The sequence below is a fragment of the Nicotiana sylvestris genome, chromosome 6 (assembly GCF_000393655.2).
Source record: "Nicotiana sylvestris chromosome 6, ASM39365v2, whole genome shotgun sequence".
Classification (NCBI taxonomy): Eukaryota; Viridiplantae; Streptophyta; class Magnoliopsida; order Solanales; family Solanaceae; genus Nicotiana; species Nicotiana sylvestris.
The window spans coordinates 171,383,784-171,455,872 of record NC_091062.1 but is presented as its reverse complement, the minus strand read 5'-3'; positions in this window follow the sequence as shown (position 1 = coordinate 171,455,872).

The window sequence follows — 72,089 nt, the reverse complement described above, 5'->3', positions numbered from 1 at the left end:
ATTTGAAGCATCCGGAGGTCGATTTGTGAGGGAAAAGGCATCGCGGGCTAGAGTTTAGACCGGATCGAGGTGAGTAATGATTGTAAATGATGTTCTGAGGGTATGAAACCTCGGATTCCACATCGTTGTGCTATATTGAGGTGACGCACATGCTTGATGACGAGCGTGTGTTTGTGCACTATTGGGGATTATGACTTAGTCCGTCCCAAATGACTATTTTACTGTATATCTGACTGAAATCTATTTGTGAACATCATGTTTTGGGCTGAATGCCATATTTAGGCCTTATGCCAACAATTTGAACCCTTAGAGGATTGTTATTGGTATTTCCTCACTGTTTTTGACTTTATACTTGTACTCAATCATGCAATAATTTACTATTTTCATAACTCAGCCATGTTTACTCTATTTAAACATACTAAATTATATTTCAAATAACACTTGGGATGAGCACCATGTTTTACTGTTGCCCGAGTGCCTTATGTGATTTTTGACTGAATAAGGCCGAAGGACTGTGTGGTGAGGATATTTTTGGGTCGGGATACACACCATAGCGGTGATACACTAATTATGATTATGAGGTCGAGGGACTGAGATTTGTATGCCAAGAGGTGGCTTGTTGATATGAGGCCGAGAGCCTTGTGATGATGCCACGAGATAGCTTTATATTGGGCTTGGGCCGTAAGGGGCCCCTCCAGGAGTCTGCACACCCCCAGTGAGCATGAGTACCTATTGTGATGTAAGATATAGCCCGAGGGGCTGGTATTATTGACATTTGTGCCCGAGGGGCAATTCTTTATGTGCTTATCTGTCTTATTTGTCTACCATTTACCTGTTTAATTGTGTATTTGAAATGAACTTGGGGATTGTGTCGGCTGGCCTTGTCTTCACGAGAGGCGCTATCACGACCGGGTCCGGTCTGGGGTCATGACAAGTTGGTATTAGAGCCTAGGTTACATAGGTCTCATGAGTCATGAGCAGATTTAGTAGAGTCTCGTAGATCGGTATGGAGACGTATATATTTATCCTCAAGAGGCTGCAGAACCTTTAGGAAAAAATTAACATTCTTGAATTGTTATTGTGCGTCCTTGATTCAACTTGAAAAGTAACTCTTTGAATTCCTTCCACGCGTTCGTATGTGCGCATGAGAACTTGGTATCGGATATGCATCGATGGCTTGTGATTCCCTAATCGAGGGGCGAGATGTTATCTCTGTGTGTTGATATTGGGCCAGTCTGGAATACTCGAGGACGGATTTTGCCTATAGCTTGAGCCTTGTGCTATTGATTGCGTGAGCGCGTGCTTTTGGATCTATATATGTTGTTGTGTCCCTATTAAGGGTAGTAATGACTGGATAGCTACGTGATGAGGGTGATGTGACTGTGAGATGTATTCATATTATTTGGAAGCGACAAGAAGGGTCTGCTGGAGGATACAAGGACTATTGGGTGCTTGATTTCCATCTTGATTTGAGGTATAGCCCCGAGTTATAGGTGTGTGAAGAATCCTTTTATGCTTCCTAGTTGGGAGTGAAGTAAATTTCATGTTGTTGTATGAGTTCAGACTCAGGAAAATTAAGTGACTGCGTAATGGTTATGAAGGTGGAAAGGTATAAAGAAATGCTAATTTGAGGCAAAGCATGTGGGTTATCTCCCGCGAAGTGTTCTGAAATTGTGTGATCCTTATGTTGTCCGTTAGAATATCTCATTTACAAGTGAAATATATGTGTTGTAATTTAAATTTGGGTCACTTAAGAGAGTGGGATTAATTTTTACGAGAGAATACGAGATTTTAATAAGAGTTAAAGTACCAGATGGTCTGTGTTTCATGAACTTATGAAGGATCAAGTTTAATCTCACTATGGTACTATGGCAGTAATAGAGTATATGTGTTATAAGTTATTGAGTGTGTTTTTGATCTATGGCTTCAAAACAAGTGGGAGAGTCTACTATTGATTAGTTGATTGCCCGGTTATGTGCTATGTTGGTTCCAGTTTGAGGCATACGGGAGAATCAGTTATGGCCTACGGAGATTGAGACCGAAGATTGCTCGAGTAAAGGAAAATTCTTGACAAAGGTGATAGTATGATTCATGGGTGTGGGAGAATCATGGAATGTCATGAGTTGTTGTTAGTAAAGGATGCTCGGTGCATAGAGCAGGAAGTTGCTCGGTTATTTTAGGATGACGTTACACTCTGCGATGTCGGAGTGCTAATGAGGCACAGGTTGTTCTATTTGTTCGGCCAGGCTAATTTCAGTTTGAGTAGAGTGAATGACTCTCGAGAATGGTTCTAAGGGATTCAAGATTTTTCATGAAATAAGTGGAAATTTTCGAGTTATATTTTTGGCTAGAAACTAAAGTTTGCATTGGAGGGTGTCAAGACTCATGGTATTTCTATATCATTATGGGATTCTATGTATCAGTATCAGAAAGTGAAGGTAATGGCTTTGGATCCACATGGATATCACTTCAGGGTAGGTATTTTGAATGTGGTGCGTTCGAGAATATTTAAGAGTGACTTCGGTGACTTATGAGCCTTAGACGGTGTGGTTTTATGCTTGGGTCTCATGTGGTGAGTCTGGGTTGATGAATTATGGTGTTATGGAAAGGAGAAGTATCAATTTGAAGGTAATTTAGAAGGAACTAGGATCAATAGGATAGTTTGGTAGTAGGCCGGATCGGCATGGTAAAGATATGATTAGTCTTTTGGGTGATTACAAGGTAATGAGTTTCTGCAGGTGTTTCGCGACAATTCTCTTGGGTTTTTAGTGGCCTATGTAGCTTGGTTGAGTTACAAGGATTCAGTCCTGACGATTTAGTTTTGTGCGAATGAAATTCGAAAAGTTCTTGATGATTATACCACGGTTACACGAGTATATTTTCCACGGGCTTGAGGAGCATGGGATGTATAGTGATTTTCTCCCAGATGAGGTCCAATGGAAAAGTTCTTGACTAGTTGAGTACATTGTTGCGTGTGGCTCGGAATAGATATGAAGTTCTCATGTTTACCTTAGGATGGTATGGTATATGCGGTATGTTGTGCAAGACTTAGAATTGCAGGTGTAAGGTCACGAATCAGTTCTGAAAGGAAGGTCATAATTCTTAGGCAACACGGCCAATTTCAGATAATTGGAGAAATGAGCTTCGGATAATTTGGGAAATGAGCTTCAGATGATTTGGGAAAGAATCTTCAAATGATTAAGGAAATGGTATTGCTAATTGGGGTGATTTAATGAGGGTATATGTTTTAGAAAAAGGCAATGTGATTAAGTTGATGGTACTTCGATAGTATTGCGGCACTCTCTTGTTAGATCGACTACTGATATTCGAGTTTTCTTGGTGGCACAAAAGAATTTTAGAGTATCTCTTGTAGAATGATTGGGTATTAGAGGTGTAGTATGTATTCAGACAGTGGAATTGGGATCAGGTATGGTGATTTGTGTACTATATGGAGTTGGAGACTGGGAGTTCTCATATTCAGGCTACGTTATGGTTGCGGGTCGTATGTATCGGCACTATTTAGTGACTATCAGGGTTTGGAGACCCGAGTGGATCTTATGCTTCTTGGTATGTTAGATTCTGATGTAATATTGGGTATAGACTGGTTGTCTTCTTGTTGTGTTATTCTGGACTACTGCGCTAAGGCGACGATGTTGTCTATGTCGGGAATGCCAAGGATTGAGTGACGAGCTTCGTTAGATTATGCTCTAGTAGGGTGGTTTTGTATTTCGAAGACCCAGCGGATGGTTAGGAAGGAATTTTCTTTCTTATTTGGGCTTTTGTGATGGATGTAAGTGTAGAGACTCATACCATTGATTCAGTTCTAGTGAGGATGGACTTTTCCGAATGTGTTTCCCTCTTTCGGGCATGTCGCCAGACAGGGTTGTTGATTTCGATATGTATTTGGTGCCGGGCACCGTATCGTGTGGTATCGACAGAGTTAAAATAATTAAAGGAGTTGAAGGAGCAGCTTCAAGGACTCCTTGAAAAGGGGTTCATGGGTAGGCCAAAGTGGATGTGTGTTGTAATTTGCGTCGGCTTGGTTGACTCCGAGTTGTATTGTTGAGGGGTGTATTGATTCGATTGTTGTAGAGCTTATTAGTGACCTGGGGAGATCTATGAGTTACCTTTACGTATTGCGAGGCATTGGGATTTGTTGGTTCTAGGAACATGTGGTGCGGTTTTAATAGGGGTCTCTTAGTAGAATTCAAGCTGGAAGAGTACTGGGTATTGCTCGGTGGATGGCGTATCGGTTGTCTCCCTTCGGGTATGTGTAATGTTATGTCAATTTCTTTGTTGTGTTTATGATGATTCCTTTGGTTTTAGACATCATATTACACATGGTTGTCGATTTTTGAGCATAGTGACTTGAGGTGTTTCATGTGGACTAGTGTTTGGATGAGGTCGCACATTGAAGCGAAGCTATATGGACGGTGTAATCCTGCGGGTTGGATTCGTGCGTTCTGTTTCTATTATGTGTGATGGGTTCTCAACATTGTGTGCGGTGGTTCTGGTGGGCTTGCGGTACAGCTCTTTCATTTGAGCCATTCCATGATTTGAGTATGTTCGGTTTGTTGCTTATTGGGGTGCAAATTGCGCTAGTTGTGACTTTTGTTTGTATTGAGGTGTCGTGCCACCAGAGTAGTTGTGTTGGGTTAGATGAGGTCGTTGGGATCTTTAATGAATACAAACGGATTCGATTTTAATGTTGGAAGGATAATATCGAGGTTCCGCTCAGAAATTTGCTATGGTCCTCGCCAAAGGAGAAGTGGCTTCGCGAATAGTTGATATGAGAAATGGTTATATTTACTGCGTATTTCATTTATCGTTGGCAGTATATGAAAGTGTTGGAATGAGACTTTAGCTGATAAGAGGTTTTCTATCGATATTCGGTTGTTGTGTGCAGCTACCGTGATTGGAAGTCATCGCTACAAGTGTTGGAGTTATGTGGTATATTATGTAATTGCACCTGAGGTTGCAAGTATGGGTTATCAAAGCTTGTCCGGGCTTATTGAAAGTATAGATGTGAAATTCTGATCTGATAATGATTTCAGAAGTGGAAATGTGGTTCGAAGGTTTATGGGCTAGGTTGGATTGTGAAATTTCAGTTACATTGTGTCATCGGACCTATATGAGATAGGGTGACAGGGGATCACCCCTGGGTATATGCATGGTAAGGTTATTCAGCAATTGGTTGCCTTTTGGAACAACTCTAGTCGTGTTTGAGGACGAACATATTTTTAAGTGGGGGAGGATGTAACGACCCGACCGGTCATTGTGAGCCTTTGCACTTTGCTCGCCAGTTCTTGGGCATGGCTTGCCCCGTGTGATGTATTATGACTCATGTAAGTCATTGGTTTTAGTTTTCAGGGTAATCGGAATGAATTTGGAAGAACAACTCTCAGTTTGAAGCTTGAATTTTGAAAGGTTTGACCAAAATTTGACTTGTTAGTATATGATCTCGGATCGGAATTTTTATGATTTGGTTAGCTCCGTTAGGTGATTTGGGACTTAGGAGAGTGATCGGAATGCACTTTGGAAGTCCGTGGAAGGTTTAGGCTTGAATTGGCGAAATTGAGTTTTCGGCATTTTTCGGTTGATAGGTGAGATTTTGATATAGAGGTCGGAATGGAATTCCGAGAGTTGCAATAGTTCCTTTGTATCATTTGGGATGTGTGTGCAAAATTTCAGGTCATTCGGACATGGTTTGGTCGGGTTTTTGATCAAAAACGGAAATCAGAAGCTTTTTGAAACTTAGGCTTGAATCCGATGTGTTTTGGGTGATTTGATATTGTTTGAGGTGTTTTGACGATTGGTACAAGTTTGAATAAGGTTATGGGTTATGTTTGTACTTTTGGTTGAGGTCCCGGGGGCCTCGGGGTGATTTCGAATGGTTGACGGAGAGTTGGAGTTTTTGGTGAGCTGCAGATCTTTTGTTGCTTCTGGTATTTCCGCACCTGCGGATTGCGGATCGCAGGTGCGATGCCGCATATGTAGAAGGGTGGTCGCAGAAGCGGAAGCTGGTGAAGTTGGCAGGAATCGCAGGTGCGGCTGTGGGACCGCATATGCGAAGGTGCAGGTGCGGTATATTTCATCGCAAATGCGAAAAATGGGGACTTAAGTGAGGACCGCAAATGCAGTGATCTTGACCGCAAAAGCGTTACCGCAGAAACAAGAAAATGGCCGCAGATGCGAAAATGCCTGGGTCAAAATATATATATTTTACCCTTCGCGATTTTTATTGAGTTTTCACCATGTTTCATTTGGGAGAAAGCTTTGGAGAGCTAATTGAAGAGGGAATTCAAGAGGGTTTCATGGAGGTATGATTTGTGGACCATAAACTTGTTTCTATGATGAATTTTAACATTTGTAAGCTTGAAATCCATGGAAAATCAGTAGCAAAAATGGGTAATTAGGGCTTGATATTAAGAGACCTTTGAGTGAGGATTCGAGGGGCTATTTGAGGTCCGATTTTGATGTTCTTGATATGTATTGACTCTTGGGAGGATGAGGATTATATTGATGTAATTTTTGTTGGATTCCGAGACGTGGGCCTGGGGGCCATTTGAGCAATTTCAGAATTTTTGATGTAAATGGGATATTTTCGACTGGGCTTTGTTCCCTTAGCATATTTAATGGTTATGTTTTGATTGTGGCTAGATTTAGAGCATCCGAAGGTCGATTCGTGATGGCAAAGGCATCGCGGGCTAGAGTTTGGATCGGATCGAGGTGAGTAATGATGTTCTGAGGGTATGAAACCCCAGATTGCACATCGTTGTGCTATATTGAGGTGACACACACGCTTGATGACGAGCGTGGGGTCGTGCACTGTTGGGGATTGTGACTTAGCCCATTCCTAATGACTTTTTTACCGCATATTTGACTGAAATCTATTTGTGAAAATCATGTTTTGGGCTGAATGCCATATTTGGGCCTCGTGCCAACTATTTGAACCCTTAGGGGATTGTTATTGATATTTACTCACTGTATTTGACTTTATACTTGTACTCAATCATGCTATAATTTACTGTTTTCATAACTCAGCCATGTTTACTCTGTTTTAACATACTATATGATATTTCAATTAATACTTGGGGCTGAGCACCATGTTTTACTGTTGCCCGAGTGGCTTATGTGATTTTTGACTTAGTAAGGCCGAGGGCCTGTATGGTGAAGATACTTTTGGGTCGGGCTGCACGCCGCAGAGTTGATACACTGATTATGAATATGAGGCCGAGGGCCTGAGATTTGTACGCCATGAGGTGGCTTGTTGATATGAGGTCGAGAGCCTAGTGATGATGCCATGAGATGGCTTAATATTGTGCTTGGGCCGTAAGGGGCCCCTCCACGAGTCAGCACACCCCCAGTGTGTGCGGGTACCCATTGTGATGTGAGATAAAGCCCGAAGGGCTGGTATTGTTGACATTGTGCCCGAGGGGCAATCCTTTATGTGTTTATCTGTCTTATTTGTCTGTCATTTACCTGTTTAATTGTGTATTTGTGCCCGAGTGTTGGATTTTCTGTGCTTATTTATTCTAATTGCTTTGCATTCAATTGCTTAATCGTTGAAAGGTCATTTTTAAAGAAGTTTAAACTGAGTTAAGATGCTTTAAGAGATTTCACAGCTTCATTGCTTTCTTACTGGTTTTGTACTACTTCTATACAACATGCTAATGTACTTTTCGTGATTTACTATCACTCAGTCTTTAGTTATGATTATTACTAACTGTGTTGGAGTACTCACTTTACTCCCTGCACCTTGTGTGTAGATTCAGGTATTTCTGCACCCGGTAGCGGGTATTGGCTAATCAAAGGTAGAGTCTTTAGAGTTTAGCAAGGTAGCTGCCCGATGTCCGCAACACTGCTTTTCTCCCTTTGATGTCATTAGACTATATTTAGTACATTTACAGAAATTCCGTTGTATTTTAGACCTTAGTAGATGCTTGTGACTTATGACACCTCGATGTCGGGCTGTATCTATTTCTGCACTGTTCTTTTAAACTTACATTATGCAATACCTGATTAACTAAAAGGGCTTAAATTGACTTATTAAAACTTCTGAAATGAAATTGGGGATTGTGTCGGCTGGCCTTGTCTTCACGAGAGGCGTCATCACGATCGGGTACGGTTTGGGGTCGTGATACACACACAAGCCATTTCTTGGCCTTCGCATTCTTCTCCAATTTCTTCAAGTCTTTAGCAGTAAAGTCAGCTCTTATCTTTGGCACATCCACTCCTTCAGCTTTCTTCTTTGTAGTCGCCAAAAGACCATCACTGACTATGTCCCAGAGTTCATAGTCTTCTCCTATGATATGATCTCTCATCCTATTCTTCCACCAACAATAGTACTGACCATTAAAGAGTGGAGGACTAGAAGTGGATTTCCCTTCCTAGTTTCCAGGTGGTGCACTCGTCTTGATCTTTTTCTAAGGTGTTAACCTCTTCAAGGATAACCCGCTCTGATACTAATTGATGTTTTAAATGTCAATACCACAAAAGAGGGGGGGGATGATTTGTGTGGCACCCAATTTTCACTTAACTGAACTATAGAAGGACCTGGTTCTTCTAGGTGTTCCAACTACTACTGTTTGCGGAATAATAAATACAGAAAATAATAAATACACAGATTTTTACGTGGAAAACACATGGCTCAAAAGATAAAAAAATCACGACCTACTACGCAGTAGGATTTTCTCAAACTTCCACTAAAATCACTAATCCAAAATAGCATTTACAAAACTCATTGTAAACCTAAGGATTAACTCTAATCCCGTTGTGGCACACAGCCTCAACTGTTGCGACAACTTCAAGTTAACTCTAACTTGAACACTCTAGGTACCTAATATATTTGCTTCTATGAAAGCTGAAAGGTACAATGTAAAATCACCTACTACAATTGAACTACAATAAAAGATAGACACATGGAACTGGTTCTTCTATCTCGTTCAAGTAGCTTCAGGATTGAACACTCAACTCACACATAAATTGTTTGCAAAACTGCCTTGCTCTCTTGCTCTCAATTTAAGTTTAACTTCTGCTTATGTGCATTACCTATAAAAGAGAACAACACTGACATTTAATAGGTTAGTAATCAGAGTTTGACTGGGATTCAGTTGCTACTCTTCTATCATAGAAGAGTTCATGGTGATCTCAAACTCTAACACTATCTTCTAACTAAACTGTGTGCTCTTCATGTATGGAGTCTTTCTCTCCTTATCCAATATGCAACCTTTTCTATCAGATCAGGAGATATTGCTTCTTGATTAGTTAGATTTATTTCTTTCACGTGCATCTCACATGTACAGGTTGATCATGACTGTACTTCACAAGAAGGACCTGGTCCATGTCTGAGTTCTTTTGTCAATCTTCAAACTTCACCTGTTCTTGGGTGAACACTAGGTTTTTTAACCACTCCTAAAATTTTCACATTTTTCATGTAAAAATATACCCATAATCTATCTATTTAACTTATATTGTATAGAAATCACTTACATTCAATAGCTCGGTGAAACCCCTTCTCCTAAAATCTCTAAAAATCGGCCAACAAAAGAGAGAAATGAACATAATGGCCAAATCCTAATTTTTATTAAGTCACTACCTAGATGAGTCTTTTTCGCCATCGCAAACAAGCCCTCATGATCTCGAAGGCAAAAACTCACAAACCTAATAAAATTTTTCTGCACGATCGCGAGGAGACACTCGCAAATGCGATGCACTGAGGTGCCCACTCATTCTGCATGCCTCCACTCATGAACCTGTTGCACTGAACCGCCCTCTTATCGCATGTGCCTTCACTCGTGAACGCGAATGGTAAATGAGTTGCCAAGGCCCAGGCCGAGGTCTTCTACGCGAGCGCAAGATGGCCAACTTGAAGACCACTGTTCCCAAGCCTTCGTGAACGTGAACCCTACTTCACGAGTGCGAAGAACAAAGTCACCTAGTCTCTAAATCCTTCGTTAGGAATGCGAGAGTAGAAGAAGGAAACTAGAACCGGCATATCAGCAATTTTGGACTTAGCTCTGTGCAGTCTGAAATGCACCCGTGCAACCCGGTACCCTAACAACTACACCAACAAGTCCATAAACATCATACGGACCTGCTAGAACTCACGGATCACGTAAAACAACATCAAAACTAAGAATTGCACTCCAAAACCAAATTTAATCAACTTATGAACTTCAAACTTCTCAACTAGCTCCGAACGCACCGAATAATACTTAGACTACTCGGAATGCCTCCAAATTTTGCATACGAGTAATAAATTACTATACGGAATTATTCCTATGCTCGGAATCTCAAACGGGCCTGATAACTCAAAATTCTACTCCAACCAAAATTTAATGAACTAGAGAACTTTCAACATTAAGCGGCGAAATGCTCCTAGATTACCCAAAACCCGATTCGAATACACGCCCAGGTCCAAAATTATCACGCGAACCTATTGGAACCATCAAATCCCGGTTCCGAGGTCATTTTCTCAAAATGTTGACTCAAGCCAAACTTTGCCATATAAGGCCAATATTAGGGAACTAAGTGCTCTGATTCCAACCTGAACCCATCCAAACCTAATCCAACTATCCCCACAAGTCACATAATAGTAAAAGAACATACGTGGAGTATTAATTAGGGGAATAGAGACCAATAAAGAAAAACAACCGGTCAGAAAGTTACATTCTCCACCTCCTAAACAAACGTTTGTCCATGGGTCTAGAATAATACCTGGAGTGCTGAATAAGTGTGGATAACTACTCCTCATGTCCTCCTCAACCTCCCAAGTCGCGTCTTTGACTACTTGACCCCTCTACTGGACCTTTACTGCAGAAATCTTCTTGGATCTCAATTGGTGAACTGTCACGACCTAACATCCACTAGTCGTGATGACACCTAACCCAATCCGCTAGGTAAGCCAATTAACAATTATCCATTTCCATTTAACTTAATAATCCATTAAACAAAGGAATTATCTGAATCTTATACATTTTCCAAGGACTGGTAGTACAAATCATGAGCTCCTAGGAGTAGAGATTTCAAAACTGATAGGAAACAAATACATCTTTTGTTTGAAAAGTACATAAACAGAGTTATATAATCTAAGGCTATCATGAACAAAAGGCAGCTACAGTAGGAATGCAGGTACTCCTTCAAATCCATCAACCATCGAACGCAACAACATCGACATCCTAGATCTACACGCAATATGCAGGAAGTGCAGTATGAGTACAACTGACCTATGTACTCAAAAAATATCAAACCTAACCTCCGGTTGAAAGCAGTGGCGAGCTGGAATATACGTCGGGTCCAACATAAATAACCAATAGCAGTTCGTATAACATAGAGCAGATAAACAAGGAAATACTCTCAGAGGTAAGAATGTTCAACCTTTACACAGTTTTCCAAAAATAGTTTCGCTTTTCAAGAATATAAGTGAAAACTCAAATCTTTTATCAAAATCATCGAAATATCATGATAGTTTGAAAACTGTAATTTTCCTAAATGATTCTTTCCAAAATAGGTAAACATATTTCCTTTCCTTTCCAAATAACAAGTGTGAAATACCACTCTATGCCCACATACCAATGTGTAAAAGTCATGAATGATGTGATACCGTATAGCATGAGGAAAAATACGTCTCTATGCATGCCAATGCCATGTATCTTAGAGATGAATCATGTACTCACACTCTCAGAGTACTCAACCTTACTGTATCACACTTTCCACTCATCATATTCAACCACTCAGTATTGTATATGGCCCATACTACCCATAGAAGATCCATCCCGGAATATATATATATATCACTGACTATAAGTCACCTAGTACCGAGGAAATATGCCAATCCAGCCTCATGGAGAAGATCCATCTCTATACCAAGGGAAGATCCATCTCTAAATATAATCAACCGCGCTCACTGGGGGTGTGCAAACTCCGGAGGGGCTCCTTCAGCACAAGCGCTATAACAAGCCAATCATGGCATAAATCAATCAGGCCCTCAGCCTTACTCAATAATCAATAAAATATGCTATGGCGTGCAGCTCGATCCCATAACTGTCACTCATAATCAAGCTCTCGGCCTCACTATCACGACCCAAAATCTAACTATGGTCATGATGACGCCTATCGTGTTACAAGGCAAGCCTATTCCCAAAATATTACTACTAATTTGATTATAAGAATTTAATAAAATATTTACAATAATTTAATTCCTAATAAACTAAACCAACTCTAAATATAAATAATATAAAATATGAAAACGAGCCCCAAACATCAGGGTGCCACTAAGTCATGAGCCTCTAAAACTATGAACTAAGAAATATAACTATCTAACTGTCCAGAATAAGAAATGACAAAAGGAGTAACAAGATCTTACGGACACTAGCAGCTACCTTGCAATCTCCACAGATAGCCGGCCTGGACTCAACGATCGTCGCGCTCTAACTCACCTGGATCTGCACATAAAGTGCAGGGTATAGTATGAGTACAACCACCTCAGTAGTAACAGAAATAACTACGGAACTGAGCAGTAGTGACGAGCTAAGTAAAATAGTCCAATTATTTATTTTGACAATTTTAAAAAAATAAACATGAATAAATAGGTAAATTCCATAACTCAGTAATAACACAAAGAAATTTAACAGATAAATGCAGCAACAACAAAAGTATATGCAACCTCACAACAGTGTCACTCCATCACACATCACTCGCACTCATCACTCAACACTCAACACACTCAACACTCTACGCTCACTGTGGATGTGTACAGACTTTGGAGGGGCTCCCAAAGCCCAAGCGCTAAGCAAGGACAACTCACGTGCCATTATATCAATATCTGGATCCGCACGGTCAACTCACGTGCTATGCGGACAACTCAGGCGCTATGGTATCAATACCTAGACCCGCACGGTCAACTCATGTACTACGCGAATAACTCACACGCTATGGTATTAATATCCTCACAACCAGGACTTCGACCTCACTCAATGATGTACCTCACTAGCCTCACCATCATCAACAAATAAGGGAACCCAACCCACATCAAGTATCAAAACATATTAGCAAATAATAGAGACTGAGGTAAACATGTACAATAATTTCTATGACTGAGTACAAATAATGTGAGCATGAATAAAGCCTAAACATAATCTCTAACATGAAAGCAAACAAGTTCAACAATAACTAACTATGTAAATACAGATAATGGCTATTGGGCCTCAAGCCTCACGGGACAGATCAAGTCTCAATCCCTCGAGGTGCACACCCACACGCCCGTCACCTAGTGTGGGTATTACCTCCAAACAATTACATGATATTAATTTCTCCGGGTTTATACCCTCAAAGCTAGAGTTGAAGCTGTTATTTACCTTAATAGTGTAAAATCCTACTCCGGGATGCCCTCGTCTATGGACTCGGTCTCCAAAAGCTCCGAATCTAACCAAAATCAGAATACTACTATCAACATGTGCTAAAAAATTGAACTCCACAATAAAAACTACAAAATATGCGAAATACCTGAAATCGGCCAAAACCCAGCCCCCGGGCCCACGTCTCCGAAAAATCAACAAAGGCAGAATCAAAACCCCTGTCCTTTCCCGAGTCTAACCATATAAAATTTATCAAAATCAGACTCCGTTTGTTCCCTCAAATCCTTACCTAAAGCTCTCCAAAACTCAAGCCCTGACTCCCTTAATATCACTTTGAAATCATCAATCAAATCCTAAAGACAGAGATGGATTCATAAAATACAATTAAAACCAAGTAAAGAGCACTTACCCCAATCCCTATGGTGAAAATCGCCCAAATCCAAGCTCCCTAACTCAAAATATGACCGAATGAACAAACCCTAGTTTTATATATTTTTCAGACAAATATTCTGCCTCATTTCTCATACCAAACAATCCTAAAACTCGTATTTTATGTCTCCAATGGATTCCTTGTTAAATTCTAGTCAAGTTAGGCTTTTGAATCACTAAATTTGACCTTGTAATGAATGAGATATGTAGGTTTTAATATTTGCAAATAGTACAGATTTTTAAATACGACGTTAATGGCAATTTCGTATTTAATCTGAAAAATCTAGCAACCTAATTCTTAGTAAAATGACCATAAAATCTTCATACGATGTCCAAATTCGATGATTCTTTTTGCTACGGGTCTGTAATTACGATACAGATCTAATTCTTCAATCAAAAAAGAAATTGCAGCTCATTTGTTCAATGTGATATCATTTATGCTTGAAAAAACAACGTCGAAACATAAGAAAAACGAGCGCAACACAACCCAAACCTATCCGAAACTCACCCGAGGCCCTCGGGACCTCAACCAATATTCTCCACAAGTCACATATCACTACCCGAACTTAGTTGAACCTCCAAAACACCGAAAACAACACCAAAACACCAAATCAACCTCGAATTCAAGCCTAAGAACTTCTAAACTTCCAACTTTTGCCAATTCAAGCCTAATTCTACCACGGACCTCCAAATTATATTCCGGACAACACTCCTAAGTCTAAAATTACCCAACGAAGCTAATCGAATAAAAAAAATCCAAATTCAAATTCGTTTACTCATAAGTCAATTTTTGGTTGACTTTTCAAACTTAGCTTTTTAACTAAGAGACTAAGTGTTCATTTCACTCCAAAACTACTCCAAACTCAAACATACCAACTCGATAAAACTCAGCACACTGAACAACACATAAAAAAGCATAGATGGGGGAAATTGGGCTATACCTCTCAAAACGACGACCAGGTCATTACACTCACTCAGTCATCAATCTCTCCAGTCTCACCCATGGGCTCACAATGTCATAAAATCTGATGCGGAACAATGATATGATATATCAATAAATAACAACTGAGATCGAGATATGATATAAATGATTGAATGTGACTAAGTACGAAATATCAATGAGATGACAACAAAAAATGACCACTATGGGTCCCAATAATATCAGCATAAATCCTAAACATGATATCTAGCATGATGTACAACTCATTTATTTTATCACATGGTGAAAACACAGATATCAATAAAATAGGGCCGCTATTCAGTGCCCTTGAAACAACTAGGTCACAATTCACAGGGTGCACGTCGACACACCCAACACCTAACATGTGCATCAACTCAACATCAATCACATAACACATAATTCGGGGTTTCATTTACTCAGCACTATGTTTAGAAGAGTTACTTATCTTAGATAAGCCAATTCCGACACCGAGCAAGCCAAGCGATGATCCAAGAATTCCATCACACACGTTCCAACCTCTGAATGGCTCAAAACTAATCAAAAACATCTCAAATACTTCAAACAATGCTAAAGGAATCAATCCCAATCGAAAAAGGTCGAATCTTTAATCAAAAGCACACAATCGACAAAAAAGCCAACCCGTGCCCATACCTCGGAACCCGATAAAACTCAAAAAATCTGTCAACCTATTCAGTCACAATTTCAACCATACTAGTGTCACTCAAATCTGACTCTAAATAGGTGTTTAAAACTCAAAAATTCATATTATGAAACTTTAGTCCAAAACCCTCAATTTCTTCTTTAAAATTCATCAACCAAAAGCTAAAATCGAAGACAGATCCACGAAATATAACCAAAATCGAGACTTACCCTAATTAATATGCTGAAAATTGCCTGGAAAATTGCTCAATTCCGAGCTCCCCAACTCAAAATATGTTAAATGAACAAAACCTTCATTTTAACAATGTTTTGCCTCGTTTCTTATGCCAAAAGATCTTGCAACTCATGTTTGATGCCTCTAATGGATTCTTTGCGAAATGCAAGTCAAGTTAGGCTCTTGAATCACTCCATTTAGCCTTATATTGAACGAGATATGATGGTTTCAATATTTGAAAATAGTGCAGATTTTTAAATATGCAGCCATTGGCAATTTTGTAATTAATCTGAAAAATTTGGCAACCCAATTCTTAGTAAAATGACCATAAAATCCTTATACGATGTCCAAATTTGACAATTCTTTTTGCTATGGCTCCGCAATTAAGATGCGGATCTAATCCTTTAATCAAAACAGAAATCAGAGCTCATTTGTTTAATGTGGTACTATTTATTCTTAAAGAAACAACGTCGAAACATAAGAAAAACGAGCGCAACATAACCCAAATCTATTCAAAAATCACCTGACCCCCTCGAGACCCCAACGAAAAATACCAACAAGTTCCATATCGACATACGGACCTACTCGAGGCCTCAAAACACACATAACAATATCGAAACAACAAACGCACCTCAAATCAAACTTAATGAACTTTCAAACTTTTGACTTCCAAAAACGCACGCCGAAACATATCAAATCAACTCGGAATGAACTCAAATTTTGCACATAAGTCCTAATGCATCATACGGAGCTACTCGTGCCCCCAAACTACCGAGCAAAGTGCAAATGCTCAAAACGACCGATCAGGTCGTTACATTCTCCCCCCACAAAAACATACGTACGTCCTCGAACTTGCCCAGAGCAATTCCAAAATCCATTAAATTGTCGTGTAACCTCACTATGTACATACCCAGGGTGATCCCACGTCACCCTATGCCATATAGATCTGGTAACACAACATGACTGAATTTTCTTAATCGAACCTAGCCCATAAGTCTTAGAACCCAATTTCCAACATTCGGAACTTTCTATAAGATCAGAGTCTCACATCTACATGATGTATAAGTCCGAACAAGTTGTATCAAGCCATACCCGTAACCCAATATATAACCATATAATATGCCTCAAAACTCAAATACTCATAGCGATAATTTCTAATCACAATAGCTACTCAAAATAACCAAATACCGATAATAAACCTCTTATCGAACAAAGCCTCATTCTAACACCTTCATATACTACCAATGATGAAAGTAACATGCAGAAACTCATAACCATTTGCCAGATCAACAAGCTATGGAACTCCCTCTCCTTCGATAGGAAATATGGCAAATTTCTAAGCCAATCAACACCAATATCCTTCTAAATATACCGCAATCAAATCCGATAGCACCCATTCTAGGCACGATGACCTCATCCCATCTAACATAATTACTCTAGTGACATACACATTAATACAGCTTAAAGCCACAACCCGTGCAACCTGTGCACCAAATGGCAACATTCCAAATGTACTTAATCCTAAAAATACCTCAAATGAGAGGACTGTCCGGCCAGCTTAACAAGTACCATCACAACACTGTGCTAAGAGCCTAGCACACACAGTAGAACCAAAACACACAAATCCTACACAAATGATCATATCTCAACATAACTTTGCTACAATGAGTGACCCCATTCAAACGCCGGACAAATTTATATTCCTCGAGCTGCCTTGCTCAAAATCAATAATCACACGAAATTTGATATCAAGTACCCAAAGTGCATTACCATAACCACGGAGAGCAAATAATACTATACCATGAACCGGAAAGGACATAGCCTGTCACGCCCCAACCTCGGGAAGCACGATCGACGCTCAATCGAGTGATACCAACTGAGCAAGCCTTATCAAACACTACCTACCCATCTCAATATGAATAAAGGCACCACGTTGTCGTTTATTTAACCAAGGGAAGATGGTGTATCCCACATTACTAGTTCATTTTAAATCACCACATCAAACCATAAATGAGTTCTGAGGTTCCATAAATTTATACTTTAGAGAAACGGGAATTAGAATTACAATATAGATAGTACACCCATCCGACACCTGCACATGACCCACACATATGTCTACGAAGCCTCTAAGGATGTAAAAGACAAGTATGACAATGCCGGCAACAAGGCCCCAGCTATACCTCAAAAGTGAAAGTCCACAACACAAAGATATATAATATAGCCCCTTGAAGGAGAAAGGGGCTCACCAAGATCATGAGAAGAGGGATGTTTCGCTACACACGACTGGCACTATCCTCTATGGAGCCACCTACATTTATTAAAAAAAATGTAGCACCCCCGGCATAAGGGACGTTAGTGCCATCGAATAGCACTAGTATGTATAACTAAACACCATTAAATTAGAAAGAACTTTCATACACAAATAAGGGAAATCACAAGTATCACTCCAAAGCTTTAAACGGTCACAACATTATCAAATGAAAGAATTACACAACCTTCAAATCATGTTTCCATAGCCTTTAGTTGGGCATTTCATACTATTCCACATCGTTCACATTACCACCGCTATCTTGAGCGGAGTCCGAACTCGACCCGATCGGCTAGGCCGTCTCCCGGAGACGTTACCAATATTCTACTCACACTTTCCAGTTTCATTCGTCAATGCATAACCGCCATGTGTATATGTCATGGCGTCCGATCACGGCCCGATCAGCTAGGCCGCCTTACCGAGGCATTACCATTTTCCATTATTCAGATCTGCATCGCGAATTCGACATGCGGTCCGCATAATGGACCACAAAAACACTCCCCTAATCCTGAACACACTGTCTGGGTATGCGGCAGAAATGTGATCCGCATACCCGTTCTACGGTCGCATAATGCACCGCAAAACTGCCCCTTACAAAATACCAAGGGAATTATGCGGCGACTATGAGGTCCGCACATCGGTTATGCGATAGCATAATCGACCACATAGTTGACCTCAAATTGACCAACACACTGACTTACTTTGCGGCGACTATGCGGTCCACATACCTGATATGCGACTGCATTCTCGACCGCATAATCACATTTTTCTAGAAATCATTATTTCTTGACTTTTTAGAGCATAGATCAGTCCAAAAGGTTCGAACCGCGACGAGCTAACCATGGCCGCATGTGTAACATATAACCGAAATAGGACAATTTTGCATAGATCAAGTCTAAAGATGAGAGTTCATAGGAGCTAAATGCGTAAAAGCTATTACATGACTATTCAAACAAATGTGGATACTTCCTTTTTACTTCATCCTCGGCTTCCCATGTGGCTTCCTCAACTTGCTGGTTCCACCATAATACATTTACGGATGTAATTTCCTTATTTCTCAATTTCCGAACCTACCTATCAAGAATGGCAATTGGAACTTATTCATTTGACAGTTCTTCATTTACCTCCATAGTTTCAACTGGAACAATAGTGGGCGGATCTCCCACTACCTTCCTTAGCATGGACACATGAAAGACCGGGTGTACTAATGACATTTCGGGTGGCAGCTCGAGCTTGTGTGCCACCTGACCAATACTCTGAATGATTCTGTATGGTCCGACATACCTCGGACTCAATTTTCCCTTCTTTCCAAATCGCATGATGCCCTTCATACGGGAAACCTTCATAAATACCCAGTCATCCTCTTTGAACTCTAAATCTCTGCGACGCACATCCAAATAGGATTTTTGGCGACTCTAAGAAGTTTTCAATCTATCCTTAATAATATTAACTTTATCCATGGACTGATGCATGAGGTCCGGCCCTATTAATTCCGCTTCTCAAACCTCGAACCACCCAATGAGAGACCTACATCTCCTACCATGCAGTGCTTCGAATGGTGCCATCTAGATACTAGCGTGGAAGCTATTGTTGTAAGCAAATTCTATGAGTGGCAAATGGTCATCCCAACTACCCTTGAAATCAAGAGTACAAGCGCGCAACATGTCTTCAAGCGTCTGAATAGTCCGCTCTGCTTGACCATCGGTTTGTGGATGAAAAGTTGTGCTAAGATTTACCTACGTACCCAAACCTTGCTGAAACATCTTCCAAAAGTTAGCTGTGAACTGAGACCCTCGATCTGAAATGAGTGAGACTGGAGTGCCATGTAACTTGACTATTTCTTTGATATACAACTGAGCATACCGTTCCGCTTTGTCGGTAGATTTGACTAGCAGGAAGTGCGCTGACTTTGTGAGTCGATCAACAATCACCTAAATTGAGTCAAACTTGTACGGAGTGTGTGGTAACTATACCACAAAATCCATGTTGATCCTCTCCAATTTCCACATTGGGATTTCTATGTTTTGAGCCAATCCACCGGGCCTTTGGTGTTCGTCCTTTACTTGCTGACAACTCGGACATTTTGCCACAAAGCCCGCCACATCTTTCTTCATGTTATTCCACCAGTAAATTTCCTTAAGATCATGATACATTTTCGTGGAACGTGGGTGCACGGAATACCTGGAAGTGTGAGCTTCTGCCATGATCCTTTCCCGAAGACCGTCGATATTAGGAACATATAGGCGGTCTTTGTACCGTAGGGTACCATTATTCATGCCCAAGGAAAAAGCTGTGGTTTTGTGTTTGAGAATCCCCTCTTTCAGTTGTGCTAACAACGGATCCACAAATTGCTTCTCTTTCACCTTTGCCACAAGCGATGATTCAGCCCTATTTTGCACAATTACCCCTCTTTCATTAGAGTCCGCAAGGCGAACTCCCAAACTAGCCAACTGGTGAACCTCCCTGGCCAATGGCCTCTGATGGGCCTCCAAATGAGCTAAACTTCCCATGGATTTTCGACTAAGTGCATCTGCCACAACATTAGCCTTTCCCGGGTGATAGAGAATATCAATGTCATAGTCCTTAAGTCACTCTATCCATCTTCTTTGCCTCAGATTCAACTCTTTTGGCTTGAAAATATATTGAAAGATCTTATGATCCATAAATACATCCACATGGATCCCATACAAATAATGTCGCCAAATCTTTAGCGCAAACACCACTGTAGTTATCTCTAAGTCATAGGTTGGATAGTTCTTCTCATGATTCTTGAGTTGCCTAGAAGCATAGGATATAACCTTGCCGTGTTGCATTAACACACATCCAAGCCCAACTCTCAAAGCATCGCAATACACTACAAACCCCTCTATAACCTCTGGCAGGGCTAACACCGGTGCTGTTGTCAGTCTTGACTTCAATTCTTGGAAACTCTTTTCACAAGCATCGGGCCACTAGAATTTAACTGCTTTCTGTGTCAATTTAGTCAACAAAGAGGCAAGAGTAGAAAACCCCTCCATAAACCTCCTGTAATATCTAGCTAAACCCAAGAAACTACGAATTTTAGTTGGAGTGGTAGGTCAAGGCCAATTCTTCACTGTCGCAATCTTTTGAGGATCAACCATAATTCCTTCCCCGGAAACGACATGACCCAAGAACGTGACAGATTCAAGCCAAAATCCACATTATGAAAATTTCGCATACAATTGATGTTGCTGAAGAGTTTGCAAAATTGCCTTAAGATGGACAATGTGGTCCTCTCGACTCCGGAAATACCCAAGAATATCATCAATAAACACTATCACAAAGAAGTCTAGAAAGGGCTTGAAGACTCGATTCATAAGATCCATGAAGCCTGCCGGGGCATTTGTTAGCCCAAAAGACATTACCATAAATTCAAGTGCCCATACCGGGTTCTGAAGGTTGTTTTTGGAATATCCCGCTGCCTTATCTTTAATTGATGGTACCCGGACCGAAAATTAATTTTTGAGAAACATGTAGCACCTTGCATTTGGTCAAATAAGTCATCTATTCTTGGCAGAGGATATTTGTTTTTGATTGTGACTTTGATGAGTTGTCGGTAGTCAATACACATTCGCAACGACCCATCTTTCTTCCTTACAAACAAGACCGGTGCGCCCCATGGTAACACACTCGTCCGAATAAAACCCTTTCCTAGAAAATCCTTCAATTGTTCCTTTAGCTCTTTCAGTTCTGCCGGTGCCATTCTATAAGGTGGAATTGATATAGGTTGCATGCCTGGTATCACATCGATCCCAAAATCAACCTCCCTGTCCGGTGGAATCCCAGGGAGTTCATCTGGAAAGACGTCCGAAAATTCATTCACAACTGGTACAGACTCAAGGCTAAGCGCCTTGGCTTTGGTATCCTTGACTTGAACTAGATGATAAATACACCCATTCTTAATCATCTTCATGACCTTATGGTAGGAAATAAACGGACCTCTAGGCACTACATTATCTCCCTTCCATTCAATAAAGGGCTCATTAGGAAATTCAAGCCTAATGGTTCTAGTTCGACAATCAAGTTTGGCAAATCATGAATACAACCAATCTATTCCCATTATTACATCAAAGTCGACCATCCCTAACTCAATAAGATCGGCCGTGGTATCCCTACCCCGTACCGTAATAACACATCCCATATAAACCCGAGCAGTTGTAATAGACTCACCAACTGGGGTAGACACCAAAAAGGGCTCATAAAGCTGATTCGACTCTATCCCGAATCCCAAAGCAACAAAAGGGGTAATATAGGAGAAGGTGGAACCAGGGTCAATAAGTGCATACACATTATGAGATTGAATAGTCAGAATACCTGTAACAACATCTGGAGAAGCCTCTATAGTCTAGCGACCACTCATAGCATAAAACTGGTTGGTCCTCCTGAACTTTGCGCACCACTCCTAGCCGCACCACGCCCTGTAGGTGCTGGGGTACCTCGAGCTGGGGAGGGGATGAAGATATAGCAGCTGCCTAGCTGGATGACTGAGTTGTGCCCCTACCCACTCCCTGGCGGGATGCATGACAATGTCTCTGAATATGACCCCTTATCCCACATCCATAGCATATAGGTAACTCTAGATTGCAAGTACCTAATTGCATCTTCCCGCACTTGGGGCACGGGGACATCTGCAGCTACTGGAACCACTCTCCTGACCGACCCCGCTGATGGGATCCCTTGCTGCCCTGACCGAGCCTAAAACAACTCCAATGCTGCTGGCTAGGCCCTAACGGCGGTGCACTGGCTGAAGACTATGCAATAAACTGGGAAGGCCCTGATGATACTCCCCTGAAAGCTGACCTTCCCCCACCTAGTGACTCTCCCATATTGCCCGTAGACCGGGCGTTGCTGCTACCCTCTCTCTCCATTCTATTCTTTAATTTACGGTTCTCTGTGGCCTGAGCAAATGCTACCATCTTCCCATAATTCATGTCAGAATTCAATGCAGCTGTAGAAGCCTCATTAATTGTCAAAGAATTAAGGCCCTGAACAAACCGGTGCACCCTGGCCTCCATTGTGGGCAACATATGAATGGCATGCTTGGACAAGCGAGCAAACTCCATGTGGTACTCCCACACACTTTGGTTACCTTGCCTCAAATTTTCAAACTCTTCCACACGGGCTGCCCTTGTCTCAGCGGGAAGGAAATGGTCAATAAAGGCATCACCAAACTCGCTCCACTTCACCGGAGGGCGCCCCTCCTCTCGGGAATCCTCCCACAACTCAAACCATGAATAGGCCACCCCTTTCAAGCGGGAGGCATCAAACTCTACTCCTTCTGTCTCAGTTGCACACATAACCCTAATGGTTATGTGCATCTCATCAATAAAATCCTGAGGGTCTTCTTCTAGATTGGCACGTGTAAACACTAGAGGGTCTAACTGAAGAAATCTGTTCACTTTGGAACTAGTAGAATCCCTTTGCTGGCTGGATGAACTAGGCGCAACATTTCGCCTCTGGGCCTGGGAGGCCACTAGCTGGGTCAACATCTGAATTGCTCCCCTAAGATCCCCATCTGAAATACCAGAACCGGAAGCTGGAGCTGGAGGTGGGATATGAGTATCAACGGGAGGGATGGTGGTACCCTCCACGGGTGTGGGAACTGGGGTAGTCTTCTCTGGAGTAGAAGAATCAGACGGAGCGATAGCAGGGCGGCTACCCTCATCCACAGTATCAAGTAGTGAATAATCACCCACTACTGAGGTGGCATTGGCTGCTTGGCCAATTCTCGCTTTCTTCTTAAGTGCCATTTACTGAAAGATAGAACATTGCACTAATTAGAGAAGGACAGTTTCACCGCACGATCCAGAACATCAAAGAATGGTGTTATTCCTAAATGCCCAAGTAGCCTTCAACTTATAGATGTGGTCGACTACACACCGATAAGAAGGACTCTACTAGACACAGCTCTGAGACATCCTAGGACACTTTAAAACCTTAGGCTCTGATACCAAGTTTGTCACGCATCATCCTCGGGAGGCGCAACTGGTGCTCAATCGAGTGATCCCAACTGAGCAAGCCTTATAAAACACTATCTACCCAGCTCAATATGAATAAGGGCACCATGCTTCCGTTTATTTAACCAAGGGAAGATAGTGAATCCCACATTACTAGTTCATTTTAAATCACCACATCAAACCATAAATGAGTTCCGAGGTTCCATACATTTATACTTTAGAGAAACGGGAATTAGAATTACAACAGAGTTAGTACACCCATACGACACCCGCACATGACCCACACATATGTCTATGAAGCCTCTAAGGGTGTAAAAGACAAGTATGACAATGCCGGTAACAAGGCCCTGGCTATACCTCAAAAGTGAAAGTGCACAACACAAAGATATGAAATATAGCCCCTTGAAGGAGAAAAGGGATCACCAAGATCTTGAGAAGAGGGTTTGCTACATACGACCGACACTATCCGCTATGGAGCCACCTACATTCATTAAAAAAAATGTAGCGCCCCCGGCAAAAGGGACGTTAGTGCCATCGAATAACACTAGTATGTATAACTAAACACCATCAAATTAGAAAGAACTTTCATACACAAATAAGTGAAATCACAAGTATCACTCCAAAGCTTTAAACTGTCACAACATTATCAACATGAAAGAATTACACAACTTTAACATCATGTTTCTATAGCCTTTATTTGGGCATTTCATACTGTTCCACATTGTTCACATTACCACCGCTATCTTGAGCGGAGTCCGATCTCTACCCAATTGGCTAGGCCGTCTCCCAAAGACGTTACCAATATTCTACTCACACTTTCCAGTTTCATTCATCAATGCATAACCGCCATGTGTATATGTCATGGCATCCGATCACGGCCCGATCGGCTAGTCCGCCTTACCGAGGTGTTACCATTTGCCATTATTCATCTCACTCCAATCTTTGATTACACATGTATTAGTTTACCGGCACTTGGGGCCACAATTTTCACATTCTACAATTCATGTTTCACATTGTTCCCATTTTTAAACATTATGTTTGTAATTCAAGAGAGTATAGCACACAAGAGAAAATAAGGTTGTAGGCGTAGATGAGTCTTCGTGTAAATGGCACAACAACGCACTTCAATTTCAATCTAAGGTCTAAGTATTTCGATACATGATTCATAGTCCTTGCACCTTTTCAAATTACCAAGAATAGCACGTTGATCAATTTGAGACACAGTTTCCATGCATATAAGGTTGCAACACCAAGTCAAGTGAAATAGAAATCAATACAACAATTTAATTTAGTCTTACCGTACTCACACAACCAACGATGAAGCTCAATTTCTAAAAGACGGGGTTTTAGCCATACATACCTCAATAAGGCTTTCCTTGTTCCTTACAAAAATCCGAAACTTTTAGCACTTCGATCTATTGTGTAAGAATTACAAATTAAACTGAGAATTAGAGACGAGATTGAGATTCTAGCTTGTTTTGAGCATACTATCAAACACCAAAGGGGCATTGTGATCTTAGGCCCTTTTTGAGAGAAATTTCAATCATTCTATACCCCAATTGCTTTTTGTTTTAGCTCAGTAACCCCCAACACTCTAAGGTTTGATATGCATGCAAGAAATCCACTCTAATACCATTGAATTGCCTCACTAATGACCCCCTTATATCTAAGTATAAGAATAAGAGCTGAGGTGATGAAGCCTTACCTCTTGGGATGAGGGTTTTGGTCCCTCACTTGATTATCTTCAATGATTTACCAAGGATTCATGGAGTAATTGATGAGAAGCACTTTCCCTCTCTTAGACCCCTCTCTCTCACTCTAGAAATATCAGGAAATAGGCTAAAATGAGCTATTACACCGAATATAACGATAGGGGGTCTGGTTTAAAATTTAGAAAATTGGAGCCCCGAGTTAGATCTGCGATCGCCTTTTGCGATCGCGAAGTCGACATGCGGTCCGCATAATGGACCGAAAAAATACTCCCCCAAACCTGAGCACACTGTTTGGGTATGCGGCAGAAATGCGGTGCGCATACCCATTCTGCGGTCGCATAAAGCACCGCAGAACTGCCCCTTACAAAATACCAAGGGAATTATGCGACGACTATGTGCTCTGCACATCGGTTATGCGATAGCATAATCGACCGCATAGTTGACCAACAAACTGACTCACTTTGCGGAAACTATGCGGTCCGCAAACCTAATATGCGACTGCATTCTTGACCGCAGAATCACATTTTTCTGGAAAACATGATTTCTTGACTTTTTAGAGCATATATCAGTCCAAAAGGTCCGAATCGCGACGAGCTAACTATCCGAGAAGAATTTTTACGCATCACTAACATATAATACTAATTGCCACTATGAGCTTTCGGGTTTAGAATGGAAATTTTCACGGGGCCTCACATAGCCAATGCGCTATCAATCATGCAATACCCAAATACTCATCCCACTCAAATCCCGATATGAAGCCCAAATAGAACCGCACCATGTGTGAATATAACCAACGAATCACAACCCTACGTAGCATATAAGAGTGATTCACAGATCATCTCAGAACATGAAGAAGCTCAACAACAACTGAATGGTACATCCCTCAACAATAACAATATGGAGCCTACCAATCCGACTCGGTGTAGAACACACATCCATATCAGGCCTACCAATGAACCCCAAATCAACTCTCATCACCCACAGTAGATAAATAACCCTCTGAAAGTCCATAATGACTGAATCACAACACATACTATCCTCTGACTAGCCTTGGCCACATTTTCACAGTCCACAACCACGAAACAATCTGCTCATGAGAACTCACAATCTCCAAATTCGTAGAACACGTGAATCACTATATCTGATCTCAACTCCACCGCCTAAATGTCTAACACATATCTCATACACAATTATCCCGCGAGGAATACTTTTATAATTCTTCTGTGGCACAAAGGAAAATTTGAACACTAGTAGTCGATCAACTAGGAGAGTACCGCAATACCAATGAAGTATCCGTAAATCAAAACACATCCCCCCTTCCGAAATGTATACTATCATCAAGCCATACCAAACAGTAATGTTATTTACCTAGTCATCTGAAACTGTCCATGTTGTTTAAGGACTCATGACCTCCCCTTCAAGACTGAACCATGATCTTACATATGCAAATCTCAATCCTACACAACACACCGCATATACTATGCCATCATACGAAAAAATGAGAACTTCGTAATCCACTCAGAGTCACAAGCAACTACTCACTCAATTAGCCAAGAACTTTCCATTTGATTTCATCTTAAGAAATCACTATACACCACGTGTTCCTCATGCCAGTAGAAAATATACTCCTCGAAACGTGGTAGAAACTATTGAGATCTCTTTGAAACCCATTTGCACATAATTAAACCATTAAAACTAAATCTCTCTAACTCTACCAAGCCACACAGGTTACAAAAAACCCAAGAGCATTGCCATGAAAGACCTGTAGCAACCCACCACATCATAAGCACCCCAAAGAACCGATCATATCCATTACCATGTCGATCCAACCTACTACTAGAATGTCCTATTTCTCCAAGTCCCTTCTGAATTACCTTCAAATTGATACTTCTCCTTGCCATAATACCACAATCCTCAACCAAGACTCACCACACGAGACCCTAGCATAAAACCACACTACCCTAAGGCTCATAAGCCGCTGAATGCTCTCTTAAGCACCCAAAATGTACCATAACCAAAATACCCGCTCTGAAAAGACCTTATGTGAATTTAAAGTTGTTCATTTTTACCTTTCTAATACTGAATGTAGAATCCAAAATGATATAGAAATATTGGGAGTCTCCACACCATCCAATGTAACTCTTAGATTCTAGCCATATACAAATATACAACATTCTCAATTGCCACATATAAATATTGAATTCACTAGAACCATTCTCGAGAGTCATCCACTCTGCTCAAATCTCAGTTAGACTAATCAAACGGATCGAACAACCTCTGCCCCATTAGCACTCCAACACCTAATGAAGTAACTCTAACCTTAATGCAACCAGATAAATTTCTACTCCACGCACATTACATCCTTCACCAATAACAACTCAAATCATTCTATGATTCTTATATACTCATAAAGCCTAATACAACTCGTATCCAGAAATCCCCTTAATCGAGTCATCCTTGATCTCAACCTTTGCAAGTCATAACTGATTCACTAGTTTACGTCGAACTGAAACTAATACGACACATAGTCGTGCAATCAACTTACCAATAGCAAACTCCCCCACTTGGCTCAAATCCCTAGATCAAAGCACACAAAAACTCACAATGCCCATACTCTATTACTGCCATAATACCATAGTGAGATTTAACTAAATCCTTCATAAGCTCATGCAACAAAAACCATCTAGTACTTCAAATCATCTACAAATCTCACAATCACCCTTATAATAGTCAAGCCCACTCTCATAAGCGATCCAAACTCAAATCACAACACACATATTTCGCTGGTAAAAAAAGAACTCCTAACAAACAACATAGGAATCACACAAACCTCAAGACACCCCGCAAGAGATAACCCACCTACTTTGCCTCAAGCCGACCTCTCTCTATATCCTTCCACAGTCATAAACATTATGCAATCACTTAATCTTCTTGAGTCTGAACTCATATCACAAAATGAAAAATCTACTTCGCTCCTCCACTAAACAACATGAAAAGATCCTTCAATACACTCATACCTCGAGACTATATGTCAAATCAAGAGGGAAATCAAGCACCAAATAGTTCTTTATACATCTTAAGCAGACCCTTCTCATCATATTCAAATCATATGAACATATCTCGCAGTCACATCATACTCATCCGTAGCCATCCAGCCACAAATTCCACTAATAGGGATACTACCGGACATATAAGTCAAAAAGCATAAGCTCACAAAATCAACACCTTTGTGCTCAAACTATAGTCAAAATCTGGCCTCAAGTCCTCCAGATTGGCCCCTCATCAACACACAGAAATCGCATCTCACACATCATCCTAGGAATCACAAGCCATCGATACAGAGTTAATACCGAGTGCTCATGTGCGCATACGAATGCGTGAAAGGAATTCAAAGGATTACACTTCAAGCTGAATCAATACCGCATAATAAGGAAAGAAATATATGAAATATATCCTAAATGCCCTATAGCCTCTCGAAGATAGGTATGGACTTCATCATACCGATCTGCAAGACTTTACTAGACACTTGCTCATGACTTGTAGAATCTATGAACCTAGAGCTCTGATACCAATCTGTTAGGACCCAACATCCACTAGTTGTGGTGGCACCTAACCCAACCCATTAGGTAAGTCAATTAACAATTATCCATTTCCATTTGACTTAATAATCTATTAAACAAAGGAATTATCTAAATCTTATACATTTTCCAAGGACCGGTAGTATAAATCATGAGATTATAAGAGTAGAGATTTCAAAACTGATAGGAAACAAATACATATTCTACAGTAGGAACGCAATTACGCCTTCAAATTCATCAACCATCGAACGCAGCAATATTGACCCCATGTACTCAAAACATAACAAACCTGCCCTCGGGTTGAAAGTAGTGACGAGCTGGAACATAGGTCGGGTCCAACACAAATAACCAATTGCAGTTTGTACAACGTAGAGCAGATAAACAAGGAAATACTCCCAGAGGAAAAAATGTTCAACTTTTACACAGGTTTTTGAAAATTGTTTTGCTTTTCAAGAATACAAGTGAAAACTCAAATCCTTTATCGAAATCATCGAAATATCATGATATAGTTTGAAAACTATACTTTTCCTGAAAGATGCTTACCACAAAAGGTAAACATATTTCCTTTCCTTTCTAAATAACAGGTGTGAAATACCACTCTATGCCTACATACCAATGTGTAAAAGTCATGAATGATGTGATACCATGCAGCATGAGTAAAAATGCATCTCTATGCATGTATGCCATATATGCATGCCAATACCATGTATCTCAGAGATGAATCATGTACTCACACTCGCAAAGTACTCAACCTCACTGTATCACACTTTTTACTCATCATACTCAACCATTCGGTATTGAATATGGCCCATACGGGCCAGGGAAGATCCATCCTAGAATATATACATCACTAACTATAAGTCACCCAGTACCGAGGAAACATGCCAATCCAGCCTCATGGAGAAGATCCATCTCTATACCAAGGGAATATCCACCCCTGAATATAATCAACCGCGCTCACTAGGGTGTGCAGACTCCAGAGGAGCTCCTTATGCCCAAGTATTATAACAAGGCAATCATGGCATAAATCCATCAGACCCTCCGCCTTACTCAATAATAAATAAAACATGTTGCAGTGTGCAGCCTGATCCCATAACTATCACTCATAATCAGGCTCTCGGCCTCACTCAGTCATCAATCTCTCCAGTCTCACCCACGGGCTCACAATGTCATAAAAATTGACCCGGAACAATGATATGATGTATCAATAAATAACAACTGAGACAGAGATATGATATGAATGCATGAATGTGACTGAGTACGAAATATCAAAGAATTAAATGAGATGACGACAAGAAATGACCACTATAGGTCACAACAATATCAGCATAAATCTTAAACATGATATATGTCATGATGTACAACTCCTTTATTTTATCACATGGTGAAAACACAAATATCAATAAAATAGGACCGATATTCAGTGCCCTAGAAACAACAGGGTCACAATTCACAGGGTTCAAGCCCACACGCCTATCACCTAGCATGTGCGTCACCTCAACATCAATCACATAACACATAATTCGGGGTTTCATACCCTCAGCATTAAGTTTAGAAGAGTTACTTATCTTATACAAGCTAATTCTGACACCGAGCAAGTCAAGCGATGCTCCAAGAATGTCATCACGTGCATTCTGACCTCCTAACGGCTCAAAATTAATTAAAAACAACTCAAATACATCAAACAATGCTAAGGAACCAATTCCAATCGAAAAAGGTCGAATATTTAATCAAAAGCCCAATCGGGGCCCGTACCTTAAAACCCAACAAAACTCATAAAATCCGTCAACCCATTTAATTACGAGTTCAACCATACTAGTTTCACTCAAATCTGACTCTGAATCGGTGTTCAAAGCTCAAAAATTCATATTATGAAACTTTAGGCCAAAATCCCCAATTTCGTCTTTACAATTCGTCAACCAAAAGCTAAAATCAAAGATAGATCCACGAAATATAACCAAAATCTAGTAGAGAACAGTTACCCCAATTCATATGGTGAAAATCATTTGGAAAATTGCCCAATTCCGAGTTTCCTAACACAAAATATGTTAAATGCACAAAACCCTCGTTTTACCACTGTTCTACCTTGTTTCTTGTGCCAAAAGATCTCAAAACTCACTTTTGATGCCTCCAATGGATTCCTTGTGAAATTCTAGTTGTGTTAGGGTTTTGAATCACTCCATTTGGCCTTATATTGAAGGATAGATGTTGTTTTCAATATTTGAAAATAGTGTAGATTTTTAAATGCGCAGTTAGTAGCAATTTCGTAATTGATCTTAAAAATCTGGCAACCCAATTCATAGTAAAATAACCATAAAATCCTCATATGATGTCCAACTTTAACGATTCTTTTTGCTATGGCTCCGTAATTATGATACAGATCTAATTCCTCAATCAAAACAGAAATCGGAGTTCCTTTGTTCAATGTGATACCATTTATGGTTGAAAAAATAACGTCGAAACATAAGAAAAACGAGCGCAACACAACCCAAATCTATCCAAAACTCACAGGAGCCCCTTGGGACCCCGTCAAAAAATACCAACAAGTTCCATATCATAATACGGACCTACTCAAGGCCTCAAAACACACATAACAATATCGAAATGACGAAATGCACCTCAAATCAAACTTAATGAACTTTCGACTTCCAAAAACTCACGCCAAAACATATCAAATCAACTCGGAATGAACTCAAATTTTGCACACAAGTGCTAATATATCATACGGAGATACGCATTCCCCCAAACTACTAAGCAAAGTGCAAATGCTCAAAACGACCGGTCAGGTCATTACACGAACCTACTTGTCAACAATAGCAACTAGCTCTTCCTCATAGCCCAAGCTCTTATCTAGCTGAACTGTACTGTAGTCTAACACATGCGACATGTTGGCATGGTACTTCTAGAGCATAGACATATGGATGACCGGATGAACTCCCGAAAGATTGGGAGGCAAAGCAAGCTCATATGCGACCTCCCCAACTCGCCTCCACACCTCAAATGGGCCAATAAACCTTGGGCTCAGCTTGCCCTTCTTTCCGTACCTCATTATACCCTTCATCGATGAGACTTTCAAGACAACCTTCTCTCCTACCATATATGATAAATCACACTTCTTCTGATCCACGTAACTCTTTTGTCTGGACTATGTTGTCCGAAGTCGCTCCTGAAACAACTTTACCTTCACCAAGGAATCCTTCACTAAATTAGTGCCATATAACTTAGCCTCACTGGGGTTAAGCCATCCGATGGGCGAACGACATCGCTAATAATATAAAGCCTCAAATAGAGCCATCTCAATGTTGGACTGATAACTGTTGTTATAAGAAAATTCTGCCAAAGGCAAATTCTCGAAAATCTGAACTGTCCACTCTGACAGCCCGTCAGTATGCAGATGAAAGGCTATGATGAGCTCTACTTGGGCGCCCAACTCGCTCTGTACAGCTCTCCAAAAATGCAAAGTGAACTGAGGACCTCTATCTGAAATGAGGAAACAAGAAAACCATGCAATCGGACAATCTCCTGAATGTAAATCTAGGCCAAACTTGGTCAGCCTGTCGAGAATGACCCAAATGGCATTAAACTTCCTCAACATCTGCGGCAACCCAATTATAAATTCCATAGTGATCCACTCCCATTTTCACTCCGGTATAATCATTTGCTGGAGTAGGCCACCTGGCCTCTAGTGCTCATTCTTAACTTGCTGGCAATTTAGACACCTCGCTACATACTCAACTATGTCCTTCTTCACCCGCCACTACCAATAATACTACCTCAGGTCACGATATATAGTACCTGGATGAATAGAATACCGAGAATTATGCTTCTCCTCTAGAATATTCTCCTTTGATAGTAACCGCCTTAAGAACAAATTGGCCAATCCTAGAGTCGCAAAATACCATCCTTGCTGATAGTAACCTCCTTGGTACCACCCTGTAGTACCGACACTCTAAGAACTAGAAAGTGCAAATCATCATATTGACGAGCCTTGATCCGATCAATTAATGAAGATTGAGCCATAACACATGCAAGAACTCAACTGGGCCCAGAAATATCCAACCTCACAAGTCAGTTAGCTAAAGACTGTATGTCTAAAGCCAATGGCCTCTCCTCTGCTAAAATAATTGCAAAACTAACCATACCCTCGGCCTTCTGCTGAAGGCATCCGCAACCACATTTGCCTTGCCCGGATGGTAATATCATAGTCCTTCTGTACCTCAAGACACCTATGCTATCTCAAATTAAGATCTCTCTGCTTAAACAAATGCTGCAAGCTATGATGATCGCTGTAAACTTCATAGGACACCCCTTAAAGATAATGCCTCCAGATCTTGAGAGCATGAACTATCTCGGCTAAGTCCAATCATGTACCGGGTGATTCTTCTCGTGGGGCTTCAGCTGATATAATTCGCCCCTCCTGTATCAACACACAACCCAAGACAACGCGTGAAGTGTTGAAATACATAGTATACATCCCTGAATCGAAAGGCAACACTAACACTGGTGTTGTAGTCAGTGTAGTCTTGAGCTTCTAAAAGCTCGCGTCGCAATTATCGGACCATCGGAACGGAGCACCCTTTTATTTCAATCTAGTCAAAGGTATTAAAATTGATGAGAAGCCCTCCACAAATTGATTATAATAACCTGCTAACCACAAGAAACTCCTGATCTCGAATCCCTGTGGTAGGATGAGGCCAACTTTGGACTGCGTCGATCTTCCTGGGATCCACCTTAGTACCCTCACCTGATAAACCATGCCCCAAGAATTCCACATAATCTAACTAGAACTCACACTTAGAGAACTTAGCATATAGCTTCTGTTCCCGCAAGGTCTGAAACACAACTCTCAAATGTTGCTCGTGCTCCTCTATACTACACGAGTAGATCAATATGTAATCAATGAAGACAATGACAAATGAGTCATGATATGGCCTGAACTCTTGATTCATCAAGTCCATAAACTCCACCGGGGTGTTGGTCAAGCCGAAGGGCATCACTAGAAACTCATTGTGGCCATATCTAGTCCGTAAAGCCATTTTCGGAATATTTGAACCACGAATCTTCAACTGATGATACCAGATCTCAAGTCAATCTTAGAGAACACTGTGGCCCCCTTCAACTAGTCAAACAAATCATCAATACGAGGCAACGGGTACTTGTTCTTAATAGTAACTTTATTTAACTACCGGTAATCAATGCACACCTGCATACTCCCATCCTTCTTTTGCACAAATAACACTGGTGCACCCCAAGGCGACACACTCGGCCGGACGAACCCCTTTGTGAGCAACTCCTCAAGCTATTCCTTTAACTCTTTCAACTCTTTTGGAGCCTTGAAATATGATAGAATAGAGATAGGATCGGTTCCTGGTGCCAAATCAATACTAAAATCAAGATCACGGTCTGGTGGCATGTCTGGTAAATAATAAAAAAACACATCGAAGAACTCCTGCACCACACGTATTGAATCAATTGTAGAAGTCTCTACAGTAGTATCTCGAACATAAACCAGATAATCCAAACAACCCTTCTTAACCAAGTGTCCATCCTTTAAGTAAGAGATAACCCGACTAGATGCACTAATAGATGTACCTCTCCACTCCAATTTCGGCAACTCTGGCATTGCCAAAGTAACAGTCTTGGCATGGAAATCAAGAACGACATGACATGGAACCAACCAGTACATGACTAGGATGACCAAAGTTGGTCATGTCAAGCAAAAGAAGATCTGATTTGGTCTCAAAACCATAGAAAGTCACAATACAATATTGGTAAATTCGGTCCACAATAATAGATTCTCCCACTAGCGTGGACCCATATACAGAAACACCTAAATAATCACGAGAGACATCTAGATAGTAAGATAATAGAGAAGGAACATATGAATATGTATACCCTGAATCAAATAGTATTGAAGCATCCCTATCGCAGATAGAAAGAATACATGTGATCACGACATCTGAGGCTATTGCATCTGGTCTGGCTAGAAAAGCATAGAACCTAGCTGGAACGCTACCTAAGTTGCCTCCACCTCTAGGGCGACTCCTACCCACCTTCTCTCCACCTCTAGTAGGGGGGTTGGCCGATGCGACAACTGATGCGGTGATCATGGGTTAATAGCCCTACTGCACTGCCTTGCCCCAAAACCTGGGCAAGATCTCTTCATGTTACCAAGCTCCCCTCACTCAAAGCAACCTCTCGGTGCGGAAGATGACTGACCTTGAGCCTAACCCTAGTGACCTGAATACCGGCTAGAAGAAACCTAAATAGCCAGTGAACGGTAGGAGCTCTCTACAATGGCGCTGAAATATGGCCGCACTGGTCCACCTTAAAAAGGCGGTGGTGCTGAATAATTGGGTCTGCTTGACTAACCCCTCACGAGCTGACCTCTTCCCCCAGATGGAGCGCTGGTGAATCCTCTAAAATGTCGAGGCCACTTCTCCCCCATCGTATACAATCAGATCTGGTTGTGGATACCCTCAATCCACCGAGCTAACACATGCGTCATACTCGTAAGGAGTCCCCATTTCTGCCTCCCGGGCCATGGTAAACTGAATACTATAATGCAAGCCGCAATAAACCTCCAAACTCTCTCTACATCGATGATGAGTATCATAACTGTATGGTAGGACAATTCAGAGAATCTCGCCTCATCATCAGACACAGACATCTGACCCTACTAGAGCCACTCGAACTGACCTCGTAGCTCTTCCCTCTGAGGGGGTGGAATATATTTCTCCAAAAAGAGACGTGTAAACTGATCCAAAGTCAAGGGAGGCAAACCCGCTGGTCTGCTAAGAAGATAGGACTGCCACATGTCTATGCAACGATCAATAAAATCAAGGGGGTCCTCATGTTGCTCAATGCAGTCTGGCCCATTTATCTAACAACTTATGCGGCTCGACGGTTGAATTGGTCTATGCTCTGGTATAGCCGCTGCAATTGGCTGGCTTCGCCCATAAGTAATGCACTTGGGGTCTGAGCGTTCCCTAGAGCCTGAGCGGTAGGGGTCTATGCTCCCCCTCCTGCCTGAGATGTGGTTGGGTCTGCTGGAAATAAACCAGCCTGCATCATAGAATCCATGAATCGTAGTATACAACCCATGACCTCCTAAAATCTGAGCGCAGATGTGAAATCTGTCGAGGCCGCGCTAAACTACAGGCACCTCACCCTGCTCCTTGATGATAGGATCCTCTACTGGATCCGCTTGTGGTACGACATGAGCAACTTTAGGATGCCCTCGACTTCTAGCTGGAGGTGGAGCCCTCCCTGGCCTCTTCCTCAGCCTCTAGCAACAGGGGGAGCAGCTCCTTCACCACCAGGTACATCTGACATGCACATTCTCACCATCTTTGAGAGAATGAGAGAAATATACTTAGCAAAATATTAACTGCACAATAGGAGATGAAGAAAGGAATTTTCCTAACACCTTATAGCCTCTCAAAGATAAGTACGGACGCCTCCGCACCGATCCGCAAGACTCTATTAGGACTGCTCATGACTTGTGAAACCTATGTGAACCTAGTGTTCTAATACCAAGCTGTTATGACCCAATTTGCACAATAGGCCGTGATGACGCTCAACATCGCCGCTAGGCAAGCCAACGGTCTGATACCAATTTGGGGGTGGTTGTTTGAGTTCATTTATATTTTGGGGGTGGTTGTTTGAGTTCATCTTATTGATACCAATTTGGGGGTGGTTGTTTGAGTTCATCTTATAATTTGGGGGTGGTTGTTTGAGTTCATCTTATTTTTCATAGGATCTTTTTTATGTAGTTGTGGAATTAAATGCTTTTTCATGATTATCTGTAGCTAGCGAAATTAACCTTGAAATTTCTTTTATATTTTCAAGTGTGTATTCTAAGTATTTAATATCTTTAGTTTTTTGATATTCTTCTATATTTTTTTCTAATATTATTTTTGACATATTTATATGTTTTAGAATTTCTAACCAGTACTTAAAATATTTGTAACTATCAATTTTTGATTTGTTCATATTAATACTGAGATGTATACCTGTTGATACATATATCCATGGTTTCTATATTTCTCAGTGTTATTTCTTTTCTGTGTTGATAACTTTCAAGTTTATCTTCATAAAATTCAATTTCATTTTCTATAGTTAATAAAGCTTTATTACGTAATTTATTATATCTAATAATATCTTTGCAGGTTTTAATATTGTATTTAACACAATCTATTTTTCTATTTATGTTACTGAGGTTTTTAAGAAGTTTCCATTTCTGGGTATTATAGAATCTTATATAATGAAAAGTGTTATGTTTCATTTATAAAAAGATTTTATTAACTTGATATGTGATCATTAGTCTGAATATAAATCTAGTTCATATAGATCTAATATATCTATTTCATGTGATACAATTAGTTCTGTAAATGCTTGTTCCATTACATATATTATTTCCGTAAATGCTTGTTCCATTACATATTTGGGGGGGGGGGGGTTGTTTGAGTTCATCTTATTTTTCATAGGATCTTTTTTATGTAGTTGTGGAATTAAATGCTTTTTCATGATTATCTGTAGCTAACCTTGAAATTTCTTTTATATTTTCAAGTGTGTATTCTAAGTATTTAATATCTTTAGTTTTTTGATATTCTTCTATATTTTTTTCTAATATTATTTTTGACATATTTATATGTTTTAGAATTTCTAACCAGTACTTAAAATATTTGTAACTATCAATTTTTGATTTGTTCATATTAATACTGAGATGTATACCTGTTGATACATATATCCATGGTTTCTATATTTCTCAGTGTTATTTCTTTTCTGTGTTGATAACTTTCAAGTTTATCTTCATAAAATTCAATTTCATTTTCTATAGTTAGTAAAGCTTTATTACGTAATTTATTATATCTAATAATATCTTTGCAGGTTTTAATATTGTATTTAACACAATCTATTTTTCTATTTATGTTACTGAGGTTTTTAAGAAGTTTCCATTTCTGGGTATTATAGAATCTTATATAATGAAAAGTGTTATGTTTCATTTATAAAAAGATTTTATTAACTTGATATGTGATCATTAGTCTGAATATAAATCTAGTTCATATAGATCTAATATATCTATTTCATGTGATACAATTAGTTCCGTAAATGCTTGTTCCATTACATATATTATTTCAAAAGTAACTAAAATATCGTAAATTTTTCTTTTAACATCGTTATTAAGTCTCTTAAAGATATATAACATAAGTATTTTGTAGTCAATATTTTCTTCTAATAAATACGTGTGGTTGTTCATTTAGATTTATTATTTATCCTTATCATGTGTTTACTAAACATATTCCCTCTAACCTCTTTGTTTATCATAGAGTTTATCATATTTTAATAAGTTATACTGAACAATCTTTTCTGGTCACTACCATGTTTTTCATGCTTCAATCATTTACCCTAACAGCGCCTCAACTCTGTGTACTCCCCTAAACGGCTTCCTTGCCTACTGGTTTCCACTTTAGGATGGCATAGTCTGGGCTTAACTACTCTCAGCATTATTAGACAGGCAAACTTTCTCAAGATGTTCTTTATAACAGTACTATAACATGATAAACAATTATGATTTTTAAGAGATTATAAGGAATATAAGAGTTTAGTTAAACATGATTATAAATAAACTTACCTGGTTTTGTAACTCGTTTGAATGCTCCATAGCTGTTTTAGATACTTGTAATTAACTCAGATATTTCTTACAAGAGAGAAGATAAGAGAGAATATTAGAGAGAGAAGGTAAGGGTGAGGATGTCTGAGGATGTCCTCCTTCCTCGGATTTACATTCTATATAAAGAAAATTAAAACGACTCTTACTGTTTACAAATGACTCCTACTATTCATGAACGACCTTTACTGTTCATGATTATGACATATACTATTTACTTTATGACTCTTACTATTCATGAACGACCTTTACTGTTCATGATTATGACATATACTATTTACTTTATGACTCTTACTATTCATGAACGACCTTTACTGTTCATGAATGCGACTAGTACTATTTACTTTACATTATATGTTTCCAGTAGCTGTCTTCTTCTTTTGTCTTCTTGTTGATACCTTCATTCTAGTTGGACTTCTGGTACATAGTTATCATCTCCGTTGCACTTTGAACATATGTGGTCTGGATATTTGTGTCCTACTAGTTTGCAGTATCTTGTTAATAACTCGTTTGAAATAAATTCTTTTTTCAATGCTCTGGTAGTTGGTTGCATTTCTGGCTTTAATAATGATAAAATCCATTTCTGGACTTCATCCATATCTCCTTGTCGTAGTTCCTTCGAGTTGGCATATATCATCAATTGGTCTCTGGAATAGTAGCTCCAGATAGCATTTCCTTGTAGATAATTGTTAGCTAGTTCTTGAATAATAGTTGCTATACCAATTATTCTTTTATTAGCATAGAAACTTGGTATCTCCATTTTCTGTATCTCCGGTTGTTTCTCTATCTCTTCCGGTATTATCATATCTCGTGTTAGTCCTATTTTTATCACCTGTATTATGGGTTTTATTTCATCATATAGTATTTCCGCTGGTGCTGTATAGAATTTGATGAAGAATAGGTTGCCTTTTGTAATTCTCTTGAAGGTGACAAATGCTTTGTATAGCTCTGGTATTCCAATTATTTCTTCTCCGTCATGGGTATATACTGTGCTGAGTAGTCCGTAGTTGTAACATGTTTTTACTAGGTTTGCTTTTGTTTTTGGCTGGGCTATAAGCCTATTATATCCCTGTAGTTTTTGGGTTACATAATCTTGTGTTGGATCTGTAGTAGTTGTTGATCTAGGGTTTAGGTTCAGAAATGTCTGGATTTTATATATATTCTCAATATATGTTTGAGTAATATGGTTATATACCTTTTTGTTGTGGTGTAGGCTATTAGCATAGGTTGAAGTTTGTGGGGCTATAACTATTGCTTCTCTTGGCTTTTTTGATGTAAATGGCTTATCAAATACGGTATTTAGGTTTACATTGATATGTGGCTTTTTGCTAACTTGTTTGCTTGTACCTGCAGCTGTATATAAAGCAACTGTGTTATGGGTTTTTTGGAGTTTCCCAACGTCTCCTTCTACCTCTGGAAGTTTAGAGTCTTCCGATTGACTTAGCTCCGCATTTTTATAGTCATGCTGCTGACTTTCTAGCTGTTGTAATCTTTTTCCCATACTCTCCATCTGTAAGGATAGAGTAGTAAGGATTGTAAATATGTCTTTTGATTCTTGGCTTTCATCTGTTTGGGTACCTTTGTCTTGATAGGTAGTCTGCAATAACATTCTTGTCAGTTCGTATTACTTCAATTGTAAATGTAAAATTTTGTATATTTAATACAAGTCTCCTTATTTCCTTTGTAGTTACTGAATCCTGTACTTTCCGAGTTATCCACCATTTTACTTGTGTATTATCTGTTCTTACTATAAATTTGTTATAAACAATATATGGCTCAAATGCTAACAAACATTTATATAATCCAAATAGTTCTTTCCTATTTATTTCCCATTTTAATTGTGGTTCCGTGTATGATCCGGAATAATATCTACAATGGTGTTCAATTTTTTCATTATCATATTTATATTTTAGAACTCCTCCGTAGCTGTGATCACTAGAATCAGTTTCTACAATATATGTAAATTGTTTCTTTTCATCTGGAAAATATAGTTTTGGTAATTTTTTACACATATTTTTTATCTTCTGTATATGTATTTTATCTTTTTCGTCAAAATGATATTCTATGTCCTTTTTTAATTTTTTCTGTAATGGTTTTAAGTTTTCTGCTAATTTAGGAATATATTCTCTTACTTGGTTAACCAATCCTAAAAATGATTGTAACTTCTTTTTTGTATCAAGTGTTTCATTCAAGTTAATTATTTTTTGTACTACATGGGTTTGCATTTTTATTCCGTTTTTATCTATTTGTATACCTAAAAATTCTATTTGATTTTTCATTACTTCTGCTTTCTTTTTACTTAAACTTATTCCTGATATTTCTACAATGTGTATGAATTTTTCTAGTAGTTTTATATGTTCGTTCTCTGTTCTAGAATATAGCAATATATCATCTATATATATTATACAATTTTCTAATTGGTTGAAGTAATTATCCATAAAATGTTGATACCTACCTGGTGCATTTTTATATCCAAAAGGTAATACGTTCCATTCGTAAAATCCTTGTGGTACTGTGAATGCTGTTAACTTTTTAGATTCATCTTCTAGTTTTAAATGGTAAAATCCTGATTTACAGTCAAATTTACTAAAATAGTTATATCCTTGTATTTGTCTAATTTTCAGTATTTTATTTGGTATCGGATAATTATATGTTTTTGTTTTTGCATTTAAGTTTCTATAATCTATAACCATACGGCTTTTTCCTCTTTTTTGTTCACTATGCTTATTTACTATAAATGCTGGGCTAGTATGTTTACTATTACTTTCTTGTATGTAGTTATTATCTAATAATTCTTTTATATGCATTTTAAATTCTGTTAAATCATTAAAATTGTATTTTAAAGGTTTTTGTGTTATTATGCTATTTTCATCTATTAGTTCAATCTTTATTTTTGTTTGATGTTTTTCCCATCCTTGGAGTGGATTATCATTATATAGTAATTCTAGTTTATCTTGTAGTGGTTTTATCTTATTTATTGAGAAAATGATTATCTCTATATTATGGTTACTTTGTATTACATTTTCTAATTTTTGGGTAATCTTTTCACTTCCTTTAATCCAGGGTGTTGTTTTTCTTACTTTATTATTTACTCTTTTTGCTCCTAATTTTTGTTTACACGGGGTAGTAAACCACCAATGTGTTTTTGTTATAATATGTGGGTATAATTTATCTAAAAATGGCATTCCTAATAATATATCTTTATTTGTGAATTCGTAACTATATATTTCTTCTATGGTTAATATTTTATCCCATATTTGTATTTTTATATTTCTTGCTTTATATGTTATCATACTTCCTTCATTATTAAATCCTGTTACTACTATGGGGGTTTTTAGCTTTTCCCATTTACTTTCTGGTAAACAATTATGTCTACACATATTAGCTTCTGCTCCTGTATCCACCATAGGTGTATAATATCTATTATAATATCCTTCTACTATTATTTTGGAAAGTATGTATATCTTTGGCATTATATCAAAGTTCTTTTTATTATTATTTTCTTATTTTCATAACTTATTGTTAATTGCCTATCTTCTAATTTATATGGTTTGACTTTTTCTAACCATTTTATCCCTAGTGTAATATTTTTATCTCCTTGATATATTTTAAAATTTATTAATATTGGTATTCCTCCAATAATTAATTCTTTTTCAGTTGTTTCTTCGTTTTTTCTTAACGCTTTTGGTAGTTCTGAATTTTGTTGTTCTATTGTTACTATCTCTTGTTCTGGTATTAGTTCTCTTATAACATAATTCTCTTCCTGCCCTGTATTTATTAGTATTAAATATTTTCTTTGGTCCATTATTCCTGTTATATAATAATGATGTGGGTTTATTTCTTCTATTTTTTGTTCTATTAATTTTTGTGGAGTGGTATAATTTATTCTTTTTGATGTACTTCTTGATGTACTTCTTGATGATGTTTCTGGCATTTCATTATTTATTCGTTTTGATGTGCTTAATCTTTCTTTTACTATTTCTAAATCTTCATCCATGTCTATTTCTGTATAACTGTAATCATTGTTGTCTATAACTGATACTATTCTTTCGAATGGATTTTCTATTTTTATTTTATTTATTTTATTTTTAGCTGTTATCTTATGTTTCGTTGTTAAGACATATAGATTTTTACATCTTGCTGTGAATATTTTACTTCCTGGTGCTAATTCTATTCCAGACATTTTCCAGTATAATACTAATGATTTATCTATATTTTTATCATCTACTGCTACTGAATAGTTAGCACTTACTATAAATTTAAATTTTTGGTATATTAAGTTACCTCTTACAGCACTTATTATACTCTTTTCTATAGGTTGTACAATCCTATCATCTGCCAAGTATATTTCTATAGGGGTATCTATTCCTTCCCTAAAACATGCTTTTATTAGGATCTCCGTTCCTCCTAAGTGTACATATTTTATTGGATTTTTTGCTTTTATATCTTGTATTTCTTTATTTAGTAGTCTTTTATTTAAAATTGGTATTTGTGCTTTACCTTTGATGTATTTACAATCTATTATATGTTCTCTTTGGCTTACTACATAGTATTCTTCTTTTTGTCTTTTAAACCAATTCTTTATTGTTGGTACTTCTAATATTTTGTCTATACTTAGATCCAATTCTTTTCCTTTTATTTGTTCAAATATATTAGCGTCAAATATTATTTTTTGTTCTGAAGATTGTTCATCTTGGTGTTCTTCTTGTTGTATAATTTGTATATCTTTTTCAGTCATAATTTTCTTCATCTGACTCTTCTATATCCTTGTTTATTTCATTTTCAGAGAACTCGTTTTCTGATATCTCATATATGCTGTCTTCACTGCTTAATTCATAATCTACATATTCTACTTGTGTATATTTATCATTATCTATCAATATTTCGGTAATTTGTTTCTTCTTTGGGTTTTTTGGTAATTTACAATCTTTGGCTAAGTGTCCTAGCTTTCCACAATTATAGCAAGTACATTCTGTTAGTTTTTTCTTTTTCCTATATGGTTTTTTATGTTTATAATTTTTTACATAATATCTTCTTCTTGGTTTCCTATATTTATACTTTGAATATTTTGATTTAAATTTCTTTTTCTTTCCTTCTTTTTTGTAATATTTATCTGTGCAGCCAAATTGGGGTGCTATTCTACTTTTGCAACATGCCAAATTTTTTACTAATATTTTTTCCATTTTCATGTTTTCTTTATATTTTTCACATAATTCTATAAACCAGTTTTGTAGAAATTTTATCCTTACTCCTAATGTATCTGCTAGTCCTGCTTCGTTCCAACTTTTTATTATTTTTGAGCTAAAGGGTTCTGGTAATTTTGTAAAATATAATTTTCTTATCTCTTTACTTTCATCTGGACTATATGTTCCTTTATAATAATAGTCTCTAAATGCACAAGTATATTCATCTATATAACACATATTACATATTGCTAATTTTGTCATTAAATTTCTATTTGTAATTTTTTCTTTATTTTGTTCTTCTACTTCTGTTGTCATACTACTAAATTCATTTCTTATTGCTATTTCATATTTATTTAATATATCTGTAACTGTTGTTGTAGTTGTACCGTCAAGTTTTTTATTACTCCTTAATGTGTCTAAGCTTTCACTTGATAAATTTTGTAACCATAATTTTACAGTTCCTATTAATGTTCTTTCTATATATCCTGGTGTTTCCGTTATTGTTATTTTATTATCTATTAGTTGTTTTGAGATATATCCTATCCATAATTGTATTGTTTTATTTATATCTGCTACACAATCTAGATCTAAAAAATTATATTGTTCAGTTATCTGTCTTGGTGCCCATTTCTTATTTAACCTTTTATCCCATAATGTTTTGTTTCTGTCATATGCATCATAACTTACTCTGTAATAGGTTGGGTTTAATTGTTTTGGATTTTTTATTCCTGATATGCTTGGTTTATCTTCGTTCATATCTCCTGTATTTATTTCTGGGTTTATTTTTATCTTTTCTGTTTTTTCTATAAGTTCTGTGTATGTTTCACTTGTTTCTGAATAGTTTTCTCCTAGTTCTGTGTCTTTATCACTTTGGTCATTTATTTCGTTTATACTTATTTTTGATGGACTCTCCTGTACTTCTTCTAACTGTAATTTGAATCTTTCTATCTCATTTGTTAGTTTTAGTTCTTCTTCTTCTTCTTTACGTTTTTCCTTTTCTTTTAGTTTATTTGCATACATCTGTTTTAGCATCTCTAATTCTTTTTCTAATTCTGTTATTTTAGTGTTTTTTACTTCCTCTATCTGTTGTATTGTTTCTTTAGCTTGCTGTTGTATTTCTTTAATCTCTCGTTTTCTATCTATTTCTTCGTTTTCTTTTGTTATTCTAACCATGGCGGTTAAACTATCCTCTAGTTTTACAGTTTCTTTTTCTAACATTAAGTTTAGGTTATTTCCTATTTTTTTATATCTTCTTCCTAAGTTAGAAAATATTATTGTTATTTTTAATCCTTCTGGATTCTCATATGTTTTCTCTTCTAATGCGAATTCTTCTTTATTCATCTTTTATCCTTTAGATAACAAACATATTTATATTCTGTTTTAGATATTATATCGATTAATTTGGACAGCCTGGCTTTGTTTATTTTTGTGATACTCAAGTATTCATATTCTATATATAGTTTCTTTAGTTTCTTCCTAATTTTCTGCGATTTCTTAGTTATTTTGATTGTTTCATTGTTTTGCGGGTTTGTACTATTAATGTCAGTGTTATTTTTCATGATTTGCTTCTTAATATAAATGTTTATTTTTCATAGCTCTGATACCAATTTGGGGGTGGTTGTTTGAGTTCATTTATATTGTGGGGGTGGTTGTTTGAGTTCATCTTATTGATACCAATTTGGGGGTGGTTGTTTGAGTTCATCTTATAATTTGGGGGTGGTTGTTTGAGTTCATCTTATTTTTCATAGGATCTTTTTTATGTAGTTGTGGAATTAAATGCTTTTTCATGATTATCTGTAGCTAGCGAAATTAACCTTGAAATTTCTTTTATATTTTCAAGTGTGTATTCTAAGTATTTAATATCTTTAGTTTTTTGATATTAGAATGATAAAACATAACAAGAGAAGGCTTCGGGTGATACAAAATGGAGCATGGGAAGCAGCTTACCACTATGCCTCCGGGTAATGTGGATGTGCGCCCGGATGAACTCCAGATGCACCTGCCTTAGAACCTACACAATATATGTAGAAGTGTAGCATAAGTACGTAAACAACGTGTACCTAGTAATTATCCAGTCTAACCTCGAAGAAATAGTGACGAGGGGTCGACATCGATACTTACTAGTAGGAAATATACATAATGTACAAGAATATTAAATGGGCATGAAATACAACATCAATAATGTAATAAGAGGCAACAATTTAAATTATCATATAAAAAATAACAATTAACCGTTCCAAAATATCATAGGCCAACATGTATATATAAATTCTCAAGTCATCAGAGATATAACAAGTATAATTGGACTACGAGTGACAACACGCACGAGTTATGCCGAGGTCATATGTCCTGATCCATTATAATCGTGTTTATACACTACCAAAGTCGTACGCCCCAATCCATGGATGTATCCCATAATACATATAAAAATTGTCGAGGTGTTCGGCCCGATCTACAGGAGTAGGGAAACTCTTAGGATTATGATTTATGTATTTACAACTTGAAGTTAAGCCCATATATGAATATAAATTCCCATCAATAATTAAATATCCCGCCAATTCTCTAAGTAATGAAGCTCGATTTAACACAAGCTTTAACTAAGTTTTACATATTCATTTAAGCAATTAAACTGGAAAGTTGAGTTCAAATAGCATAAGTAATAGCATAATAAAGGCCTATGTCTACCCGAACATAACATGAATTTTAGCTACGCACGGGCTTTCGTCACTTCGTGCATACACAATACCCACAATTAGTAGTAAATAATAATTTAAACACTTATGGGGTTAATTCCCTCTTATAAGGTTAGGCAAAAGACTTATCTCGTTACAAAGTCCACTTTCAAGTCCAAAAGTCACTCAAAAATCCTCAAGTCGGTGCTAAAAAATCCGGAACTAGCCAAAGATTGTACAACGAATCAATAATTGCTCAAAAGTTCATAATTTAACTATTGAAGAAATTTCCTACTCCCGTTAGGAAGATTCCTAAAATTTAACCCTTTTGGCGCACACCCGAATTCTTGAAATTTTTGTAAAAAATTGTTACCCACAACCTCACGAACACAAATATATAATTTTTACCCAATTCCATACTTATTTTCATGGTCTAATCTCATTTTTATTAAAATCTAGGTTTTTCAACAACTCCTAAAATTTCTACATTTCATGTTAAAATTTACCCATAATCTATGTTTTTAACTTACATTGTATAGAAATAACATACCTTCAATAACTAGGTGAAAACCCTCTCCGAAGAGCCCTAAAATCAGCCAACAAATGAGAGAAATGAATAAAATGGCAAAATTCCCGATTTTTATTAAGTCACTGCCCAGATGAGCCTTCTTCGTGATCGCGAACAAGCCCTCACGATCGAGAAGACCAAAACTCATGACCCTAGGAAAAGTCTTCTTTGCAATCGCGAGGAGACACTTACGAATGCGATGCAATAAGATGCCCTCTCATTACGAACACGTGGCTCCACTCGCGAAGACGAAAGGCAACTTTGTTGCCCATGCCCAGGCCTAGGTTTTTTACACGAACGCAAATTTACCAATGCGAACACAAAGGCTACTGGTCTAAAACCTCTGCGAATGTGACCCCTACTTCGTGAACACGAAGAACAAAGTCACTCGTCCCCAAATCCTTCATCGCGAACACGAGTGTCCTTTTGCGTTTGCGAAGAAGGAAACCATATCCAGCATATCAGCAATTTTGGAATTAGCTCTAGGCCAGTCCGAAATGCACCCGACCCACTTGGGACCCCGCCCAACTGCACCAATATGTCCATAACTATCATACTGACCTTCTCGAACTCTTGGAACACGTAAAACAACATCGAAACTAAGAATCTCACCTCAAAACCAAATTGTATCAACTTATGAACTTCAAACTTCTCAACTAGCTCCGAATACGCAGAATCATACTTAGACTACTCCGAAAGACTCCAACTTTTGCGTACAAGTTATAAATTACTATACGGAACTATTTCCAAGCACGGAATTCCAAACCGACCTCGATAACTCCACGGTCTACTTCAACCCAAATTTAAAGAACTAAAATTTTTTTAATGAACCAACTATCATTAAGCGGCGAAATTCTCCCGAATTACTCGAAATCTAATCCGAACACATCCAAGTTAAAAATTATCATATGAACTTATTGGAACCACCAAATCCCAGTTTCGAGGTCGTTTACTCAACCAAGTCAAACTTGGCGATCTAAGGCCACTATTAAGGAACTAAGTGTTCTGTTTCCAATCTAAACCCTTCCAAACCTAAACCAATAATCCTCGCAAGTCATAAAATAGTAAAAGCACATACGAGGAGTCTTAATTAGGGAACAGGGACCTTGAAAGCAAAACAACTAGTTGGGTCGTTACAATTATACAGTGTAATTACTACGAATTCTCACCTCCTCTTTGAGAATTGGAGAGTGTAATTACACCTCTCCAATTACACCCAATTCCATGTTGATCAAATAATTACTTGTCTAGACAAATATGCCAAACTGTGTAATTATACCCAATTACATTCTAATACAATTCCTATATGGCTTTCCAAACATGCTCTTGAGGACTAATTCAACTAACTCCTAATTTCTCACTAGCTGTCAAATACATGTACTGACAACTAACTCCAAAATATTTTATGACGTGTGAGATATGCCATGTCATACTTGTGTGAGGATGTTATTAATTGATATTTGGAATTGTGGGACCCACCTTATATTACTTTGCCATATTCTCCTCTCTCTTTCTACTCCATGTTTCTTTTTTTTACTGTTGTATCTTCATGTTCATCTTCCTTCCCAGTTACTTGCTGAATATTTGCATTCACAAAAAAACATAATATTTATCGCCTAAGTCTTCCTTCAACCACTTTAAAAGGAGTTTATTTTCTAAGTCTTTTTTCTCAAGTAATTTCTTCATTTTGGAAATCCTCAAATCAATCAAATACTCTCATAAAAAAACAAAAAAAAAGAAATATTATTTATTGTTGTGTACTTTTATTTGTGCAGTGCAAACTTGAGAATAAAGCAGGTAACTTTTCACATACATATTACCCCGCTACAAATTGTAGTAATAGAAGATATTACATCTTTCTTTATTTATATTCTCAATATCTTTAGAAACTAAATAAGTTTCTTTGAGACTTACCACGACACAATGCCTTATTGATAATCAATTTTAATTCTCCAAAATATTATAATTGGCTCTTCTAAAGCTTTCAATTAATTTTGTACTACCACATATTCATCAACATCAATATGGTGAATATCTCTTTCAAGGATAATGTTATACCATTATGGTCATAGTCTAAATCATAATAGGCAAGGTATGTTGCTTCTATTATTTTTGCCCTGTAATAATCACATTGGCATAATATTTTGGGTATAATCACAATTACGTGATCAATGACGATTCATGCCATAATAATAAAATTATTTTCTTATTTCATCTCAAACCTCTTTCTAGAGATTAGTCTGGTATATTCACTACCACTAGCACGCTCATATTCTTCCAAAAATGAATATGTATTCACAAATTATATATTGTCACAGTAACATCATGAATGGAACATAATCATCTATATATGCTCTATAAAATTTCATGTCAAATCGATCTCAAATATTATTTTCACAGAGTGAAGGATTATTTTGAGAATTTTTATTATTCTCATTACCACAATGATGATGATTATAATTTCGTTTATTGCCACATCCACATCCATTGATAACTTCGTAGTAATAATTTATTCTTCTTTCAAACTTATTACATATTGCTACCACATTCTCTTAAGGGAACGAAAATGAAGAAAATTCAATGGGACGTGTTTCCACTTCTTGTGCTCATAATTATACATAAATTTAATCATGGCAAGAGAGAGAAATTTTACCACTTCGGTTGGTTATAATTTCTTACAAACTCTATTAGAACTATAAACATAGTTTATTATCTTTGCTTGTATTTATGATCAAATTATAGAATTTCAAGAATTTAAAAGAGAAAAATAAAGTAAAATACTTACCTTAAATTCAGAATTTAATCCTGAAAGAAGTTCATAAAATAATTGATAATCATTATGCTCAATATTATATACAAGTTGAACACTATGCACGTATCTCAAAGCCTATACTCAATTGGTTAGAGTCTCGTGTTGATAACGTATTATGAAACAATAAAAGAAGAAGAAGAGTATTGCAGAGAAAAGTAGAGAGAAAGAGAGAATATTATTAATTTGGGATTATTTACAATAGTATAGAACCCCTCTATTTATAGGGGAAAAGTGACTTAGCCACAAGGTAACAAACTATAAAATCTCTCAAAAAAATAGACATTCACCATAAATAAAATATTATTTATAACACTCCTCTTTGAATATCTATCCAACAAATAATGTGCCTCATTAAAACCTTAACTAAAATAAAACTAAGTGGAAAAAATTTCTAATAAAGAAAAAAGAGTACACATATCTAAAAATATTCCTTTTGGTTGCCTCGTTAAAAACCTTGCAAGAAAACCCAGTGGGACAAATCTTGTAAGAGAAAAATAATCAATGCATATTAACTCCCCTTGATGAGACAATCAGTTCACATCTTTGAGTCTTCGCATTCCCATCTTATGCACCATCTTCAAAAGTTCATTGATAGAGATTTGATAAACAAATCAGCCATATTAACTTGAATGAATATGTTGTACCTTGAAATCATCATTCTTTATAGATATGTAATGTCTTCATATAATGTCGTGAAATGGCCTTTTCAATCTCCATAGAGGTAAAAATTCTCGCTATCACATTATCATGCTTATAGTTATAGCAAGAAACATATATGCACCAATTGCACTTAGGATGTGGTACATCAGGATAGAGAATTATATATTATTTAAGTAATTTAAATCCTTTAGGGATTGTAGTCAACAAACATTTTATATATGTTCCAACCTAGAAATAGCATAGAGATCTCTTCTTTCATATGTGCAGATACCTGATTTTATGATGTGTTTTGTTATGATCATTTGATCATTTTCTCATCTTTTTTATCATGAATTTTATTTGAAATTGCTTTGTCTATATGCTTTAAGCATACCATATACTTTGTCCTTATAGTGCTTATTCTAATATGAGCTTTTGCAGTGAGAATATAGTTACTTTCTTTGGGTTAGCAAAAGCGTCTGACATACTTTGCAATATATTGCAGATGAATTATCTTTTTATGAACTTCAAGTTCATATTGTTTTATTCAAGAATCTAATAGATGCATCACATGTGTTATACATGGCAGGTGAATGGGCCCATATTCACCTTTTCAACATTCATGAGATTCAATCCTAATTTTAGTTAGTCTATTAATTAATGAGAAGAAGCAACATAAGGTAATTCGTAAAGAACTTTTTAGTTCTTTAATATATACCCATGTGAATTCTCTTTTTGTATTGCACATCATACTTAAATTAACATTGCTAAATCAATTATGCCAATTGGATATATATACGGCTATAATCGAAGAGTCCAATTTTGGGTTTATCATGGCATTCCATAGCTCGTTCCTAGAAGGCTCGAGGCACAGCTCGACCTCGGGGCAGTACAAATCGGTGGCTATGATAAACAAGTGGGAAATTCCCAAGGCGAGTGGTTAGAGCTGACCAAGTACATAAGAGTAGTACAAGCCCGTACCGTGGCATTAAATGGTTGTACTAGCCGCATATCTTTGTAATAAATGCATATGTACTATGTTGGGATTCCCCCTCCTATATAAAGGGGACTCTTGTTATTTTTTGCACATATGATATTCAATATAAGAACAAGAACATTTTATGTTCTCTAAACAATCCCCATTGTCTTTTCTTTGATTTATTACTTACATTTATTGTGTTTCATTGAGTGTTATTTATTTATTTCTCATCATTTATCATAAAGAGCCCTCATCAAAGCTCTTAGATCTGTTAGTACTTCATCGGCCATCTCCAGACAAGCTCATTCGCTTAACCCCGAGGCTCAATATAGGCTAGCTCGAGACCCCGATCTTCGATTACGCGATTTGCATAGTGTTCGATTTTCAAGCTCTTATCTTATTCTCTATTCTCACACTTAGCATATATTTCTTAACAACTAGCATAAAAATAAATCACATATTTGTAGAACCACAAAATCAAATCTTATTGTAATTACCATTTTCGAGGTAAACATTTTGGCGCCCACCGTGGGGCTAAAAATAATAGTGGTTGTTTTCGTGCTAGTTTACTAAGTAACACAAGTTATCCTTCACACTTTTTATTGCCCAAGAATCTTTGATTTCAGGTCAAAATATCTAACTCAGTGAATGCATATGAAAACAACGGTCTTTAAGACCATGGAGAGAATGGCGTAGCTGTTCCAAGCATCGGTGTACCACCATAAAACCCTGAGGATGCATTAGAACCATTTCCTGTAGATGTGGTCGCACGCAACGCCCAACACGTCGTATAAGCTCACACACTGATAGGAGTATACACCAAGAAAACCAACAAAAAGCTCAAAAAACCCCAACTCGGGGGGGGGGGGACAAGAGGTTAACCTCCATGTCATTTTTGAGATGTTGCAGGAACAGCAACTGGCGATTGCTCAACTGCAAAGCCACCAAAAACCCCCAAGCACAGCCGTATGGCCCCTCACACCGAATAGGTGTCAGAAAGATCGAGCAACAACGGGTCAGCAACCCCAGCTATTATGAAGATGCTCGAGGACCTCACAAAGAGGATTGAATCGGGTGAAAAAGGATAGAAGCTAATGATAATAAGGTGGAGACCTACAATTCAAGGGTCGATCAGATCCCGGGCACACCTCCGATCCTGAAGGGTGTCGATTCAAAGAAATTCGTACAAAAGCCATTCCTATCAAGTGCGGCTCTGAAGCCCATCACAAAGAAATTTAGAATGGCCGATCTCCCAAGTACAATGGAACCCACGTCACTGCCTACACTTGTGCCGTAAAGGTAAATGACCTGAAGGACAATGAAATTGAATCTGTCCTGATGAAGAAATTCGGGGAAACACGTTCAAAAGGGGCCATGATGTGGTATGACAACCTATACCCGAATTCGATAGATTCATTCGCCATACTGGCGTATTCTTTTATAAAGGCACATGCCGATGCCATCAAGGTTGCTACAAGGAAGTCTGACTTCTTCAAAATTAAACAAAGAGAAAACGAGATGTTGCGGGAGTTTGAATCTCACTTTTAGATGGAGAGAATGGAGTTACCACTAGTTTTCGATGACTGGGCAGTGTCGGCATTCACCCAAGGCTTGAATGAACGAAGCTTGATAGCTTCGAAGAAGCTAAAACAGAACTTGGGTGAATATTCCGCCGTGACTTGGTTGGATGTCCACAACCAATATCAATCAAATATTAGTGTTGAGGACGACCAACTAGGAGCCCCCTCGGGCTTAGTATATCCTAACAGGCTCCTGGCAAAGAAGCCAAGGCCAAACAAGGAAATGTACCAACCATATACTGAAGATCGAAGAAACGCTCCAAGGCGTAACATACCCTGAAATGACAGAAGTGTAGATCGAGGTCAGAACCCTTGGGGACTCGTGAGTAGAGCTAGATTCGATAGATACACAGGGCTGACGGAGGTGCCCAGTGATCTAGGTACAACTTCAACATCGACGTTTCAGAGATCGTATCGGTCATAGGTAAAATTAAAGAAACCAGGTGGCCAAGGCCCGTACAATCATATCCGTCACAAAGGAATCCTAACCTGGTGAGCGAATTCCATGGCACACACGGTCATAGGACCGAAGATTGCAGATAGTTTTAAGAAGAAGTAGCCCGACTACTTAATAAAGGGCACCTCAAGAGTTCCTCAGCGACCGAGCCAAAAATAAATTCCGGGAAAGTGAGGCGAACAGGAAAAATGAAATAGAAGAGCCACAACATGTCATCCACATGATTGTTGGGGGAGTCGACATCCCCCAGGAACCCACTATCAAAAGAACAAAAATATCCATCACCAGGGAAAATCAAACTCGAGGTTAGATACCTGAGGACGCTCTCACATTCAGCGATGAGGACATCGAGACCCTATTTCAGCCTCATAACGAGTCATTGGTAATTCTTTTCTTGTAAATACATTTCAAATTAAACGTGTACTTGTGGATCCAGGTAGCTCAGCCAACATTATCAAGTCGAGGGTGGTGGAGCAGCTCGGACTGTTCGACCAAATTGTGTCCACCTCTCGAGTCCTCAACGGATTCAACATGGTGAGCGAGAAAACTTAAGGGGAAATCACCCTCCCGGTCAACGTGGCCGGAACAACCCAAAATGCCAAGTTTCATGTCATCGAAGGAGATATGAGATACAATGCCTTGCTCGGAAGGCCATGGATACACTGATGAGAGCAGTACCATCAACCCTTCATCAAATGATGAAGTTTCCAACAAAGGACGAAATAAAAATGATGTACGGGGAGCAGCATGCTGCAAAAGAGATGTTCACGGTGCACGATGTGGCACCGACATCGACACCTTCAATATCAAAGGAGCCAAAGGATGAGCATAAAGCGAAATAGCAATCACAAGCTACATCCTTGGCTACACCCAAGTGAACGAACAAAGGACCGTACCTCATCCTCGGAGCAAGCAGTTGGAGCAGATCAAGGATCCAAATGCCATCACAACTAATGTATAACCACCTCCTTTTTTATTTACATCGTACACTAACCTTTGTGCAGGTGTCCAGTTAGAAGAATCAGAGTACCTTCCAGCTTGAAGACCTTGGGCTTTAAAGCATGCGTTACACTCTTTTCCTTCAATCGAATTTTATCCCAAGAAGGGTATTATCGACAAGGTTTTTAACGAGGCAACATCTATATGCTACCTAAGGAGAACTCAACAAGTATTCAAGGCTTCTCTTCAATCAACCTCGAATACTAGGGAGCATCCCCCCGGGAGGTCATCTCCCCAGAGAAATCAAGACGAGCCATAGAGGGTCTTAATAGAAAAATGATGTATTGGGCCAAACGGTCGAAAGAACCGTGTCCGCATAGAATAGTCGAACCCTCAACAAAGACTATGTATACTTGTACCAAGTAATTAAGGAATATTTTTTGATCTTTTACCATTAAAACACTTTGGGCTTCAAAGAAGTTCACTATTTTTACAAGAAACAGCCCCAGAGCCACTCGAAGCCGTAAAACCTCCAGGCCGGAAATCTTCAAGCTCATAAGCCCTCAATGAAGCAACATAAAAAAATGACTCCAGAGCCAAGAGCTCTCAATGTCTTGGGGACTGTCGCCCCATCGAGATATCAAAAATTCGAGGCCATATGACCCCGTGCGGGCAACCTCGAGCTCATGAGACCTCCATGAGGCATCTTCAATGTTATAAGACCTCCGGGCATGCCCAAATTTATAAGACCACAAGCCATGCATGAATTATACTTTGTACCAAGTAACTTATCTATAAGACCTCAAGCAAGGCATGCTCAAATTTATATGACCTTACAAAAGGCATAATCCCAATCTCAAAGTCAAGGCTATATACTCGAACTTGTAAGACCCCTAAAAAGGCATACCCTCAATTTAAATACTGAAGCTACCTCACTCGGAGACGAAAATGCTACGGCCAAATACAATGACTACGGTCACAAGGCTACACCAGCCGAACTAACGTGTCTGGGGATGCCCGACCGTCGCCATAAAATCATAGGCCTTCAATTACGTCGAAAAGAACTGGTTAATCAGGCTACCCTCGGCATAAGCAAAAAGAGCTTCTATCATATCAGCTCCAAACAACAAAAAGGCTTTGAAATAATTCAGCCATCAAGCAAAACCTCCCAGGGTGCTCATCTATCATCACATAATGGCTCACAATCAAGGTTCTTATCGAACCGTCGAAGAGTCGGACGAACACAAAAACTTCAACAAGGTAAAAATAAAGCTTATACTAGAGGTCGTGCTGACCCTACGCTTAAGAGCCACTGCCGCCAGCTTAAATCAAAGGTCGTACCGACCCAATGCGTAAGAGCCATTGTCGCCAGCCCAAAGTAGAAGTCGCACCAACCGAATGCGTAAGATCCACTATCGCCATCTTAAAGTAAAGGTCTTACCTACCCAATGCGTAAGATCCACATCGCCAGCTTAAATTAAAGTTCATATGGACCCAATATGTAAGAGCCATTGTCGTCAGCCCAAAGAAGAGATCATACTGACCGAATGCGCAAGAGCCTTCGGGCCAGCATAACAAGCCTCGGGGCCAATTTGTAAACTTAAGGGCCTTTACTCGAAGGCCAATTCATCTGGCTAATCATTGACAAACGTCAAAACTCAAGACAAAGAAAGTCATACACAAGCAAATAAAAATTCATGGAAGGAGAAAACCGAAAGGTTTCTTTATATATGTATCTGTGAAATAATACAAGGCTTCATCTGCAATGTTCTCTAAGAGCATTACACGCAGAATCAAAGCCTATTCTACTTCCCCTCAGGGACTATGGTTTAGTCGGCCCTTTTCTCAGTATCTTCAGAATAAAAAATGAGGAACTTGGTGTCGTGTTCATATGCCTTGGCCTGCTCTATCTTTTCCGAGAGATTGAAGCCCCTAGCATGTATCTCCCCGACGATTACCCTCCGATATTTGTACCAGGAATATTCATTTCTTCTTCTCTCACGATCGAAAGCCCCTCTCAACTTAGCTCGAGCATTAGCAGCGTCTTTTAAATAGACAGTCACTTTCTTGTCAGCCTTAGCTCGAATCTCTCCAGCTTCAGCCCGGGCGTCCACGACCTCGGGCTTCATCTCCAAAAGGTCGGACTCGAGTCTTGCAATCCTGCTCGTCTGGACCTAATTGTTTTTACGGGCGTTCCGGACCTGTACCACGAGGGTAGAAACCTTGGCCAAAGCATTCTTCTTGGCCACAATATGGGCATCTATCTGAGCCCTTAGATCGTTAGACTCATACTTGGCCTGGACAACCTCGCCCCAAAGGCGTTCCCGATCCTTTATCTTGTTATGCAACTGAAGTATCAAAATATTTATCTCTAAGGATAGGAGAAGAACCATGCATTCCCTCAGAGCAAAGGTTAACTATTTCTCGAGGTGGTTTTTGTAGTTCAGGCTTCGATTCTCCTCGTACCAAAGGTGCCTCAATTCTCTTCCCATTTTATCACAAAGAAGCCTGAGGGATTTATCCCCATCCAAGGATTTCCTCAACCTGGCTTCACAGCGGAGCAGCTCGGATTTGAGCTTCTCAAAGGCCTATGAAAAAGAAGCTGAAGGAGAAAATGAAAATGTAAAATCAAAAGACCAACAAATTCAACTAAAGCTCACCAAAGAACAAAGCGACTAAGCCTTCTCAAAGGTTGAGTGTGCATCTACTGGCCTGGACTCACCGGACCCTATTGAACGAATCTCGGTGGGGACATGGTCGCTCGAGACCCCGATTGATTTAGGAGGCCCTTAGTCTCGAACATCCCTCAAAGTACCTTCTATGGGAGGCAAAAATGGCAGCAAAAAATCTATATCCCTCGAAGTACCTTCGGCAGGAGATGAGGACGATGGCAGAACACATGTATCCCTCGAAGTACCTTCGATGGGAAAAGAAGACGGCGACAAGGGATGATCCATTCTTCCGAGTCTAGAAGCCTCGGGTGCTACAAGCTCAGGAGATACATCTCCTTTGAGCCTCCAAACAGGGCTTGCCTTGCTATGAGCATCTTCGTCATTCGAAGATTCCTTCCGTTTGTCATTATTTCTCGGCTCCGAAGCCGACGATCCTTCCTCCTCTCTAAGGGGGGCACGGTCTCATCTCAGAAAGTTCTCCAATGACTACGGTGACGGAGTTAATACGCATAAAAGAAAGTACCTTTAAAAGACAATAGGCCATACAACACATACCGTGGTGTTTGGCCTCCCATCTACATTTGAACAGATCTCGCCACTTACGCTCATCAAAAGTTGAGCAAGCTACCAGTTTCCAAGTCTAATCCGCCAGATTGGGGACCTCATATGGCAACCACGGGATCGCTGTAGAGAAGGAAAGGAAAACATCTTTATGGAGTCTGCCTCCACCATGAATAAAATGATAAAAACACAAGTGTACCACTTACGTGTGAAATTTCATTTCTCAGGAAATGGCAGGAACTCTGCAGGGATAATATCGATAGTCCGCACTCGAACAAATCGACTCATCCACCCTCAGTCCCCATCTTCTTCATTACTGGAAATAAAGGGTCGGGTGGATCAATGTCGAAGAGTAATCAAGCCTCTGTAATGCAAGGGCCGTTACAATATGATGAGATGGTTGAAGGTAAACTCGTACCCCACTTTATCTGATAAATAGCTTATCATCAACATGATCCTCCAAAATGACGGGTGAACTTATTCCAAGGTAACCGATATCTTCTGCAAAATTCGATCACGACTCTTTCAAGAGGGCCCAACATAAAGGGGTATGTGTATACATTCTAAAACCCCTCTACATGAGTCATGATGCTCTCTTCCATGGAAGGTGCCTGCAGTACCACCTTTTCTCCCCTTCCGCAGTCTCTCCTAACCGACTAGAGTTGTTCCTCTCCAATTGATGGGATAAACCTCGATGCATGTTCCCCATGGCCCTGAACATCGGGTGTTCTTTCTAACGAAAAGTCCCTCCTTGAGACAAATAATCTCAATGTTAGCTCACTGGACGTCGGCGGTGTACCACTGATCGAGCGGGAAGCAGGGGCGGAACTCTCCTCTTCTTGGTGGACAAATTTGGGCATAACAGCCATAACTCCGGTGAAACAAGAAGGAAGAGGTGAAAGCATAAACAAAAGCTATGAACTAAAATGATGGAAGCACAGATGCAAGGAGGAAAATATCTACAAAAATAGCAAAGTCCTCAAATAAGAGGAAAGTAAGCTCGTTTATAGAGCAAGCGACGACTGCTCGCCTACCCTAAAGTCCAATTAATTCTGACTGGGCCATTATCACTTTTGGGGAAGTATACCGGCGGGACCACCTCGGCCGCTTCATGGCCATGTCATACGAACGACGCTGCTATACGACATTCGAGGGGTCAAGATTCCCATATCAATCTAAGCCTCGAGATGGTGCCCGATTTCAAGGATCTCTGTCAAAATGAAAATAAGCTCTAAAGAACTGTCGATATCAATCGAGTCTCGAGATGGTGCCCGATCTCGAGGACCTTTGATACTATAAATTGGGCTCTAAAAGGGGGATCAACCTAGCCTCAGGATGGTGCCCGATCCCGAGGGTCCCTATTATACAAAGTATGGTCTCTAAAGAGCCGAACAACAAAATTCAAAAGACTAGCTTTGCATAACCACTGAAAAATAAAAGACTTGAAGCAAAAGGGTCTCTTTGTATTTCCAAAAATATGTTTACAGATTGTATCTTTACAAAACATCCCCGAGGGTCCTAACACAAAAGGAGGAAAAGAAGAAGTAGAAAAGGAGATGTGAGACTATTCCTCACCCTCGCTACCATCTGGATCACTTCCAGATTCCTCGTCCGAAGTAGATGAAGGTGCTGATATTTCCTCCAAAGTCCTGGATTTCTTGATCTCAGCAGAAAGATCGATGCCTTCTGCGTTTACTTCCTCGAAGGCCTGCCTACGAGCTTGCAAACAAGCATAAGCAACGGCCTGAGCCAACTTCTGCCCGGCCTTCTCGGATATCTCCCTGGATCGAGTGTTTGCAGTAGTGACATCTCTCTTGTATGAGAACACATCTTCATCAGCCCCGGCCTTGGCCTCAGATAATATAGTGACCTCATTCTGCCTCTTCAGCTCGAGGATCTCCGTGTCTTTGGCTGCAACCTCTTCCTTAAATTGCCCCACCAGGGCATCCTTTCACCCAATCTACAAAGGTAGAACAAGATCATGAGCATCAAATTATAAGAATAAAAGGATGACTGCATTAATGATGTGTTACCTACTCGGAAAAGCTAGTCCTTTGCTGGTGCATCCCCTCCAAGCTTTCCTGAAGCTCACCCAACTCCTCTTCCTTTCGGGCGGAGGAAGCCTCCGACTTATTTAGCTCTGAGGTGAGCTTCTCAAGTTCCTTTTCATGGTATGAAAGCTCGGCTTGGAGCATAGAGAATTCAGGATCATACAACTTCTTGACCTACAACAAAAGTAGAAAAGTTTAGAAGACAAGGCAAAAAACATGAAGAACAAATGGTATGTCGAGAATATTACCTGTTGTTGAAGCTTCTCGACCTCCTTAAGAGCGTCGGGGGAATCAAGGTTTGTGTCCACGTCAATACCGATGAAGTAGTCCTCGATCATATTTTCCTCTCCATGAGAAGCCCCCACGCTGGTGATACTCGTATCCAGGGCATCGCTAATTTCCCCTGGTGAAAACAAAGGGCCAATTTAAAGCCACATAGGGCATCAATTTCTTTAAGGATCTCTACTCGACCCCGAGAAACTTCAGGTTTAGGCCCTCCGGAATCAGCATCCAAGATTTCATCAACACGGACTATGTCATGTCCGACTTAAAGCTTGGGGATACACCTAAACCCTTCTCGAGGGTCTCCTCAGCACGGGTTAGGCCCACATCGACCATCACCGGCTCGGTGGCCTTACGCTCAATAGCTTGTGGAACATCCGCACCCTGTATTGCCCTTTTTATCAAAGGGTGATCATCATTATCATCACCTTTGTCTTCAGTGTGGGGACTTGCCACAGCGGCGAAGTCGTGACCGTGGCGTCAGTTCGAGGCTTGCGAACTTTGGGTTTTTCTGGTTTGGGAGACTTGGCCAATTCCTCCTTCTTCCTCTTCTTACCTTTGCCGGGTTTTGAGGTCCCTTCTTTACCAGGGTAGACGGTCTCATCGACACACACTCCATGAGGCCTACACAAGCATGACGTATTAAATTCACTACCACAAAGAGGACTCATAAAAATATGGAAACGACTGTATGAAGTGCTTAGCATAGTTCTTAGCCTGCCACCGTGTCTTGGCCAAATTATGCCAAGCATGCTCGTTGTAAGGAACGGAAGAGTCTAGCTGTCTGATCCATCCCGAAAGGTTCTGAACCGCGTCGGGGTACCAAACGGTAGCTGCATAGTCAAAAGAAGATCATTTCAAAAGGGGAAAGAAAGGGCAATAAAACATACTTGAGGGAGGGACACTTACGCTTCATGTTCCATTCCTCCAGGAATGGCATCCTACCGGCCGGGATGATGTCCGATGTCCTTACTCTGACAAACCGACTGATTCACCCCCAATCCTTGTCCTTATAGATGCTCGAAAAAACATCTTCGTGGATCGAGGATGAAGCTTTATCAAACCTCAAAAGAGACGAGGGTTGTGCAACCTAACCAAGTGATTGAGTGTGTCATTCCCTTGACCCGATTGAAAAAGTGTCGGAGCATGTAAGCGATCCTCCAAAAAGATGGATAGATTTGACCGAGTGTTGCTCGGTACTCACGGTAAAAATCAAGAATCATCGGATCTATCTTCGAGGAAGAAGGATCTACGAGACCTAGAGTGAATGGGTATGTATATACGCTGAGGAAGCCAGCTTTATGGTCTACTATGCTTTCCTCAGGATTGGGGATCTCTACTTGTACTGCCTCCCCCCATCGGTAGTCTTCCTTCACCCTCTTCGTGTCGGTCACCACGCTATTGTACAGAGACACGGGCTCGCATCGGCCCGGTGTAGAATGGGGATTTTTGATTAAAAAATCAGATATCGTATCGAAAAAGAAGCGGTGCCCTCTTTCGATAGTTGGGGGGTAATTTTGGTTTGCCCCTAGACGGGCGTGACGAAGAAGCGGTGCCTTCTTTCTTAGGTAACGTTCTGCAAGTTCTAGCCATAACTGTAAAAGGGTTTCTAAGAAAGAGGATGAAGAGGCAAGCACAGAAAAGAGATGAATGCAGAAGATGGTGAACTTAGCCCCAAAAACTTGATGTTGTAAAAGTATGAATGGTAAAACAAATTGAAGTATTTATACGAGCCATTTGGGCGATGTTTGAGGAGCGGAGAGGTCGAGCCAATGATAGTTTGTGGGCTTCTCGATAATCATGTTGACAGCGACCTCTGCGAAGTCTTTGAGTCATGTCATTTAATGCTCGAATGGGCTGACGTCATAATGGGAATATCGAAGAGGTAAGAATGCAAGACCATTTCTTATCATTTCACTTTAAGAAATGCGGGGACTATCTGTATATGACTAAAATCAAAGAGTCCGATTTTGGGGTTATGATGGCATTCCATATCTCGTTGCTAGAAGGCTCGAGGCACAGCTCGAGGTTTGATGAACCAGAAGGCTCGAGGCATAGCTCGACCTCGGGTTAGTACAAATCGGTGGCTATGATGAACACGTGGGAGATTCCCAAGCCGAGTGGTTAGAGCTGACCATGTCCATAAGAGCGGTACAAGCTCGTACCGTGGCATTAATTGGCCGTACCAGCCACATATCTTTGTAATAAATGCATATGTACTATGTTGGGATTCCCCCTCCTATATAAAGGGGGCCCTTGTTATGTTTTTCACAGATGATATTCAATACAAGAACAAGAACCTTCTCTGCTCTCTAAACACTATCCATTATCTTTCCTTTAATTTATTACTTACATTTATTATATTTCATTGATTGTTCTTCATTTATTGCTCATCATTGATCATAAAGAGCCCTCATCAAAGCTCTTAGAACTGTTAGTCCTTCATCGGCCATCTCCAGTCGAGCTCATTAGCTTAACCCCGAGGCCCCGTATAGGCCAGCTCGAGACCCCAATCCTCGATTACCAGGTTTGCATAGTGTTCTATTTTCAAGCTCTTATCTTGTTCTCTAGTCTCACACTTAGCATCTATTGCCTAAGAACTAGCATAAAAATAAATCACGTATTTTTAGAACCACAAAATCAAATCTAATTATAATTACCATTTTCGAGGTAAACAGGATAAATTATCAATATTGATAGACTTCAGGTTTACACCATGACGTGTGCAATTATCAATAAACTCTATGTTTATTATGATATAAATTTTTATATTAATAAACTTCTACTTTATTGTGGCATTCTTTTATTTGTGATGTACAAACTGGAGAATAAGGCGGGTATCTTTTCACAAATATATTACCCCGCTATAAGTTATTGTAATGGAGGATATTAAATCTTTCCTTTAATAATTGCCTCAATATAACCAACCGCATTCACGAATACTTTAGAAATTCAATAAGTTTGTTTTAAACTTACTACGATACAATACCTTATTGATAATCAATTTTATTTCTCCAAAATAGTATAATTGGTTCTTCCAGAGCTCTCAATTAATTTTATACTAACACATATTCATCAAAATCCATATGGTGAATATCTCTTTCAAAAAGAAAATTATACTATTATTATCATGGTAAAAATCATTATATGTAAGATATGTTGCTTCCATTACATTTGTCTTGTAATAATCACATTGCCATAATATTTTGTCATGATTACAATAGGTATGTGATCAATGATCATTCATGCCATAATAATAAAATTATTATCTTATTTCATATCAATCCTCTTTCTAGAGGTGAGTGTGGTATATTTGCTACCACTAGCACGTTTGTATTTGTCACGTCCTAAAACATGGCTTGTGATGATGGCGCCTAACATGGTACTAGGCAAGTCGATACTTAAGAATTCTTTCAACACTTTTAAATGAAAAATGAGATTAAATAGTTTAATTAACTAAAGCTCTCGTAAACTGGAAATAAAATCAAAATTCGACATAGAAGTTCACAAAATCAGGGTGTCACTGAGTACATAAGCGTCTATACAATATATGTCTGAGAATACTGTCTATGAAAAATGAAACTAAATTCATAAAGCTGAAAGATAGGGAAGGAGAGTCAAAGTATGCGAATGTCGGGCAGCGACCTTGAAATCTTCAAATGATCAAGATGCGCAGATAATCAACACCCATCGTGTCTGGAAACACCTGGATCTTCACCCGATGTAATGACCCGACCGATTATTTTGCTTTCTAGAAGCGCATTCCCTTAAATGAGACTTCTTGTACTTGCTTTTACTAATTTATGACTTGTGGGGTTGGTTAGTTTGGGATTTGGAAGAGTTTGGGTTGAAATCGGAATACTTGGTTCCTTAATGTTGGCTTAAAAGGCCAAGTTTGACTTCGGTCAACATTTTGAGTAAACGTCCTATGAATCAGGTGTTGACGATTCCAATAGGTTTGTATGATAATATCATAATTGGGCGTATGTTCGGATTAGGTTTTGGATGACCCGGGAGCGTTTCAGCGCCTAATAGTGAAAGTTTGTTCTTGAAGGTTTTAGAAGTTCTTTAAATTTTGTTTGGAGCATGTTTTGAAGATATCGAGGTTCAAATGGAATTTCAAGACCGGGAATAGTTTCGTATTGTCATTTAAGACTTGCACGCAAAATTTAGCTTTATTCCGAGTTGATTTGATAGGAATCTAACGCTCCGAAGTGTTTTTAGATGTTTTGAGCTCTTGAGTTGATTCATGCATTTTGGCATCCGATTCGTGTTTTTTATGTTATTTGGGCATTCCGATCATGCGAGCAAGTTTATATGACATTGTTAGACTGGTTGGAGTGTTTGGTGTGGAGCCCCGAGAGCTCGGGTGAGTTTCGGACGTTTGCAAGGAGTTGAAAATACTCCAGTTTTCTGGTGTACTAGGCAGCTGCTGCAGGTCTCGCAAATGTAAGAATATGTTTGCATTTGGGAGTCTTGCATTTGTGAGGAAGACATCGCATTTGCGATGAAGCCTGGTCTGGGCCTAGCTCGCAATTGCGAGAGAAACAGTCGCATTTGCGACATGCGTTGATCGCATTTGCGATTCCCATATCGCATTTGCGACCTGGACAGGGGGACAACCAATTTTGCATTTGTGATGATTTTGTCGCATTTGCGAACCATATGTCGCGACATCTGAGACTTGTGCACAACTCATTTATTGCGGGACTTAGGCCATTTATTTCATTTTACTTCATCTCTTGAGCGATTTGTGGAGCTTTTGGAAGAGGGTTTTCACCTAGCACTTTGAGGCAAGTAATTTCTATACAACATGAGTTAAATACATAAATGATGGGTAGATTAACATGTAAAAACTAGTGAAAATGAAGGGTTTAGATGAAAACCTAGGTTTTTGATAAAAATGAGATTTGACCACGAAATTGGTTATGGGACTTAGTAAAAATCATATATTTATGTTCCTAAGGCTATGGGTAACAACTATCTTAGAAATTTTTCGGAATTCGGGCACGTAGTCCCGGGGGTAAATTTTGGAATCTTGCATTTAGGGTTGGGTAATCACTTTAATAGTGGGGATATGAACTTTTGAGCATAGATTGATTAGTTTATGTAATGTTTGACTAGTTTTGAGTTGTTTGGCATCAAATTTGGAGGTTTGATCACATTTTTGAGTGTGGAAGCAGGCTTTGAGACGAGGTAAATCTCTTTTCTAACCTTGTATGAGTGAATAACCCCATAGGTGAATTGAATAAATGTGTGTAACTATTTGTGGGGGCTACGTACGTACGAGGTGATGAGAGTCCGTACGTAGCTACTATTATGCTATTGTCCGGGTAGTTTAGGACCCGTATCATGCTTTATTTGAAATATTTATGCCCTTACTTGCTAGTCTATTTACTTGAGTCATGTTAGAATTTGATAAAAGAATTCGTAAAAGGTTAAGTTCACTTATTGGAAGAATTGAATGGAATACTTGACTGTAAATGAGAAATTGTGTTTCCTTAAAAATAATTGCTATTTGTGGATCGGGCCAAGCGCCTCAGTAGTAAATAGATGCATCTATGGTTCGTGCCATTCAACCCTCCGGCAGTGCCGTTTAAATATTATGTTGGATCAGGCCGTACGACCTCGGCATAAATTGCGCGTGATAATTCTTTGTAACCTCCATGATTGATATTGCTTAAATGTATTGAAATATAAACTATTAAATGATAATACCGAATTTGGCATTTATATTTATGAAAGAAGGACTTATTATTTCATGTTTTTGAGCTTTCAGTATTATTCATGCAATCCATGCTTAGCATAACATTTTAATATATTATTGTTAGCCCTAGTGAGTGTTAAGTCGACCCCTCATTACTACTTCTTCAAGGTTAGACTGGATACTTACTGGGTACATATTGTTTATGGACTCTGTTACACCTCATGTTTTCGTACGTGAGAGTATTATTAAGTCAGTTGATGTAAGCTTAGAAATGAGATCAACTTTGAAAGTACATAAAGTAAGTTAATCATGTTACAATGGAGGTTACAAATATTTAAGATCATGAATACCATGTACCGAGAGTGTTTGAAGGCTTCGAAGGTAAATAAATTGAAGAAAATAAGTTTCGTCGAAAGTCGACAAGTCGGGAATGTTGTAACATGTACTTTTGGGGCGAGAATATGGTGTTTAAAATTATAAGCAGATTATGTTATGAGTTATTTTAGTTGTATGATAAACATGTGTTATGATTTGAAGTCAAGCGAGTTGTGGAACAAAAGTTGGAAAAGATCATCACAACTTACATTCATAAATGTGTTGAAACTTAGGTCAAATATAACTGCGATTTTCTCCCAATATTCTTAGAGTTATGGGATTTCCACTCATGTAATTGAATCTCTATTAGTCTATTTTCTAACGCATTAAACCTTTTATGAGTACGACATCGGAGTAGAGAGATATATTTATATTTGCGAGACTGCGCAGGATATTAGGTGACAAGTACGTGTGTCACCTACTTGGTTAAATGAGATCCCAAAAAGAGTCAATTTTGGGTCAGCCAAAGAGCCCATTTAAGGGCTTATCTCTTGCAATATAAACCTCATTATATATCACAAATAACCAGACCTAAAACCCTGCAAACTTCCTCCCAAAAATTACCCACAAACCCTAATTGATTTTCTCTCCCTTTCAAGTTCTAATTGGGGGTAAAACCTAGAGTTTGATGAACCAAGATAAGGGCTGAGTTATCCAACAAATAAGGTAAGTGTACTGATCTCTTTCATCCATTTTTTCTGCTGTAAATTCATGGTAAGTCATTCTATACTTGTAAGAACTCACGGGACGTAATCGGAAGCCGTGAGTTCGAGTTATTTACTTGTAGCAGATTGTTTTATGGACTATTTTGTGTTGTTGTTGGGCTGCATGTTTTACTACTGTTTTGTGGATTTTTGGAGGAGGAAAGGTGTGGAGAAACACCATATAAATTTAGGGTGGTGGGCTGGTCGTTCGTCGTAACATTTCCGGGTCATTTGACACTACTACGGTGGTCATTTTGTGTATAAAAAGATTGGGGTGTGTTGGGCTTTTTTTATATCATTTGATGGTGTAAAATAAGGCTGGTAAATAATGTATATATGTTGTTATAGTTATGTTCTTTTGGTGTTGGGGTTATCTTGAATTTGGAGGAAGTAAGGATTATATGGGAGATGCTGTCCGTTTTTATACAAAATAAGTTTGTCGTTCGTTGTGCAATAGTTGTGCCTTTCATAACTTGATGCTAGTATTATTATCGTTGATGTAGATTAAGGTGTGAAGAGGTGAGTTCAACTTGGTGATTGGAAAGTTTGTGATAAGGTATGTTAAGGCCAATCCCTTCCTTCATTTTGGTATGATCTTTTAATTACATGTGTTTGATAACGGGGCATAAAGAGAAGTTCATACTCCCGAATTTATATACACTATCCTAGTCTCATAACTTATAGTATTTTCCCTTATCGGGACTTCATATTCAGTTTAGTTTTGTCTTCTGTCAGTCAAGAGAGCAGAGAGTCTATATATATACAGTATTACCATATTTTCACCACCATCGAGCTATAATCGATGGGCAGGCCCCTATTGGGCAACCTCTGATTAGATGGTGAGTTATATACCGAGCCTACTCTGGCCAAGCACTTATGAGCGAGCCTAGAATGGCCAAGATACAGAAGACAGAGTCAAGCGCCTATGAGCAAGCCAACTACAGCAGATCAGTTATACATACCGAGCCTTATAAGGCCGGGCAGCTATTTTACTTACTATATGTAGAGAGTTGAGCCAGTATCAACAGGTAAGCATATCTTTAGATAATGTTTGACTCCCAGTTATTTTCAATTATTATATTATCAGTTTAGTTTCAGCTTTCAGTTATCTTGTTGCCTTACATACTCGGTACATTATTTCGTATTGTCGTCCCTTTTGTCGGGGATGCTGCATTTCATGCTTGTAGGCCCTCATTGATAGTTGGACAGACCCTCCCAGTAGACACAGTCAAACATCAGCTTGGGTGGTAAGCTCCACTTCCTCGGAGTTGCCATGTCTAGACCTTGGATTCTATTTTATATATACAGGTTTGATGGGCAGGTCAAGACCCTTTCCCGACCATGGTACAATTCAGTTATCTCTTGAGGCTTGTAGACAAGTCTTATATAGTTTGTATATCTGTAGACCATGTTTCTGCTTTTGGTTGCTTTAAAAATCCGTTACTTATCAAATGATTTAAATTTAAAGAAAGTTAATTGTTGAGATTGCTTAATAAAAATGGGAAATCATTAAGTTGTTCACTATTGGCTTGTCTAGCAACGGTGCTAGACTCCATCGCGGCCTAACATGGAGTTGGGTCGTGACACTTGAAGTGCAGGGTGTAGCATGAGTACAACCAACTCAGCAAGTAACAAGACTAACTAATGGATTGAAAGTAGTGACTAGCTTTACATATATAGTTCAATTATAGAAATTACAACATAAGAACATTGGAATGCTTTTAAGTTCAACAATTAAGGCCAAAATAGTTAATTTATGTCAAGTTCAATTCAAACAGGATATAATATCTCTCAGAAATTACATGACAATGATATATACCAGCTGAAGTACAACAATATTGAAATCAAATGCATAATCTCAGAGCAGCAGTCACTCAGTCCTCCTATTCACTACAACCTCACAGTCACTCATTCCTCACACTCTCTTATTTTGCCCAATCACTCGGCACTCGCGCTCGGCTGTAACGACCCGACTGGTCGTTTTGAGTATTTGCACTTCGCTCGGTGGTTTGAGGGAATGAGTAGCTCCGTACGATGTATTATGAATTATTTGAATCATTAGTTTTGGTTTTCAGGCTATTCAGATTTGATTTGGAAGAATGATTCTCAACTAGGAAGCTTTAAGTCGGAAGAGTTGACCAAGTTTGACGTTTTAGTACTTAACCTCTGATAGGAGTTTTGATGGTTCCATTAGTCCTGGATGGTGATTTTGGACTTGGGAATATGCCCGAATTTGCATCTGGATATTTCTAAAAGGATTCGGAACTAATTGTCGAAAGTTAAAAATTTGAAGGTTTGGAAAGTTCATAAGTTTGACCGGAAGTTGACTTTGAAGATATCGGATTCATATTGTTGTTTCAAGAATTGGAATAGCTTCATTATATCAGTTGGGACTTGTGTACAAAATTTGAATTCATTTCGAGTTGATTTGATATGTTTCGGTACGAGTTTTTGGAAGCCAAAAGTTCATTAAGTTTGATTTGAGGTGTGATTCGTCGTTTCGATGTTGTTATATGTGATTTGAGGCCTATATTAGGTCCGTTTTATATTATGGTACTTGTTGGTATGTTTGGATAAGGTCCCAAGGGGCTCGGGTGAGTCTCGGATTGGTTTGGGTTGTGTTGCACTCATTTTTGATGTTTCGACGTTGTTTTTTCTACCATAAACGGTACCACATTAAGCAAATCAGCTCCAATTTTTGTTTTCATTAGAGAATTAGATTAGTATCATAATTACGGAGCCATAGCAAAATGAATCGTTGAATTTGGAAATCGTATAAGGAGTTTATGGTCATTTTACTATGAATTAGGTTGCAAGATTTTTTCTAGATTAATTACGAAATTGCCACTGAATTCCAATTTAAAAATCTGCATTATTTTCAAATATTGAAACCAAGATATCTTTTTTATAAGGTCAAATGGAGTGATTCAAAAGCCTAACATGACTAGAATTTTAAAAGAAATCCATTAGAGGCATCAAAAATGAGTTTTAGGATTGTTTGGCACATGAAACGAGGCAGAACAACAGGACAAAGATATTGAATATCGAGGGTTTGTTCATTTGTCATATTTTGAGTTGGGGAGCTTGGATTTGGGCAAGTTTTGAGGCAATTTTCACCATATGGATTTGGGTAAGTGTTCTCTACTCAGTTTTAGTTATATTTCGTGAATCTATCATCGTTTTTGGTAATTAGATTGTAAATTTTGAAGAGAAAATTGGGGGATTTTATCCAAATTTCATAGAGTGGATTTTTGAGTTTTGAACTTCGATTCGGAGTCGAATTTGGGTGAAACTAGTATGGTTGGACTCGTAATTGAATGGATTGTCAGATTTTGTGAGTTTTGTCGGGTTTCGAGATACGGGCTCGGGTTTGACTTTTTGGTTGACTTTGGGATTTTTATTAAAGATTTGACGTTTATCATTTGGAACTGCTTCTTTAATCATGATTTGATATTCTTGAGTTGCTTTTGGCTAGTTTCTGGCCGTTTGGAGGCTGGTGCGTGGGATGGTATTTTTGGAGCATCGTTTGGCTAGCTCGGTATTGGATTCGACTTGTTCAAGGTAAGTAACACTTCTAAACTTGGTGTTGAGGTTATGAACCTATGAATATACATGTTATGTGTTGGTGTTGAGGTGATGCACATTCTAGGTGACGGGCGTGTAGGCATGCACCGTGTGAATTATGACTCGGTTGTTTTTGTGGTACTGTGTAGTTATCTAATCTTGTTTTTATCCATGAAATCTCTACATGCTAGAGCAATTGAGCTGTGATCCAAATTACATACCATATCTATGCTACATGCTTATCCTGTTTGGACTAACTGGGGTAATTTTTGCTGTTGAGTTATTTGCTTACATTGCAATTACATACTCAGTCGTACACATTCATATGCATATCATATATCAATCTCTGTTATCATTTATTGATACATCACATCATTATTTTTGGGCTGATTTTCATGAAATTGTGTGCATGAGAGACTGGAGAGATTGATGACTGAGCGAGGCTGAGGGCCTGATTGCAAGGATATTGATGAGATCGGGCTTCATGACCGATCCCATCAGAGTCTTTCCACACCCCAGTGAGCACAGGTACCTACTGAGTGTGAATGCCTAGTGCGAGTGCCGAGTGACTGTGAGGATTGAGTGGTTGTGAGGATTGAGTGATTGGGAGGACTGAGTGCATTGATACACCGAGAGTATGCATATGTTTTTATCACTGCATTGTATTATAGTTGGCATGCATACATTGCCATGTAGGCATAGAGATGTATTTTCCTCGTGCCACTTGATAATGGAACATCTTACTTGTTGTTGGAAATTTTTGGGAAAAATCACCATTTTCAAACTTACTCATACTTTTGACGATTTCGGTAAAAGATTTGGGTTTTCACTGATATACTTGAAAAGCAGGCCTATTTTCTAGAATTGTGAATGAGCTGAGCATTTTATCTCTGAGTTACTTCTTTTATTACTTTCTTTATGATGTTATGAACTATTGTTGGCTATTGGTATTGGACTCTGACCATTGTTCTAGCTCGTCACTATTTTCAACTTAAGGTTAGGTTTGTTACTTAATGAGTACATGGGGTCAGTTGTACTCATACTACACTTATGCACCTTGCGTGCAGATGTTGGATGTTGATGTTGCTGTGTATGGAGGGATCTAGATTTGAAAATATACTTGCACTCCGGTCATAACTACCTATTGTCCTTAGTAGCTTTAGAATTTTTAATCTGTTCATGTATATTTCAAACAAATGATGTATTTATTTTATACTAGCTTTGTAAACACTAAATCTTAGAAGCTTATGATTTGTACTGTCAGTCCTTGGGAATTCTTTGTATAATAGTTCAGTTGTATTATCATTTCTTCTCTTAATAAACCTCATTTGAATTAGTTTATTATTAACTGTCTTACCTAGCGGGTTAGGTTAGGTTCCATCACGACTGGTTGGATTTTTGATTGTGACAAAGTGGTATCAGAGCTTTAGGTTCATAGGTTCTACGAGTTATGAGCAAGTGTCTAGTAGA